This window comes from Ixodes scapularis, unplaced genomic scaffold, assembly GCF_016920785.2.
Source record: "Ixodes scapularis isolate PalLabHiFi unplaced genomic scaffold, ASM1692078v2 PGA_scaffold6__148_contigs__length_123643588, whole genome shotgun sequence".
Taxonomy (NCBI): Eukaryota; Metazoa; Arthropoda; class Arachnida; order Ixodida; family Ixodidae; genus Ixodes; species Ixodes scapularis.
This window is the reverse complement of record NW_024609881.1, coordinates 99,403,978-99,476,066: the sequence shown is the minus strand read 5'-3', so window position 1 is coordinate 99,476,066 and position 72,089 is coordinate 99,403,978. Positions and strand designations below refer to the sequence as shown.

General features: G+C 44.9%; 1 protein-coding gene across 1 annotated transcript; it reads left to right on the top strand.

Moving 5' to 3' along the window:
- Window positions 1-18,250: 18,250 nt before the first annotated feature.
- On the top strand, window positions 18,251-48,644 carry LOC115309510 (Golgi-associated plant pathogenesis-related protein 1-like). The gene is made up of 5 exons (XM_029967761.2): window positions 18,251-18,311; window positions 21,335-21,372; window positions 22,497-22,580; window positions 43,500-43,638; window positions 48,412-48,644. The coding sequence occupies exons 1-5, from the start codon at window positions 18,251-18,253 to the stop codon at window positions 48,642-48,644; spliced, it is 555 nt and encodes a 184-aa protein (XP_029823621.2).
- Window positions 48,645-72,089: the final 23,445 nt, after the last annotated feature.

Genomic DNA, 72,089 nt, shown 5'->3' with positions numbered 1-72,089 from the left:
TGAAAGTACAGCCTTTAGGGTATATGCCAAATCATATATGCCAAAATATATGCCAAATTAAGTTAAACTTAGAAGCTCTCCCTGTGGCAATAGAGTTGCACATTTCCTCCCCTCACTGAAAAGGTTTGAAGGTGGTGGCACTACGGAAAGCTGTCTCAATGAATATCCAACTTTCCAGGCGACTTGGAAAGAACAAGAAATTGGCTGCATATTTAGTCATTATGCCAAACGCGCTTAAATGCGCTAGCTTTATAGAGTTGGTGATGCTCCATGTTTGGGTGGTGCCAGCGCCAGGATAACCCTCTTGTCTTTCAGTGCCTGGGCTTGCTGGTTGCTTTAGGTCAGGTGGTACTCGGGGGAGAGTCTTGTATGGCAACAAATTACGTTACACGATTGTCTCTCTGCGGCCCTGCAGGCGCGTCCCTTCAGTACAACACGGATACAAAGCCTTTGCGTTTACTTTTCTGAGTCACCAAGAGGAGGGAAGTGCGCTTTCCTGCCCTAACCACTCCTCCTCGTTCCGCGCGCTCTTCCTACACCACTTGCTTCTGCTCTTCTCTTTCTGGCCCTTTCCACAGCCTCTCTACCCCGCGCGCTTTCCCACTCCACCTGCTCGTGCTACTCCCGATCCTGCTTGCTGGGTTTCGTAGCTTGGTCAGCAGTGCACTCAGCCTCCGCGCTATGACCGGAATCAGACCTCTGGCACCGGGTGCAGCTTTTTTTTTTCAATATTGTTTTACGGTTACGGATTGACTGCTCTACACAATTCGTGTTTGCGCGGCTCTTAAGATTTCTTGTCCATATAAAGCAACCTCTTCAAAGGATGCAAAATGCAAGTAAACTCGCATTTCTCCGTCTCTGCCTCTCTCTATCTTTCTCTCTTTCTCTTTCTCCCTGTCTATATATATATATAAAAACGAACATATGCAGATGAATGAACCGTACTTAATCCAATAATTCAAAGAATTAAAGTTTTCAGGAACCCGCCGAAAGTCAAAATAACGGCGGAGCAAGGATTTGAACTCTGGGCCTCCCAATGTCCGGTCGGGTGTGCTAACCTCTACACAACTCCACCTTGACTTTCTGGCGTTTTCTATCTGTCTTATTAATGCACAAAAAACGAAATGTATCCAATCGGAGGTGTTCTGGATACACACGCTGCCGCGTGGAACGCGGTACACCACTTGGTTTCACGTGGTACGTCCTCGTTTGTGCTCCAGAAATCCTCCCACTGTTCTGTCTCGTCACGTTTACATGTAGTATTTTTGTTAATGAGCTTTAGAGGCAGGGTATCATCATCATCTGCGAGAATCAAGAGCCACGTTATTGAATATACAACACGGGCATTTCCCACCATCGTACGTGGTCTTCGAGGAGGATATGAACCAACACATGCAGATGAATGAACCGTACTTAATACAATAAATTAAAGAATTCAAGTTCTCCGTAGTTTTTTTTGGCTTTCGGCGGGTTCCTAAAAACTTTAATTCTTTGATTTATTGGATTTAGGGGGCACACCCCCTAGGAGGGTCAATTTTTGAACCCTTGGCTTAAAATAAATGAAATTTACAGAGTAAGCTGGTGGTCATACTAGAGGGTGCATAACAAAATTTCAGGTCTGTCAGTTAAGTGGGAAGGAAATTAGGGCAGCTTTTATCATCAACACGCCTACATTGTTTAGTTAATCTATCGTCGGAAAATTGTCACAATATTCAAGATTTTTATTCGCTAGATACGTAGCAGAATGCCTAGGAGGTGCGGCTATGGAAATCTTTTTGTAAAAAGTCATTTATTGCTATCCATTTTCTCTTCTGCGAAATTGGTCAACTTTTTGTTCTTCCGTGTCTTCGACAAAATGTCAACATTTTTTTTTTATAAAAGGCATCCGTAAAGTGAAAAAAACATTCCATAGGAGCACTCCTCGTTAAATATCAGTCAGCAAAAGTGAAGAACGAGCCTTCCATGTATTGCCATTATCAAACGATAGATGGACTAAAATGGAATTTATACCAAAAAGTGGAACAGAGAAAAATGCGTTCAAAGTGCTCCAAACCCTACCTTTTCTTCAGCTTCGGTGGACAGAAAATAATTTAAAAAAAATTAACTATGCAGTGTAAACCAGTGAAAATTTCTGGGAACACTCTCTAGATGTTATTGAATGTAAATATGTATTTTTCAAAATCAACGTTTTTCGCAGAAAGTTTTTTTTCTTGGTAGTGTGCCTCCTTAAAAGCCGACGACCAGACTCGATATTCTGCAAGGCAGAAGATCCTCCTGACCTTGGGGGAGGAGGAAACAGACAACAGTGAACAGGGTAGAAGGGGGAGAGGAGGAAGCGAGGGAAAAGTGGAAAGCGCGAACTGGTCGTCGGTCTTTAAGTACGAAGTCATTATTACACATACCGATTATGTTCACTTCAAATACTTAAATTCAGTGATCATGATTTAACCTTCCGTCAATGTCACCCATTTTGCGGGCTGGTGCTCTCGTATCTTCCTCTCATCGTGACTTTGCCGCCAGCAGTAATCTTACGGAGATTCCTGGCCTTGGAGAACATATTCTGGAATGAAAAACTCATCGTGAGTGTTTAGCAGAGTCAAGCCTACTTTCTGAGTTTATATATATGATTCACAGGTCTTTTGTCACTTTATTTATTTTTTAATTTGCACGACAATACTGTGACATAAGGGATTTTATACGGCATTGCAGTTGTGTCAGACACTTTACGAAACTAAAATTGCTTCGAAATCAAAGTCTAATATTTGCCGCACGCTTATTAGAAAGCGAACGAGGAAATACGAAACCCAACTCCGATATTTACAAATGTGCATTCCCAAGCAGAAATTTTATCTCAAATACATAAAGTATCACTTGTGAATACCGCTCAGGCCTTTATTACAGAACGATCCTACAAGCGCGAGCTCTCGGCTTTTAGCGTCCCTGCCAAGCGCGCTCGCTCGTGCAGTGCAGTTTTTTTTTCTTGTGTTTTTTAATGTTACATTTTCATTTCATTTCATTTATTTGTACCTCACAAGCGCCCCAAGGGGGCATACATGAGGGGGGAAATTCAACAGTATACAAGGAAAACAGAACAGTGAAAATATGAACACACATCATGCAAAAATAACAATATAATGAAAACACGTGGAAAACATACATTTCAATTTACGCAGTATTGAGCACACGCATTTTTAAATTCGTCGACATTTGCTAAAGTTACAATGTTGGCTGGAAGTTTGTTCCAGTCGGAAATTGCCAACTGTAGAGGTGACGTCTGGAAAAGTTTAGTATGTGATGTTTGTAGTAATACCTTATGCTGATGGTCAAATCGAGGAAAAATACGGTGTGGCGGCTTTAATAGTTTAAGCTTGAGGAGTGGGTTATTATAATAGATGTTATGGACGAAGGTTAGCCTAGAAAGTTTTCTTCTGATAGAGAGGAGTGGCAAGTCAGCTTTTTCTTTGAGTTGAGATACGCTGGAGTGTCGAGAGTAATCTTTGTAAATAAATCTGCTTCCCCTATTCTGAATTGACTCTATTTGTTGAATAAGGTAGTCTTGACAAGGATTCCATATGATAGAGGCATACTCTAATTGAGACCGAACATATGACTTGTAAGCGAGTAAACGAACGTCCGGAGGTGCCAGATATAAATTTCGTCTTAGAAAACCTAATGACCTACTAGCCTTGCTAGCCACATAATTTACATGGTCCTGCCAGTGTAGGTTCTCGCTCAAAATAACTCCAAGATATTTGTACTTATTTACTTTCTCAATTGATAAATGTCCTATTGAGTAGTTGAAACTTACAGTGGATTTTTTTGTGGAGAAGCTCATAAATTTAGATTTTGAGGTATTGATGTTCATTTGCCAGCGGTCGCACCATAAAGAGAGGGCGTCTAAGTCATGCTGTAGTGAGAGACAGTCGGTCTGGTTTTTTACAGTTCTATAGATAACGCAGTCGTCTGCAAAGAGTCTGACTGTAAAGGAAATGCTAGTGGCAATATCATTAATATAGATAAGGAATAACAAGGGGCCCAAAACCGATCCCTGAGGAACTCCAGACTTCACATTAATAGTAGAAGAAACATTACAATGAAAAGAAACTGCCTGTGTTGTGTTGGTCAAAAATTCCCGAATCCAGTTAATTAAAGAACTATCAATATTAAGACACTCGAGTTTTTTAAGTAGGCGTTTATGTGGCACGCGGTCGAACGCCTTAGAAAAATCAATAAAAATAGTGTCAGTTTGAAAGCGCGAATGTATGTTTGTGTGTAGATCTGTTAATAATTCAAAAAGTTGGGTTTCGCAAGACCGGTTCTTCTGAAAGCCATGCTGATTTATGAAAATGAAACCATTGTCTACAAGAAAGTTCATTATATGAGTGTACAGAACATGCTCAAGAATCTTGCATGGGACACATCGACCATTAACTCGTTCATAAAGCGGTTTGCGGAAGATTGTGTTTTGTTCAGTAGGGTTGGCAGTGTTAGTGATTGGGCTTTTTTTACAATTGGATCTGGATAGAATATCGGATTACTGCAGGATTTGAGAGTTAGGCTTGAATGTAGATAAGTTTTTTTCAAGTCATTTTCGGGAGGGAACGTCACCCTGTCCCATGACGCTATTTTATTGATCATCATAAATTGAGTATTAACACTGATGTTAAATATTTGGGGATTACCTTGTCAAGCACACTTCTTTTTAACGTTCATGTCTCTGAAAATGCCAAAAAGGCGCGCCGAACTTTAATTCTCCTGATTCTATATTTACACGGTGCTCCACAGAAACTAAGGGAGACAGCCTCCTGCTGTTTGGTAAGACGAACACTGGAGTACGCATCTGTTTTGTGGGTTCGGCATCAAAAGTACCTTGCAGATAAATTAGAGATAAAAATTAATATATTTTTAATAACGCTTAATCGATTTAAAAACGGCGAAAAAAAACGACACATGAGTCCAACGTATTGTAGGGTTTGCTCAAGGGCACCAGAAATTAACGTATTGCACTAAAATATAAAAAACAAACTTTGACTCCCGCCACAGCAAAGAGATACCCTGTGTTTAGATGCACGACTTGGTCCTTGTTCGTAAAGGCCTTCCTGCGATAAACTCCAGGTTCCTCGGCAATTTTCCCGTTGTCGAGAACGCCGTGTAGCAAAGCATTTTATTTATTTATTTATCTATTTATTTACCCTGAAAACCTTCCGTTCGTTACATAAAGGGGGGGGGGGGGGCAATCACAGACAAAGGTAGTGCACTCAGTGACAAAAAGAGGACGTTTGCGCAGCATATAGTAACAAAAAAAATGTTTAAAGAAAACTACGTAAGCAAAAACTACATATATTGTTATACATGGGTTGGGGCGTTGATAAACATCTGGGCTAAGGTGATCGACACAATATCGCTGGGTAGGCTGTTCCGATCGGAGACAGCGAGGAGGAGAGGGGAGTTTTAAATAGGTTGATGCGAACAAACATGGGGTGTACTTTGAAGGGGAGATCTACGCGTGAATAGACATGATGAGGAGGTTGGATGTATAAAACTCTGAAAACAGATGAACCATGGTATAGCCTGTGGAAGATGGACATGCCGGAAATATATCGACTACAATGAAGTAGCGAAAGGTTGAGGGAATGTTTTATGTTCGTCACACTTGAAGATCGGCAGTCATTTTTAGCTATGAACCAGGCGGCTTCATCTTGAAGTGCCTCAATATTATTGGTTAGATACATCTGATGAGGGTGCCAAATATTGGACGCGTACTCCGACTGCGATCTTACGAGTGAGGTATGCGCAAGAAGTTTAGTTGCTTTATTAGACAGGAACAAAGAACGTTTAAGAAATCCTTGAGCTTTCGACGCTTTGCTGATAATATGCTCAATATGAAGGTTCCATGATAGGTTAGCTGAAAGGAGGACGCCGAGATATTTGATTGATGTGACATTTTCAATCTGGTTTTCTCCGATTGCGTACGCGTGGCGATCAACATTTAATTTGGTGGTGAATGTTAGAGACTTTCTTTCTGTAATGTTGATTTGCATCATCCAAATAATGCACCATTGGTTGATTATTTCAAGGTTGCGCTGGAGTACGATCACATCTAGAGGAGTAGATATGGGGCGATAAATGACGCAATCATCCGCGACAAGGCGTAGGGTGGAGTGAATGCTAGCGGGAAGGTCATTTTTATAGAGAAGGAACAATACCGGACCAAGGGCCGAACCTTGCGGGACGCCAGACTTTACTGGTGCACTGTAGGAAACATTATGGTCTCAAAGGACTAACGGCAGCATTTGGTCCACTGAACTCCCATTTGCTCCCCGAAGAGACCATCTGGTTCTAGCTACGTACCGTGCGCAAATGATGATGACTAACTGCACTCGACCGGGACTAACAGAGGGGCGCGGGGAGCAAAAGTGGCCGCAGGTGCAAAAGGGCGGGAGCCCTATTGGAAAACCCCAAAATAAACAGCGTATTTTGGATATTGGTAAACAATATATTTTTATTGTATTGCAATACAATATAGACAGTGTATTGGAAAACATTACATTTATTGTATTGTATTACAATAAGGATTTGTTATGGGATTCCAATATCCATAATACGCTGAAAATATTGGAATCCAATACCGTATAAACCCTTTTTGGATCCCCATGTGTCGTATGGGGATCCAATAAGGGTTTACGATTCCAACATACTCAGCGTATTATGGATATTGGAATCCAATATATTATATCGGCTACCAATAAAACTATATACGAGTTGGAATATCACGTTCAGCGCAACATTTCTCTGCAACGCAGCCTCTTCTTGTGTGTATTTCTGAGTGATAAATTTAAAAAATGTTGCTGTTGTGAAATTGTGAATAAAGAAGCAAAACACTGGACTTATCCATACCAAATATATTTAACATATTCCTGAACTGGAGGATCTGGCATTTACTGCAAAAGAAAGTTAATTGTTTAGGACTCTCATTCAAAAACTTGATGTTTGAAAACAGAATGTGAAATCCTCACCTTAATGAAAACAGCACCTGCTAGCTGTAGCCATATAGAAACTGCAAAATAAAAAATTTGTGATTAGTTTGCGACAAGTAGCAATCCTTCACCAAGCCGGATAGATTCAAAATTATGTCTGCGTTTGATTGTGGAAAAATAAGCTTCAATGCCACTGCCACAGGTCATTCTGAGCTCGGTCAATTAAATATACGTATCCGCTCGTCTGGCTTCACTATTCCTGCTTCGCACCTAACTAGAGTATCTGGAATGCTCACCTTTGAGGAAAAACGAACTGGTGCTTGCTTGCTTGTAGGCCGTGGAAACTGGAAGAGAGATTTGCGGTTAGTTGCGTCCAAGTAGCAGTTACTTTGAGTAGCCACGTAAAGTACACTAAGTCTGAAAGATTCAAAATTACATGCGCGGGACATAGATATCCTCTTGCGACGTAACTGGGCACGTGTCAATGTCGCCCGCTTGTATTACAGAAAAATAAGCTTCAATGCAGGAGCTCCCAGTCGTTCTGAGCTCCGTCAATTAAAAATGCTGTACCCGTCATATGGCTTCAGTATTCCTCCTTCGGGAATCTGGAATTCTCACCTTTGAAGAAAAGCAAACTGGGACCTGCTGGCTCTTAGGCTGTGGAAACTGCCAGAAAGATTTGCGATTAGCTGCGTCCAAGTATCAATTTCTTTGACCAGCCACCTACAGCACACTAAGCCGGATAAATTCAAAATTACATGTGCGTGACATAATATGCCTCTTTTGACAAAACTGGGCACACGATTTGTCGCCTACAGCAACACTGAAGCCAGACAGACAAGAGGTACGGCACCTTTAATTGACGGAGCTCAGAACGAGTAGGGACGCTTTCACTGAAGCTTGTTTTGCTGCAATACACGTGTATTGCAGCAAAACAAGCTTCAGTGAAAGCGTCCCCAGTCGTTCTGTCAATTAAATATGCCGTACCGCTTCTCTGGCTTCAGTATTGCTGCTTCAGAGCAATCTAGAAAATCTAGAATCCTCACCTTTGAACGAGAACGAACTGGCGCCGGCTGGCTTGTGGGCCATGGAAACTGCAAGAGAGGTTTGCGATTAGTTACGTCCAAGTAACAATTTTTTGGGGTAGCCACCTACAGCACACTCAAAATTACATGCACGAGACACAGATGCCTCATGCGACGGAACTCCCTTCATCCTTGTTTTCTGTTAACTCTGCTCACCTTCACGACTCGCATCCAATTTCTGCGCTACTTCTTTAATATCGATTCCCTGGTTCCCAAAGGCCATGCCATGGCTTGCGCCAGTCACGGATCTGTCAGCCCTGCGACTGGCGCTATTGTGGCAAAGGCGCCACAGCACCTGGCGCTTGATGTGCTCTTTCAATATTTTGAGCATGGCTCAAAACAGGTGGATGGGTGTCTGGTATGCCCTTTGCTTATTTGCGAATCGTTCCGAATCAGAGGGTAGGCGCTTCTGCGACCTGGGCGCATGCTCGGTATTTTACAATAGTTGAAACCAAACTCTGCAGGAATCTTGAAACATAACAAACATAATGTGCACGCCAAAAGGCATAGCAAATGAAACACCCACCATCTATCTATTTTCGTTTCTTGTCCGCAAGAAGCTGTCGTATATGTAGCCTCCCTTGCTTAAGCCGTTCCTCCCTAGTGTCCCGGTCGGGTCTCGTCCTGATGAATCGTCGGTGGAGACCTGAGGAGCAGCCAACATCAGATTAGACCTTTTTGAGACAGAACCATACACTTGCTGAGAGGAAGTACACCCAAACGAATCTCAGGCATGTCATTTATAGTGCGTTTTAAATTGAGACGAATGATGTAAAATGAGACGTCAATACTGACATACCCCTTTTGCGAACCCAAAATTTTGAAGGCCTTGTCCCCCTCGCTAGGGGGACAAGGCACATGAATCCCGGCATGTGGATGAAATTTTTACCTTAACATCCCGACTCCATGCCCATCCCTGAATATTCGACCACCACACTTTTAGAAAAAAAATTTTTTTTTAGAAAACACCGAGTCATCTATTACCCCTACAAACGCCTGAACCAAGCATACTCGTACCGTGGCTTGTTTGCTCAGTGCCGCCCCCGAGTTAATTCGGGCTGACAATGTTTTGTTTTTTTTCAAATGGAACCCACATTCTTAGTTTTGGTTTGTCTTGTAGAAGCAGGTGGATACTTTTATAAAGCTTCCTCCCTATGCGCTTCCGAGTCAACATTTTTGCAATGGCCAACCCCCGGGCTTTGATTTTGCGCTCCTTGATGAATGCTGAAACTCATATAGGCGGGCGATAGCTCGCCTTGAAAATACTTGCTTTTGGTGGCCGAGAACAAACTCGTGTTCCTGATTGGCAGCCACTTGCTGCCAAGAATTGCTGCACATATCCTAAAGATTAGTCTAACACAGATGCTTTGGCCGGACAGAGACACAAAAGCCTGAAACAAGGCCACTATACAGACAGGAAATAGAGTGTCTGTGAGGAATGAAACGCACAACTCAGATAGGTGTCAATCACTCACCTTGAAAACACTTGCCATGCGCGGCAAAGAGCAAACTTCTGGCCGTGATTGGCTGGTGCTTGCCACCAAGACCTGCATGTATAAGAAAGAACCTGGTCTTAGTCAAACTTGGGTGTTTTTGCAGAAGAGAGACAACAAAATACTAATGCAAGACCACTACACATAAGTTATGGCATTCAAGAGGAATGAAGTACAAAACTCATAGGCGGGCAATAGCTCACCTTGAAAATACTTGCTCTCGGTGGCCGAGAACGAACTCGTGTTCCTGATTGGAAGCCATTTGCTGCGAAGAATACATGTAGATATCCTAAAGAACCCAGTCTTAGTGTAACACAGATGCTTTGGCCGGACAGAATACAAAAGTCTGATACAAACCACAAAAAGCAGGAAATAGTGTCTGCGAGAGATGAAAAAAGACCCAAGTGGAGAGGCTCGTTCTGTTTCACGTTAGTCAAATAGTGTAGCTCATTTTGCTAAAACAATGCATATTTGCTAAAAAAAGTATCTATATTTTGCCCCATTTAGCAGAGTTTACTGCCAAGGGTACCTGCACACCAGAAAAAGTCAGAATTAGTTTTTTTTTTTCTTCTTTTGATGAGCGACAACAGAATCCTAAACAGATGATGAAACAAAATATGAACACAGCAAGACAGGCTAGTTTGCCTTGATGCAAGCACAGTGCCTCGGCCAACCAAATGAGGTTCTATTCTTTATCACTTGTCATATTTGGTGGGAATAGTAAAGTAAATGAAAAGAAGGCAATCTCTCTTGCAGCCGACAGCTGCAAACAAAATTCATATACCTCGATGAACGACCTGGAAATGAAATCGGGTGGTGGCCAAGTGGTTTAAGGTGTCAAATTTCAAACTTACAGACTGTAGTTTTGGCTTAAGTCCTCCTGGTGTATATTTTTATCCTTATAACTATATTTACATTGTTTTTTTGTATTTTTGAGGCACAAGTACTTAATTTATACGCTAATTCACCTTTAGAAGCGGTTTAATAACACTCCATGCCTTTCTAGTGCTCGTAATTGATTCTTGGTGAAAGCGGTCTTAAATTTTTCTTTTCTTGCTGTCGCTGCTGCTTGCTTTCTCACCTTTAGAATGCTGACAACTCGACACAAAAGTAATGAAAAACGTGTTTAAAATGTCATGAAGATCAGCATTTCCAAGCTGTACCCCTGCTTCATGCCCCGACCATGCCACCATACCATAGCTGAGTGCAGTGACAAATGGTCCCAGGTTTGTCACCCAACCGTTTTTTGGGCTTACGGTGTGGCGCGACTCATGAAGCACCTATGCTTCGCGATGGAGCCAGTGAGCGAGGTGTGACACACTAGAGCTGTGCAAGCCACAGCTTTACAGCCTGCAAAGCGTGGGAAGATCCCTCTCCCTTTGCAGAGCTGGCATTAGCTCACCGAGAAGCTATTGCAAGCACTAGAAAGCCACATAGTGTGAATAAAAGCGCTTCTGAAAATGAATTAGTGTGTAAATTATGCATCTATATGTTAAAACTTAAAAAAAGTATATATGTATATATATATATCTATTTAAATACTAAAAAAGGCAAAAAAGAAAAAAAAATGTTTCCAGGTGGGCTTGCCCCCAGAGCTCCACGGCCCTTGAATTCAGTTTCTTAAAGCCCGCTTCAGACGGAACAATTTCGCCCAGCAACTTCATGTCGCAACACCAGCAACACGGGCCGCCCGCGTTCACATGCAGCAACCGAATTACTACGACTTGCCATCATCATCATGAAATTTTATTTTTCTTACAGTATTTAGACACACAGTTATATCCTAAAAACATGTTTTTATATCTTTAAATTGCGCTGAGAATACTAACTCGTCTTTTTGAAACAGTTTATTTTCAAAAATGATCCATTTCAAACCAGAACTAAGTCCTCAGTTCTCATCATCACGACCACAGGGGTGTCACGAGAAAATATTGCATTCCTGATTGGCTGCTGCCGCTTCAAACATCTCCGAGTAGTCAGAGTTGCTCGTCCGCTTCGAGCCGGACCCAATCTCAGCAATTCGTGTCGATCTAGGAAAAACTAGGGAACAACCCGCCAGCAGCCCCAAAATTGCTGGAAAGGTTGCCCAGTCTGAAGCGATCCTATACTCTGTTTCATACATAGAGTGCAACGCAGTCAAAGCTAGCGCACCGGTTTGCATTGCTGACCGTGCCTATGTTCGCCCCATAAGATAGGGCGTCCCCTGCAGAAAAATTTTAAAAAGTCGGAAAATGTGCCTCCTCGGGGCTAGTAACTGATATTGGCGTTATGATTTCAACGGAGCACAAATGTTTTTGAAGAAAAAGGAAAAGATAATGTAAACCACCTTAAATTGTTTTCGTGTTCATCCGTGTGGCAGCCGCTGTGGGTTTTCGGGTTGTGTGGCACTGGCTGGTTTTGAGAAGATGGCGTCTTACGCAGCAAGCTCAAGTACCTTTCCTGCTCGGATGTTTTCAAAGATTCGTTGTGCGAAAATCTTGAAAGAGTGCAAGCAGATGATCGCCAATGAGTACGGGAGTATAAGAACACATTCCCCGGAGAATTCGGTCGTGAAGTCCTGGAGACGGCCAGTAACGACACTGGAGTGTGCCCTGTACTGTCGCGAAGTGCAAGGCACAGTGCCTATCTGGCAAGGTGGCGTCCCCGAAGCAAAGACCTCGCAACAAGAAAGTTTCGAGCACAGGGACCGTCAAGCATGACGAGTTCACACAGAACGCCATTCGCCTGAAGGTGCATCGCAAGTGCTCCGAGAGGGAGATTCCTACCCTTGACAGCTATTTCAAAATAAACTGTACAGGCCACAACTATTGTCGTTAATGTTTTATTATAAATTTTGGGACAAGGCCGCTATCAGGGCGATTCCTCATTCCACGCTGCACGAAAGAAAAATATAACTCGGTGCTGGAGGTAAATAACACTTGCAAAGCGGCAGACCAGATGGTAGAAATCTGGCCTCTCGGCGACTTATAAATAAAAATCAAGAAGGAGGAACTGAAATATTCACTTCGTCAATGCGCACAATCTTGCAGAAAAAATATGTCTAAAAAAGAGAAAAAAAAAAAAAAACTGCGCGTAAAATGGGTTTGAATTACGGCCACCGAGACGTCAATATTGCCAGAGCACCGCCTTCTACCACTCGTCCACGAAACGCGCGGAGTAACACTTTTTCTATTTTTTCATGCGCACCACTTTAGTACCTTTGACAGCGTTGCATGCTAAGTATGAAACAGAGTATAAGACACCCTATTGTCTGGTACAGAGACCATTTATGAACGCTTGGGTGTTTAAACGACGTACTACACATTTTACAAAAAGAAAAAAAAAAAACATTGGGTGTTAAACGTTGTACTACCCTTTTTTCAATAGAAAAAAGCAACAATAAAAAAAAATAACACATTTCAGAAGAAAAAGTTAAGGAAACGGGATGTATCATTATGTTCAGTCAAGTTTGGTGACAAGACTCGGGACTCGAGCAGGAATGCAGTCATCCTTGGTGTGACCCCATGAGACGGTCTTGCTGCCTTTGCTGGGGTTTATCTAACTGAAGTCCCTGTACGAAAAGTAGAACACATGTACATAACACTCATTATTCACAAGAAAATTTGTCAATGTCCAAAATGACCCATGAAGAAAATTATGCGAGGAATTTTCAGGCTGTGTTGGCCGAGTCACCTCTCGTGGCCAATGTTTCATAGCAACTTTAATTGTTGTGAAGAATTATAGGGTATATTACGAACAAAGTGCAATTTGGTTTTGTAGGAAACTATAACACACAAAACGACACTTGAATACAGTATGTTGAGGTACCTCTAAACAAGCTCCAGGGTTTCATGGCGACTCCTTCAGATACCTGATGTTGAACATGAAATATGTGCACCAAGGAGTGAGCAAACAGCGACTTCAGATTTGTCTCTATCACCAGCGACATGTCGACATGGAGTGCAACGTGTAGAAGGTCGTCTAGAAGTGTGCCAAGATGAAAAAGCAAGATGTAACGATATCAGAATAAGATCACACCAACGAGGCACCAGTGTGGTGAGACAATCTACGATGTAGAGACAGTAATCGGGAGTCAACCGACGTACGGCCGCGATTTACTTTGCGGCGACTAAAATGAAACATGGCAAAAAAAAATTTTTGAAAATAAAAAAACGCGTTTTTTTTGTTTACTTAATTTGTTACGCGCAGCCGGTAGCAGAGCAGTTGGGCGGCGCCACGAAAATCTGACAGACTCGCTAGCTTTTCTCAACTTCGTACGGCGCCAGTCGGCACCACAGATGAATGGTCGGCACTCTTAGTCTACCAGGGAAGAAAAAAGTACGAGCTCAGAGCCCAGCGTCGATCGCGACTTTCGTAAAGAGAAGCTCCGGTAACACTTCGGCGACTCGTGAGCGTTAAACAACGCCTGTTCGAACGAGCCCACGAATCCAACACGTCGAACGGTTTGCGCCGGTAAGCACGCTGGGAGCCAGGGGGCTGGAGGTTGAATATCCGAAAGAGACGAGGCGCTGGTTTCTACGTCTATTTCGCACATGAGATAACAAGCCGAGTGATAGCTAGCCGAGTGTAAACACTGACTGACGTTACATCAGAGTACACGCAGTCGAAATGACGTCTGCAACAGAGCACAGCCAGACGCTTTCAGCAGGGGACGCATGCGTTCAAATAAGCTGCGATTTCAAAACATCATGTCTCCCTTCTGTCCTTCAGTGTTCACTTTGATGTGTGTATACCAAAGCACTCAATGCTGCAAGTAATAAAGTCGTCTATACGTACCTTTCGAAGCGATTGAAAGTGCGTTGGTTTCACTTGGAACCCACAAGCAAAGTCCGCGACGAACTTGACGAGCTGTCATCCGTCGGCCCCGCCATCGCCGCCGTCTCGCTGGGTTGGCGCGGTCGCGGTCGTTGCGCAATGGCGGCGCAATCTCGGCGGCTCGCTCAGCCGTTCGTCTGGCAGCGCATGCGCGCAGGCGCGCCGGCTCGCTGGGCTCGCCTCCCGCCTCCCTTCGGAGTTCGAACTGCCTCCGAAGCTCGAGCGCTCGAGCTTTCGCGCGCGCGGGTTGACGATGGAAACTTTTCTCATAAAACGAGTCTGTAATGTATCGTTTGATGGCGCAAATGCACGTATTTTTCCCGTCGTTTTTTACAGTGCGTGAATCTTGCGAAAAAGGCGACGAAGAGTGGTGGGTGAAATGTGCTCGCGTGTGGTTGTGGATTTTGTGTACGACGTAGGATTACCCAGAAAGGTGGGTCAATATCGATAAATGTGCGGGTAAGAAGCACGTGACCTGTCAAGCCCATTAATCCTCCTTATTTTATCGTGCGAACTGACATTGTCACGTATCGCGTTCGATTTGGGTTCCAACATCGGTAACCTAACTTTTGTTGCATTAAAACTGCAATAAACATTTGTTTGAAAACGATCACTCCAATGAGCACGTCGTTATTGGGCTTTCTCATTGAAAGGTAGGTCGCGGGTGTCCCAGCTAGTTATTCTGAATGGTTTGGTGGTTGTCTAGCATTTCAAGCGCTCGAGGCTGTGTGTACTGTGTGCCGTACGTACACTTGCGCTTTCGATCAATGTGAATGTGTTTGCAACGCGGAACGTTTGTGTTCTGTGTGTATCCACCTCCAATATCGTTCTCTCTCGTATTGCCGTATGGTAACTCCTGCTGTTCTACAATATCATTCACGCGATGTCGTATTGTGGGCGTACCGATATCCACATGTTGCTTCACGGGCGATCAATACTGTGTTACGAATCCTCTTATTCCGCGGTATATGCCGACGTAACTCATGTTGGTAACTTGGAATTCGTCCTGAGATTTATCCACGCGATATTGTATTCTCCTTTGGGCCCGTGATCGACGACCGATATTTATATATCGTGTGGCCGCACAGTATGTCCATGTCGGTCACCGATATGCACGCGGTGTCGTATTCTATTCCAATAACCGTAAGTTCTGTCGGGATATTGTGCTTCGATATCGTGTTGTATACCAATAACCGCAAGTTATATCGGGATATTGTGCTCCAATATCCTGTTGTATACCAATAACCGCATACAATATCGGGATATTGTGCTCCGATATGAATTCCCATCGTGCGTATTGGGTTAATCGGATAACAATAAGTTTTTATTGGTTTCCATCAACTTCACTGGAATACAATATTTCCAATAAGCCGAGTTCATATTGGCCTTTTTCAATAGGGAGCAAAAGCAGCGAGAGGCACGCGGGAGCAACAGTGTGGAGCAAAAGACGCGAGGACAAGATGGCGGCGTCTGCTGCATCGCCAATAGCCAGCGTTAGCGACGCACGAACTATTTTGGGACGCAGGGGGAGGCAGCCACAGACACATTGTAGCATCAAAAATTGTAGGAGGGGCCGTGTTTAAGGGTTGGAGCTCACTTTATAATGATCGTAGCCCATGTTCCAGTACGTCGTGGAAGCCAGCGCTGAGTCGAGCGCCGCCATTGTTGATGCACTGGCGATGCGGCTTTTGACCGTTGTCCTGGCGTCCTTCCCCTTTGCATGCTTCGAAACGTGCCTTGAAGGCGTTTATATTTTGTTTTTGGTTTAACTGGGATGAAAATAGCCGCGTAGAACGTTTTGAAGACGTTTCCAAAGACGAAAAAGGTTAATTCTGTCTTTTTTTTTGTATTCTATAAAACCTGTATTGTTGTTTTTTTTCTTGTTTTTTTTCGCAAGACACGATGCGGTTGCCACCGAGACGCGCATGCGGAATGTGGGGCCGCCTATGCGGCGAAGCGAGAACATGGGAGCTGGGAGCCTATTAGCACGCTGTTTTATAGACTGTCACAAACAAATACTGTTTGTACCGTTACTTCTTAGTAAGAGATACACTCCTTGGAAGGTCTAGCATTAATATAGGAAAACAATATTGGTGCGAAAACAGCACCATATTTGTGACATTGCTCAGGGTTGTGATGGTCATTGACAAAACGACTCCTTTCTTTTGATCAGTATAAAAGGCGCATGGGTAGCTCTTGGGGTTGGCGATCGAATTAGCATGTGACAATAAAAAAAATTGAATTAGTGTGTCATTGTGTGTGTTTTGTGCGTGTTTCATCTGCGTTCTAATTCTTTGTCTATGCTAAAATGTAATAGTACGAGTACAAATGTGAAATAAGCGTTGTGCATATGTGAATCTGATGAGTGTGGAGAAGATCTAAACCAGCAATCTATGAATCAGAGGACAAACCAGAAGGCGTGATACTTCGCAGTTAATACGTCCGGCGACACCAGGTTTGCAACAAACATTATTTCTTGAGCCATCAGTCCTGGAAAGTGTTTGTGAGTACGTAGGGGGTTAGAATGGCGTGTGTATGACTGTGTATCTGTGTGTGTGTGGGGGGGGGGGGAGAGGGGGGAAAGGGGGCAGAGGATAGTGATGATACCGATCTGGGACCCGAATAATATTGCCTCGCAGGTAGCATTCGGCCTGCGTTTCGTCTGGTGCCGACCCATCCTCTAAGATAACCTCAATTGTGTTAACTAAGATTTTAAAAGCTTTCTGTAGCATCGGCAAAAGCTGCTACATACAAATCCGCCAGTTTGGCGCGAACGCTCGTGCACTGCCGCGAGCCGAGGTCAGGGAGCACGAGAGCGCTGCTGGCTCGAGAATAAAGGATTCGATTCTTGCCTGACGAACGAATCGGACCATGTTTTGATCGCCTTCGCGACACTTCCTATGTGAAGCGCAACATCGAAGAGTGCTTTTGCACTAATCGTCCAGCCTCTATGTAAGGCTTTTCAACGGTTACGGATATAAACACTTGGTCAAGATCATTCGGATGTTTGTGCAATATTTAGGCAAGCAAAGTTTAGGACGCAGAATTAACTTTTTCTTGGGCGTTTGTGCAGAAGCTATGCGACGAAAGAACTGTCATTTGCAATATCTTAAGTACAACATACAATATCTAGAACATGGTTACCAGACGCTCTTAGACACTCTAGTTTCTTTCATCTAATGAAAAGTAAACAAAATTGTTCTTCAGATATTTAGTAGTTATTTTACCAACACTAGTCAAGACGAGGAAATATTTGCTTCAAATCAATCACGTGGTTCTTTTGTAACAGCGGAAAATACAAAAATGATAAATTGGCATTAACTCCTAATTAATTTATTGTTTCTACAACATAAGGCAATGTTGATTACACCATAAAGGTGTATGCGAGCTCAGTGCATAATTCTGTATGTGGATCCGCATATGAATAGCTCGAAATCCGACGTAGGTGATCAAAGGGGAAAATGAAAAAGACAGTGAACAGAAACTTCGAACCTCAAATGACTGACTTCCTCAAAATCAAATCCGAATTCTCTCCTGAAAATGCAGCTAACATAGAGCGTTTGAGATTTGAAACATCCCTCAAGAAATACAATTTCATACTCCATTCGGAAGAGCATAGGGCAAAAAATAGAGGTTTTCTTCTGAACTGCACTTATCCAATAGAAGGCCAAAAACAACAAAAGAATTTCAACCAAGCAGATATTTGATGTCCGTCATGTGTCTGAAAAATAACATCGCTGTCTTCTCTGCAGAATAAAACAATGAATGATATTTGGCTTTGGATGACAAGTGCTCAACATTGCTGGACCCCTATAAATTCACGTATATCTGAAGAAACAGCAAATCAGTTTTACTCCATTCTTCAAACGTCTACAGTAAAATGAAGGGTACTGTATTAATTCTTATCGCTGCATTACTCGTGTTCGAAGTCACCTCTGAAGGTAAGTTACACATTGAGGTTCTGTTATGCCCCTAAATTTTGAATGGATTGACAGGCACATATCGACTCATGCCAGCGGCTGTTATTTTATTGATGTGCGTTACATTTGTGAGTAATAGATGACATCTTATCTAATTCTAATTATGTTGCGTGTATATTTAGATAGCGAGAAGCTAGTCAGTCTCTATGCGTTTCTGGGGTCTCCACTTTAGGAGAGAGATATTGATAGTAATCTGCGACTTCTAGCCTGGAGTCTTGAACGTGCCTAGCACAGTAGTGAAAACACTGACATGCACCGGTACTGTGCTCATTCAGATGAAAACGGACACGTGCGGGGATTAAACTATAGAATCTTTAACTGTGGGACTAAGAGTAGCACGTAGCTTGCATTTCTAGGGGACAGCAAAGCGTTTACAAAAGGACAAAATTCATTACTATTCCCATTTTCTCGGGTTATGTTAAAGTCGTCACTCCCTTTGTACGGCCGCCCAAAATATTAATGTTAGCTAGAAGTACCGCCACGTGGCAGACACGGAATAACTTGTGCAGCATTAAAAAACACTTGCTATAAAAGCTAGTGAACACAAAATACACCTGTTGGATAGTATGCCATGTGTATACAATTGGCTTTTATTGATAAGCAGCACACAGGAGAAGTGGAATAACGACCATATTACTAAAACATTGTGAGACCCAGGATGTAGAGCCAGTATCAAGTTTAGTCACTACTGCGATAAAAAAACGATCAAGGTTTCGGCAAAGTTTTCTTTTTGGAGTAATATTTAGAGTGCTTGAGCCGAAAGCTGTGAGAGCAGTGTTTGCTTTTAGTAGGTGTACTCATAAGTGTACTAAAGCTACGGTAAATGAGTATAAGATCACAAGGTGCTTCAGTTCGAAAGGTCAAGTTCCAAAACGTTTAATAAATGAACAAAAGCCATAGATTCGCTTTATGGCGTGTTCGACGTTGAGGACAAGATAGATGGAACCACCGACTTCGAGAATATACGAAAGCTTTCTGTTTATTTGCTATTGCTATCGAGCTCGTGCCAACGAGTAAAGTCCTTGCCGTTGACGGTAACATTGAACCAATTGACTGCTATGGACGCTTTCTTTGGCGATTGCATAGTTTGTTGGTAACGATACTTCACCCGAAATCACTAGCAATTGTCCGATAAGAACTCAAAACCCCACCAGGATAGCGTTGTAGCATTCAGGTCATCAGAACCAATAGCGTCGCAAAATAGCCATTTTCCACCATGTGCCCTCCATGCGAGTTTGCTCGCTCCATTTATTTTAATTGTTTGGCCAACTTTCGCATGTTCTTACTAATGCGAGTATTCTGGGTATTTCATTCAATGCGCGCGCTGTTGGAAGTTTTTCTGGTGTAAAAACACCTTAGATAGTATATTTTGTCCTATCAGATTCTGTTATAAAGAATCAGATCTTCAGTCAATCATTGCTTCGGATAAGTTCCACCAAACATTGCAAGAAACTCAAAAGTGAAAAATATTTATGTCGAGGATGCACTCTTTAATTACAAATGTAATCAGACTTTCTTGCCTCACTCTTTTATAATTAAATATGTTACCGACATCGTATGTTAATACGGGCCGTGTAAACAATTTGATGCATATTTATCTTTTATAGGATCTCCCAGGAACACTGTACTCCTAAACAATACTATACCACCCTGAATAAGACACGTGTGGAAAAAAGAACTTTCCCAGAATGAAACAAATGCTTGTACCACGTTATCTGCATCGTGGGACTCATTTTGTGTAAAATGCGGTATCTAAACGTGTTTTTGTTTCAGCAAATCGTCCCGAAATAGAAGCACAATGTAAATGTACGCCGCAACCATGTGAAGAATATTTATTAGCAAATTTTTTTTACTTTATGCAATACGTGTCTTCACCGGGGATCTTAATTGTACTTTTGCCTGAGCTTATTACTAAGATGTCATAACACACTTGAGGTTCATATCTCTTTCAAACACAACTACACCATCACTGATCTCGCTACTTTGAGTAGTTTGTTGGAAATCGTCGATTTAATCATTTTATATTAAAACTATCCCATGAACGTACCATTGAAAAACATTGGGACTTTAATCAAGGCAGTAAAGGCAGTTGACCAGCGAAGCTGTGGTATCACCTGCATTTGGTATTGCCCACTGCACTTTACCAAATGCCGCCCCTGGGCGCAGCACGCCGCCGCTGGTCGTATTGCAGTTTGATTTCCGTTTGCCGCTCCCCATGTTCACGCTGCTCCTCGGGAATCCTAACTATGCATGACCTACGCATAGCGGTGCTGCCACAACAATCAAATCAGTTGCTATACAACGGTTCAGCTTGCTTCCAAGCGCCGCGGATGTTACGAGCCATCGGAGTCACTCCAGGTCCGTGTGAGTGAGACGTAACCTTAGAGAAGTTGCACAGCGACACACGGAAAGCGTATCACGGGCTAAGCTGGAACGGAGCGTAAAGAAGGCTCTGATTTTATATATTTTAGAGACTTCACTCCCTACGTCGCAAGCTTCCGTCGCCGCAGCAGCTTGCGCAACAGTAATCTTCACCGGTAAATGGTGAGGTCTACGTGCACTGCATTGCTTGCAGGAGAGCCTCATCATCAATTACCTGATTCGGACCCTTTTTTTCTGCTTGTTCTTTACTGAAACGAATGCTGTGCTGTATGTTGTAAGCGTGATGAACGCACTTTTCTCTTCAATCGCTAAAAAGTTTTTTTTTTTTTTGTGACAACGCCGATGCGAAGAAATCCTACCAACGAGTCATATACAGCGTCGCTGTAATACATGGCTTCTAATATCAAACGACGGTCAGTTGAAACTGGAATCAGTAATGATTTAGGAACAACTGAAAAAAATTTACCACGAATATCTTCTTTTAGTGACAATATTTATCACACAAACAAAAACTTCGTCTCCGATAATAGTAATTTGGAATTTAATTTATCAGTATATGCCTTCTCTTCTGACTAAGCTGACAGAATAATTATTTATTACAGAAGAGGACCTTGGAAAGTCCAAATATATACCTAAAAGGGTGAGCTCCTTCATTCCTTTAAGAATGAATGGTATGCCAGTCTATTCTATATCTGTTTGTTAAAATTAATCAAGAATTTTATCGATCTCAGGCAACCCTTATTAGCACTCCTAACTGACCATAACGTAAAAAATCATTTATTAAATAATTAAAAACACCGCTTAGAAGTGATCAAATTGTACTTCAAAATAGTTTGGGTTGTGCGAATATTTATACAGCGTGTGGTTGGTCAGCCATTTCAAAGTACCGACGAGTCACACGCAGTAGATGAGTAATTTAGCCAGTGCAGCACAGCCGCTAGCCTGGGGTCTTTAACGTGCACCACGAAGTAATGATTCACAACCGCATGCCGGTACGATGTTCATCCAGATCAAAACGGGCAAAAGTGGGGATTGAACACACGATTTCTGGGTTTAGCAGAGCGAGGTTTCGCTCCACGTGCTCCGAGCTGGTGACCGCTGGCCCACTTGGTCACCGATTGATCCCCTTGATAGTTTTAATACGATTAGATTCCACAGTTAAAAGTTCTGTGAAAGGCAGTTGGGACTATACCTGAACCAAAAAACGGGAGCACGCGGGCTTTCCGCAAATCCACATAAAACCACATAAACCACATAAAAACCACATAAAAAAAGTTCCACATAAAAAAGTTCGAATCATTTTTTTTTTGCTTATGGTTGATTTTAGTGCTTTTTGAGAAGCGCAAAAATATATTTCAATATGTATAAAAAAATTAGGCCTAAAATTGAATATAAAAAGGAGAAGCTAGGTGATCCCACAGGCGTTCAAAATGCATCTTAATACACAATGCTACAAGCCCTTCATGCAGAACTCAAAACAATCGAGGATTTTGCTTGCCTATCAAACTTCAATGCATTCAAACACGTAATACGATATCCTCACATTCAAGCTTGAAACTTTATTGGGAGCAGGCTCATAATTATTATGAAGCTAACATAAATATTTCTACGTAAAGCGACATGTACACTTCTAAATGATAAGCCCAGTATATTTTTATAACCAAGACATGTACAAGAACAGAATAATACTACCCTGAGTAATCCTGGTTTCTTTATTGAAAATTGTATTTTGACCCCCTCTAACAATCATACACATTAATAAAGGGAGGAATCCAGGAAGCATTTGTGAAGTGGCACAATGTTTATCGGAAAGAGCACCGGACTCCAAGTCTCCAGTATCATAGTAGGGTAAGCTGTGAACACATCATCTTCCACATTTTGTAAACTTAAGAGTGCAATTTCAATCGATATATCTTGTTTGTCAAGCATTCAGGTTTATTCCCGAAAACAAACTTGTCCAGAGAATATAAAGACCACTCCCAAATTACTCTTCTGCGTACTGCCGTCTCTGACGACTTGTTTTTGGAACACGTCGTCATCAAGCGCAGTGAATCTTCCCGTTTTGGGTAGCAACACGGCACTGTAACTTTCTCTGTACATTTCAACTGTCATGGACAACTTTTTTGAAACCTAACTTGTAACTGCAGAGATCTATTTTTTTTTTTTTTTATAAAATAGCGTTGAGAGCAACAATGTTACTTTCGTCGTCACTTCTCACGCTTTCTTCAGCATTCAGATATTATATCGAAGCAGTACAATCTACTAATTTTTTTGTTTGCACGGATTCAAATAAAATTTACTAGTACGTTTAATAATAACTTGCGGGTGGGGACACTTTTTATTTTTTTTATTGATTTGTAAACTAATGGCAAAAAGACTTACAAGCAACGCCACTACTTCTTGAAAGCAACTGACTGTAACAAATTACGTTTTCGTTGCGTTGACGATAACAGTAACTTTGCTACTTTTATTTGAAAGCGTGGTGCCTAGAAAACGTCCCTGAGGGATGTCTTTACCGCGTCCACAAAAGTTTTCCCTCCATTTCCGTATTGTGACGTCATATAAAGGTCATGATGTCAACGGTGGCGACCATGCAGAGCATACGTGGAGGATTTGACAGACGCCTGTTCTGTCGTAGGTCGCTTTACAGCTTGACACCCCACGGAAGCTTCGGGAGCCAGGAGTTGGGACGCCATAAGGGGAGCGACACTCGCGTTCGCTCGTGCTTTTCCCCAGCATTTCTACGACCAACCGCCAGGGTCACCACATCGTCAGCATGACGATTCGCGTTTTGTTACGTCATTGCGTTAAAAAATGTGGTCCCTCGATTTCCGCCTGATGACGTCATAAAAGTGTGCTGTCGCCGGTCACAATCCTGGCGGTGTCACAGCAGCGGTGCTGGATATGGCAGTCGCCTGTTCTGCTAAAGGTCTATTTCCAGCTTGGCAGCCCCCAAAAAATTCGGCAGCGAGGAGTTGAGACGTCGTAACAGCAGCCACACTAGCGTTCGCTCGTACTTTTTTACTGGGACTCCAGGCACCAACCACCAGGATCACGACATCCAACAGAATAGCACTCCGGCTGTTCTAACGTCATTGGTTGCCATGTCGGGATCACGTTTGATGCACTGCAAGATCAGGACGCCAAACGCAACTGTCGGAGAAGCGTTGCAGGAACCTTAGCGCTAGAAATCTGTACTTTACTTTTTATCATAAAGAGACGGTGCTACGATTTTTGTACTTTGCACAAGTACCGCTTAGAAGAGATCTCTGACGTTAAAGACCTTTGAAACACCTGTTTGTTTTTTTACCACACGCAATCGAAGTCGCAGAAACAATTAAAGAAAAACAAGCAGCGTTCACCTTCTCAACTCGCAGCCAGAACAAGCGGCCACGTGATTTGGAGCCCATTATATGCCAACAATGTTGATCATGGCCACGTAGTAGGGTAGGCAAGGCTCAAGACTCACGCTGAGTTTCAGACATTGTTATGGTTCAGCAATTGTCGTTATCGCAGCGATTCGACACAGGCCACTACCCGAATGCTTCTCGAACTATAGATTATCAAGAGTCCAAATCGAGTGGCCACGCACTGCTCGGTTCCAATCTGTAAACATCCTTCAAATATCGTCCCTTGACGGTACTACGACCGCCCAACTACCGCATCAAGTTTTGCGAATGAGAGATTAAATGACAACGCTCGCTTTTGTCCTTGCAATTTCATCGCAACAAACGAGTTTCTTGGAGAGTGGTGTTGCGTGCGAGTATCCTTGAGTCCCACTAGTGCCAGTAAGCTCGAGTAAAGTGTAAAACATTCTAATCGAATATCGTTGCACCGCCCCCTTATGCCAGAGTGCAGCCGACTTCACCAAGCGCGTACCCTGCCGGAATCGGAATTTCAGGGTGTTATGTATGCTAATCTGTTAACTCATTCAATCAAGCGCAGAGCGCTTGTAACAGAGTGCATGCCAGACGCTTGTTTTTTTTACATACACGCAGGTTTATTATCGCTTTGAGACCTGCGTGTGCTTTGGCTGCTCTTCGCGACCACCAACATTGCACAATAACGTCAAGAGCGCAAACTGCGCCAATCGCCGGTTCGTCGTCGTCTAGAGACACTGTCTACGCTACTACATTCCTCTCTTCTCAGACTGAAGCTGAAATGGTCAGGTTACTTCGTCGCCTCGTTGGATACAAACCAACGGCGGTAGAATGAGCTGTAGTTACCGATGTTTTGACAGTTGAATCTGTTGCACCGGATAGAGCCTGCGTTACATTACATGTGTCTAAGTAGATCACCAGAACTGGGAGTTACGTCGCTCTTCAATCTTTTTCGTAGCTCCTTTTTCTTGGACTGATCTTTGTGTACCCGGGGATTTCAAACTATACGCGTCCCTCTTGTCCGGTGATGAAACCTTGGCTCCAGTGGTTCTCCTTTAGCCTACACTGCATCGAAACTTCCTGATTTCTTCGAAACGCCCCGTCACGAATTTTCTTGTCGTTGGAGGTCTTTTCAAAGGTTTAAACAGGAAGCTCTTCGGAACTCTCGGCAGGCTCGATGAAGTCGGATGTCGTCCTATAGCGTCGCTTGTTTATCAACTGGCACGAAGGCTGTCTTTTTATGGAGCGCGGCACTGCCCTGTACTTCTGGAAAACTGTCTCATTCCTTCTTTTTCTTTTTCCTTCTTGGTTTTTATAAAGCTCCCTTCAGCGTTCTGACAAACTTATCGGCCAATCCCTTTGACTTAGGGTGGTAAGTCTTTGTTAGAATGTGCTGGTTGTCCTGCTGCTCCAGGAGATCCTTGAACGTTGCGCTAGTGTGATGTGGGCGATTGTCGCTGACCATGTGGTTTGGTATTTTATGCCAGAACATCAAATGCATGGTGTTCTTACATTCTACGATATTTGTGTGAGCTCAATACCAAGGTCGTTCGGGAAATTTCCACTGATGTAGGAGAAACGTTTTGTTACGATCGGAGACAAGCGCATGTTCAGCATGCCTCTCTATTCGCCTCAATATCCTTGTCCCTGTTCGGTCGCAAAAACAAATAATGGGCAAAAATCTTCATTTTCCATTCTCATAGATGTCCTTCATGAATTACATCTAAGAGACTATGTTGAAACTTTGGAGTAATTACCGTACGCATATCCATAATTAGACAACCGTTTACCGCCGTGTGTTCTGACTTCCTAGATGAGTTTGGTTGTATTTCGGCGCTCTGTTCAACAGACGGTCTTACTTCCATTATATAGCGGTTCATCTGCGACAAAGATTTTGCCTTAGCTATCTCTGCAGTGGTTTCTGATGCACTGGCTGGAAGTTTCGTGATATTGCCGCTTGCATGATTCAGAAAATAAGATCCTCCGTTGATATACACGACTCGTGTACTTTCTTACCCCAAGCCTAAACGATAAGGAAGCCAGAATGACCTTGCCTAGTCAGTATCGCCCAGGCCCTTTCCCGGGAATTCTAGGACCAGTATTGGAGATAACGGGCATAGTAGATAAAGAGTCGTGCGCCGTATAGCCGATTTATTTAAGGTTCTCTCTGGCGATAGTCATCTGTTATAAAAACGTACAATCGCTTGCTGCTGCCGTCGTAAAAGCTCGCTTCTGATTTTTCGACGTCCGTTCTTCCTCTACGTTGCTGGCACAAGTTCGCCCCCATTAAATGTTTTGTTCAGACTTCTTTCTCCTGGGTCACCATCTGTCATTCGTGATATGCTGGTATAGGGGCGGAAAAGTGCAGCTCATGCAGCGTACCCCTCCAAGACCTGGAAGCGCAAGCCCTGTCGCCGGCTCAAGAAAACCGCCCATGGAAACTACAAAGACCCAAAGAAGACGCCGTGTTCAATGTTTGTCCCCGGAATTTGGTCTACTGCCGGAGAAGACGCACCAGTCGACGAAGCCGACGATGAGCGATCGATCTTTGCAGACCCCTGTCGCCGCCCCCACTTGTCTTCCTGCTCGTTGTCCTTTGGAGAGCTGCTTCATTCCTCGGGAATATTTGCCAACACGTTGACGACTGGATCCAGCTGTATGAACGACTGGCTGTTAATAATGGGTGGACGCCGGAACAGTGCCTGCAGAATGTATTTTCTTTTCCTTGTGAGAATGGCGTGACACGGGTACGAAAACCACGAGACGATGATCACCTCCTGGAAACTGCTCAACGGCGGTCCACGACGGGCGTTTTCAAGTTAACATCGACGAAAGAGAGCTGAAAACCTGCTTCGGTAGAGAACGCAAAGTTCGAATGAGACCGTCCCTAGTTTCGTTGAAGATGTCTTGCACCTGAGTTTCCGCGCCGACCCTCAGGCCACAAAAGGGAAGAAGCTACAAGTCCTCATGCGCAGCGTAATTGACGACATCTTCGACGGCCTCGTTCGTAACCCCCAATGACGGTTGATGGATTTGTCTCCGAGGCAATCAACATTGAGCGAGCACTGGAGGCCCGAGCCCGCCACTGCCACCGACACGGCGGGGCCTCAACCCTCGCACTGTCGTACGCCGAGCTCAGCGCTGGAGGCAACAACCTTCGTGACATAATCCTAGAAATCGCTTGCGGGGAACTCCGAAAGCTGCTGCCTGCCGCTGGTCGTCCAGCATTTCTCTCCACCGTCGACACTCTCCGTGAAGTAGTCGAATGATCACTCTAGCCAGAAGTCCCTGTCGAAGCCACACAGGAAGCACCGGCCTTGACATACTCCACCTTTGCTCGTCCTCCGCAGCCTCCCTTCACTCAACACTACGAGGCGCCTCCCCGACCTGATCCTCCATCGCTGTAGTACTCCCGACGCCAAGACGAACGCCCTCAGTGCATTCGCCTGGAGCAACTTGCCCCCAGGAGGGCGGACGTCTAGAAAACGGCTGACCACCATTCGACCTGCTTTCACTGAGGGGAAGCCGATTACGTCTGCCGGCGATGCCCCCACCGGATGGTCGGGCTGTGCTGGTTCCACCCGAACGCCCCCGGCCCATGTTACAGAAATCGTCCACGAGAAACTGAGGATTACCTTCGTCGCCCGCCGTCTCCTGCTGCCGCTTCTCAAACAGGTTCCTCCTGGCCTTCACTTCACCGTTCTGCATCACCTGCCCGTGGGTCCCGCCGAGAAAGCCGCTCTCCCATGTCCCGCCAGAAAAACTAAGCGTGGCAACCTCTAGATGTGGATTTGATGTAGACTGACGAAGTAAACAGCCTCCAAGAACGCCGGAGGCCCACCCCTGGAACGACGCCATGCATCGGAGCGACGATTCTGCAACGGTGTCCAAAAAATTTCAACGTTGTTATTGACGGCCAAGTGGCGTTGGCACGAGACGACACCGGCGCGGACTACTCCGTATTGAGTCGGACAATCTCTCGACGGCTAGGAAAATCGATGGCATCAGAGGACGGACCTCAAATATGAACCGCCAAAGAACAGCTTATAGCGCTTGTAGGAAGGGGCACTGCTCGAGACTAAATTTCCAGGGAGACCTATTTAATCAATTTCGTCGTCCTTCGGGACAGTGCGAGGGACGTCATCCTTGGCATGGACTTCCTGTGTGAGTAGGGTGCCGTGGTCGGCCTTGGAGTGAACAGGTTCATGCTGCGAAATCCCTCCTACCTTGCTAGGAACCCAAAACGAATCCAGCCACCGCCCGAGTCATTGCGGACTACGTGAACCTGCAGCCGCGGTTGAGTGTTCATGAGCCCGTCGTGACAGATGCAGCCACCTGCGGGAAGTTTTTTTTCTGAAAGGCAGCGTTCAACGGTTTGTGGGAAGGGAAATTGGTGTCTCACAGGCACTGCGAAATTTTAAGAAGGACGTGCAACTGTTCTCGTGATGGACTTTCGACAGGCGTCGCACCACCAAACCAAGGCTATCACCGTGGGATACGTCGAGAATCTTCAAGCGTCGGTCGCCATTACCACAATCACCGAAGTCCCGTCGCCGCCAAAGTCGAACACCACGCCGCTTTTGCAGCTCGACGTCGTCCCTGAGCAGCCCGCTTCAAAACGGCGATGGCTAGTTTAACCTCTCAGCGAGTGCTTCGCAACGTCATCAAGGCTTCGACAAACGAGGGTAGCAAGGCACCGCATTGTTACTAACGACGACGCTCTACCTATTCACCAGTCGCCCTAAAGTTTCTTTTTAAGAGAGATGAAGATAATACAAGAACAGGTCCAGGAAATGATAAACGACAACAATATCGGACATTCAAGTAGTCCACGTGCGTCCCCAGTTGTCCTTGTAAAAAAAGAAGGACTGAACACTGAGTTTATGCGTGGACCACCGTAGACTATATGCCGTGACTAAAAAATATGTCAACCCCCTTTTCCGAATCGACGACACCCTAGATCGGCTGCGTCGCCCGATAGTTTTTGTTAATTGTCTTGAAAAGCGGATACTGATGGATCGAAGTCGACAAGCAAGTTCGCGAGAAGTCAGCTTTCGTCACGCCGAACGGGCTGTACGAATTTAAAGCAACGCCCTTCGGATTATGCTCACCATCGGCAACATTTCAGCGCGTTATGGACACAGTGCTGGCTGGCCTTAAAGGGGTACTCCACCGATTTTTTAACCTACCTCAACTAACTATACTTTCGGACTCCCCGGCTTTTACTCTCTCCGGTATGCTATTTAGAATCGCGAAATTCATAATAGTTATTGCGAAATCAGCAAATGAAAATGATGCAAAAACCAACATTCAAATATACGCGCGCTTTTCAGGGCCGTGACGTCAGTGGCAGGCAGGCTTGCCAGTCAAGCAAGCAGCCAAAAAATAGAATATGCCAATCATTTGTTCCGTGCTGGAGCGCGGGTACTGCAGCGAGCTTCCCAAGCATTCATTTGACACCATGAAACTGCTTCGAATCAGTTTAAAACAAAATCTACAGCCCAAAGAGTGAACCCCTGCCTTCCACTGACGTCACTTTTTCATTGTTGCCAGTAGAGACTTCGAGCTTGAAAAACACGGTGAGGACCAAAACAGTAAATTCAATAACTTCCCGAAAAAACAATATTTTGACCTAATATTTGGGATACTATTTTCGCGATGTTTGTTGGTTAGTTTAGCAAAATTTCAAGCAAATCGGAGACAATGAAAAAATCGGTGGAGTAGCCCTTTAAATGGCAAAGCTGTCTCGTCTACCTCGATGACGTCGTGGTGTCTTCGAGCGACATTCACACACACTTAAGGTGACTTCGAGCCGTGCTTCAAGCCATCAATACCGCCGGACTGACACTCAAGGCTACGAAATGCCGGTTTGCCTATAGTGAACTGATGTTTCTAGGCCATGTCGTGGGTAGTGAAGGTGTGCGGCCTGACCCTGCTAAGACGTCTACCGTAGCCGAGTTTCCCCGCCCAACGGCCAATAGGTCCGTCCGGAGACTTCTTGGGCCTTTGCACTTAGTATACTCTTCGTTTAGGACTAGTCAAACTCACCGAGCAGCTGACATACCTTACAAAGGACACCTTAAAGTTTGAGTAGACAGAAGAACGACAGCGGGCCTTCGGCGAGCTTGTACGAAGACTGCAGACGCCTCCGATTATCGGCAACTTTGACCAATTTGCAGCCACCGAAATTCTTACGGACGCAAGTGATACAGGACTTACTGCAGTGGTAGTCCAGCTGCAGGACGGTACGGAAAGAGTAATTGCCTATGCCAATTGGACGCTCTCCAAGGCATACAGAAATTACTCAACGGCCGAGAAGTAATGCCTTGCCATCGACTGGGCGATAGGCAAGTTCCGCTCCATCTGTACGGAAGCCCGTTTCGAGGAGTCACAGATTACCACTCGCTTTGTTAGCTCGCAAACCCGAGGGATCTCTCAGGACTTCTCGGACGGGAGAGCCTTCGGCTTCAAAAATTTGACTTGAGTGTGGTTTACGAGTGTGGCTGCAGGAACAGGGACCGCGATTTTTGTCGAGGGCACCAGCGAGTTTACGTCAGAGCGCACCGACGACAGCGACGACGACGGCGTTTTTGTCCGAGCGGTCACCGTGAACATCACGGCAGCGCTTCAACCAGGCGATCCTGAGATCAGTGCACTCATCAAGCATCTGGAGGGACGAGGGAATGCAGTTCTGCCTATCTTCGCACAATCCCTAACCTTCGCTGCTCGAGAAAGTGTACTGCACAGAGAAAACTTCGGCGGCACCAACCCGATGTGGCTGCTCGTTATACCTGCGAGTCTTTGAGCGGAAGTCTTCCAAGCTTGCCATGACGATCCGACGGTGGGGCACCTGGGCTACAGCAGAACACTAGCATGTATACCAGAAAAATACCACGCGCCCAAGCACCCGAAGGCTGTCCACCTGTCCGTCTGATCGTGCCGCGAATGCCAACATAGCAAGAAACCACCGACGAAGCCGGCGGGACACTTGAATCCGATCACTTCCGCACTACGCCGTTCCAGCAGATTGGAATGGACTTGCTTGGGCCGTTTTCACCATCGACGAAGGGAAACCGGTGTGTCATCGTCGCCGCCAATTACTATGATAGGTACGCCGAGACAAAAGCGCTTCCGTCAAGAACCACTGTGTAAAAGGCCAAGTTTTTCGTAGAGGCCATCGTTTACAGGAGCGGTGCCCACAAATGTCTGACTACACACCAAGGGTCGTCATTTTTGGAACGGCTAATTCAGGAGATCCTCCGGCTCAACCACACCATCTATCGTCGAACGACGGCGCACCATCCTCAGACAAATGGGTTGACGGAACGGCTAAGCAAGACCACCGCCGACATTATCGCGTTTAGCACAAGACGTGGAACAAGATCTCACCTTACGTCAAGTTTGCCTACAACACTGCAGGTCAAGAGACCACTTTAGTTACAGCTTTCCAGCTGGTAGATAGTCGCAAGATAACAATCATTCTAGATGCGATGCTGCTCCACGAGCCCGCTCAAGATTAAAGAATGACGCTCAGGCTGTTGCACAACGGGACAAAGAAATCCGCCAGCTCGTCCGACTCTAGATTCAAAACAGCAGTGTGTCGACGCTGGCCAACCTTCGTCGTTGGGTCGTTCACATTCAGCCTGGAGACGGGGGGTGGGTGTGGAAACCCACTTGTTACCACGGTCTCAGCGAAAAACGACCCAACGAAAAACGGTTGAAAGGGTACTTCGTACCGTACAAGGAACTTCCTTGTCTAAGGACGCTCAACTACAAAGTGGTGCATGACGGATTGCAAACATCATCGGGGCGCCGACCACGATTGGATGTGGTTCACGTCGTTAGACTCAAGCCGTTCTACGCTTGGTAAAACTAAAGAATTATGAATTTTCCAGAGGAGGTGTTTAGCTTACCATTACTTTATTTGGTTTTGTGTACCATCTGGGCGATGCGGTTTTTAAGGGGGGAGAAATGCCACGTGCGTAATTGCGAAGATAAGCTCCTCCGTTCATCTAGAAGATCCGCGTACACTCTTACTCCAAGCGTAAACCATAAGAAGGCCTGAATGATCTTTCTAGTTAGTCTCGCCCCAGCTCTTTCCCAAACATTCTAGGTAAAATATTCGAGATGACGAGCATAGTAAAGAAAGAACAGTGTGCGGTGCTGCCGATTCATTCAATGATTCAATATCGCGATAGCCAGCTGTTACGCCGAAGCACCTCGCTTGCTGCTGCGGCCGTCGACGCTCGCTGCTGCTTTCTCGACGGCTGTTCTTCCTTTTCGTTTCTGGTTCAATTTCTCCCGAATTTAATATCTACATCATTTTGTTTTCTTCTCCTCATCGTCTGTCATTCGTGACAATCTTTCTTTAACGATCGCCAAGTTATCTGAAGAAATCAAGCTCGAAACACCTGCTACTCCATGCTGTACAGGGTGAAACAAGGAGACGCCAGGCTCTTTAAATCGACCGGAAAATTCGGTTTCTTAACCTATCGCGCTACGACTTTGTGCAGCGTTGCCCACAGACGGTCACGCCGAAATCTTCACATACACTTACAAATCAGCTGCTATTCTGGACAACAACGATTGGAGTGGCCAACTGCGCTGTTTCCACTGCAGTCAGAACTTCATTTTCAACTAACCTCTTAAAGGCAGACTCCACCGCTTTGCGTAACTCAAGTCGCAGTACTCCTGGCCGCTTGGACTTGGGTATGGCGTTTTTTTTAACTAAAGTGCAACCTTAATTCTCGTGCACAGACTAAGCTAATTCCTGAATAGTTCTGCACACTTTGTTAGCAACGTATTGAGAATTTCTTTCGTGGTCACTGGCGTGGCAGACTGTTTGTACAAATCCAGTTTGAGCGCCCTCACACAGGATCTCCCCAACAGGTTTATGTGCCTTGTGTTAGTAAAAAATGCCTCAAGACTGTACTCGCTTTCTTGGAGTTAAACTTCAAGCGTACGTTGACCCTCGGTCATGATCTGCTGCTCCGTGTTCAACCTTTGCGGTCTGTTATGAGCTTCATCGAGCTCTGGTTTCCCGAGGCGATGCCAAGTGTGAATGTCTAGTAAGGTGACTTGTGATCACACGTCTATTTGAAATTCTATTCACTCGCTTTCAATGTAACATTCCAAAAACGTGTCGTCTCGATCGAAAGTGCGCAGGACGCTTGTGACCTTCCCTTCCCTTTCCTTGTTGGTCAGGGCCTGCCAATGCGGCCTTTATTTCTGTACAGCTTGGCAATGTATCTTTGTTACCACAAGCTCTCCACACTTAAGATGTGATGCGGCACTTGTCTGCGACGTGATTCGAGCTCCTGCAACGAACACATATTATACCAGGCCTCTGTACACCTGCCACTTTGCCGACAGCGAGACTCGTATCATCCACATTTCTCGATTGGCGAGACTTTTCATCCACTCGAGAAAAACTACCCAACAATCTGGGAAATCTGTCGATGAATAGCTCTTTCTCTTGGACAAGACGTTCTCTCAAGCGTTGATCTTGAAGTCCAATGGTAAAAACAATGAGCAACAAACATGTGTGTGCATCCGGCTATGTCCTCATATTCGCTGTTGATAATGAATGATCGTAGTCGTGCTCGGAAGTCGCTCCGTGTACAGGCTCATCCTGGCGCGTTGAGAACAGCTTCGCTTACGCAAACTTCTTGAAGTGCTTCGGCAAAAAATGAACTTCAAGTTTTTCATCCATTCCGCATAAGAGACTTCAGTGACCTGTCTCGATTAAACCAGAGAGTGCAGCTGCTTAAGCGTGGCGATAGTCTAGATATTGTTTCAGCGATGCTTGAAACATTATCTGGTCCAGGCTCCGGTCCTCCTTTTCCGAATCGAAAGGTGCTCTTCTCATAAAACAGAAGACGTTCAAACACGCTTTCAGGCTGCACCTCACCCGAGTTGGCCATTGAACTCAGTCCTTCTTAAGTCGTCTGCCAGGATACCTCGTTACCACTTTGTTACAGAGCGCATGCGAGACTGTTCACTACACATGGGTAGATTTATTACCGGTTTGAGAGCCGCGTGTGCATGACTGTTCTTCACGAGAACCAGCAACGCGCATCAACGTCAAGAACGCAAACTGCACCACCCTCCGGTTCGTGGTCGTCTAAGGACACTGGCTACGCTAGTACAGTGTGCACAACGATTTTTTTCCTCTTATCCTTCACGTTTTTCTCTTTTTTTTGTATGCTTTGTAAGCTTGGAGAGCGCTCTGGCCTCGTCTGAAACGAAATATTACGTACGAATTGCCAATATTTCGACAAAATTAATGGTCACTTATCTCGAACGAGTGTTTTGACAGCCCATTGCCAAACTCTATGCTTACCGTCAGCCTGAGAAAAGCCGGGCGGGGCGATTACCGAGCGCCTTATAGTAAGTCGAAAGCCAGTGAGATGGAGGCATTAGCCTATAAGAGCGCCAAAGATCTAATCATAAAGCAAGAAGCTTGATTGTAATAAGCCACGCCCAGAGCTTTTTTTAAGTTCTTGGTGAACATGGCCGTTTAACTTGTCGTTCCTCAAAGTAATACATCGGGCATCTGAAATGCCGAGGCTCGATCTAAAATGTGCCGTAAACATCGGCGCCTTTACACGTAGCACTCTAACGTTTTCGTCAAATGTGTATTTCCCAGGTGGGTTTTGTGTTGTAAAATTGCCATGGGTAGCTTCCTTTCTGTAAAAAATAGGGCCAAAACATCTGCCCGGGTTAACGGTGGACGGCGACGCAAACGACTGAGTCCAGTGGTTCGTGGGTTTGCCGCACGTATCGACAGATGGCGCAACCTCCTTGTCCGGCTTTCTATTAAAATATATATATACTGGCCGTTAGGACGGTGGTCTATTAAAATAACAATATTATTTTTCTTCAATGTACCGTTTGTTTAAAAATATTTGCAAACAATAAGAAACGTGAAGAAACAAAAATCAAATTAAAAAAAACGGGTTGCATAACGACGGTGCTTTTTTTTTTTTTTTTTTTTGCGGACGGATTTCTTCTGCATGTCGTCTGCTTTCTTTCGCTGGTGGGATACACGTTTTAAGGATGTTTCCGACGCCATCCACGAATACGTCCTCCAAACGCGCGCCGCCACTCGACTCTGCCGTCTGCGTTGATGTCCGCCGTTAACCCTGGCAAGTTTTTTGGCCTCATCTTTTAACAGAAAAGGATCTACGCTTTACAGTTTTATGAGGTGCAACCACTGATCTCTATGACAATTGCTAGATCGCGTTTGCCCACTCCGCGAATGCGGTCACTGGCGGCCATCTTTTTGGTAGTGCTATATCACCTCTAGCCAAGGTACAGCTGCTGCAGCCACCATCATCCATCCATGGCAGACAGCGTTGTGGCAGTTGCGGTGGCAGGCTGCCATCAAAATAGCGTGGGTGATTTTTCGTGCTTAATTGAAATTGTTAGACGAAACATATTTTTGAAACCCGGTGTGAACGGCAGCCCGATCTTTAAGGACCCTGTGAAAGTTTCACGAAATCACAGCACCGGGAAAAGCAGCACAGCACGCATCAAAAGCCGCATCGAAAGAAGCATCAAAAGCAGTCGCCGATACGGATCATGTCGTATTACACCTGAGACTGCGGTGGAAGAAATCGGAAGAACTTTCAGTAGGAGGAACAGACACAGAGAACGTCTCAAACTCAGCTAACTGGTTTATTTCTCAAACAGCCTTTAAGTACCCACGGAACTTTTTCCCAACCACACTCTACAGATAAACTCCTTTGTTGCAGACATTTCAAACCGGATGGATACAAAAGATACAAAACAACCCACACATGAGACGAGGACTTAACAATGGGACACTGGGGATCATCGCAGTGACCTTGACAGAGATGAGTCCCGAATTATTCTAACAGTCACGTCAAAGCGCAAAAAAACAAAAAAAAACAAAAACACACAGGTGGCCTCTAAACCGTGGCGACGCACCCAGACAAAAAGAGACCACAAAAAAAAAACATTTTTTTTCCCTTTCTTTTCCTTGGGAAAACACACCCAAGTGATCTCGAAATCGCGATCACAAACACATTTAAAAAAAAAAAAAAAAATTTTAGATGTATATACACATATACATTGTCTCTCCCCCACCTTCTTCTCGTGAACTGAATGCGTTCGTTCAAAGTCTGAGAAACTTTTTGGAGTTGCGTCCAAGTTGCATCGATGCTTGGCTTATGCAGTTTCCGATAGAACTTATTCTTATTGTTTCTTTAACGACCCTCTTAATGTCATTTCGCTCTTTATGCAGAACTTCTGTCTCTGACCAATGCGCATTACAATTATTGCATTCCTCTATGTGCTTTGCTATTTCGGAGTTCGGCGCATGCGTGCGTACATTTCTCTGGTGTTCTAGTAACCTGTCATTAAGGCATCTTGAAGTTTGTCCCACGTACCTAAATCCACATGTCAACGGAATCTCATATACTACACTCTCTTTGCAAGGAACTGAAGGTTCCCGATGGGCCTTCTGACAACCCTTGTGGTCCGACAGAAAGGGCGTCAACCTGCTCATTTTTAAATCTGAAGAAAACACTACGTCCACGCGGAACTTTTTTGCGAGAGCCTTTAGGTTGTGGGAAATCCCGTATATGTGTATTAAACATCTAAACATTTTTTTTTTTTTTAATGTGCTTGTGATCGCGATTTCGAGATCACTTGGGTGTGTTTTCCCCAGGAAAGGAAAGGGGAAAAAAAGTGTTTTTTGTGGTCTCTTTTTGTCTGGGTGCGTCGCCACGGTTTAGAGGCCACCTGTGTGTGTTTTTTTTTTTTCTTTTTTCTTTTTTTAAATGTGCTTGTGATCGCGATTTCGAGATCACTTGGGTGTGTTTTCCCAAGGAAAGGAAAGGGGAAAAAAAAGTGTTTTTTTTTTTGTGGTCTCTTTTTGTCTGGGTGCGTCGCCACGGTTTAGAGGCCACCTGTGTGCTTTTTTTTTTTTTTTTTTTGCGCTTTGACGTGACTGTTAGGATAATACGGGACACATCTCTGTCAAGGTCACTGCGATGATCCCCAGCGTCCCATTGTTAAGTCCTCGTCTCATGTGTGGGTTGTTTTGTATCTTTTGTATCCATCCGGTTTGAAATGTCTGCAACAAAGGAGTTTATCTGTAGAGTGTGGTTGGGAAAAAGTTCCGTGGGTACTTAAAGGCTGTTTGACAAATAAACCAGTTAGATGAGTTTGAGACGTTCTCTGTGTCTGTTCCTTCTACTGAAAGTTCTTCCGATTTCTTCCACCGCAGTCTCAGGTGTAATACGACATGATTAGCTACCACCAGCTCGCCTGCACTCTCACCGTCTTCTCGCCGATACGGAGTCTGATTTCGATGGGAGCTGCGCTGCTTTCCCCCGGTGCTGCACTTTCGTAGAACTTTCGGCGGGTCCTCAAAGATGAGGCTACCGTTCACGCCGGGTTTCAAGAATCTGCTTCGTCGAACGACTTCAATCAAGCACGAAATGTCAACCACGGTACAGTGTACTAGATCTACGGCTATTTTATGGCAGCCTGACGCCATTGCGCTGCCAGCCCAACGAGGTAGAGGGGCTTAGAGCGATAAACCGGGGTTCCGGTCTGCAGTCAAAAGTGACCCCATAAGGCGGCTGCCATTGTACGCAAATTTGACCACTCGTCACATGACCAAACCAAAGACGAGTCGTCAGAGGAAAGATGGCAGCGCCCATGCAGCGGCTGGCACCAGCTGGGCCGGAGCATTGGCCGGAGCTTGTCGGATGCTTTGTTCATTGTCGTTCGTCTCGGCGAGTTGATTTTAGACGCGGAAGCCGTTTTATGAGGTTGTATGAGGCCGGTCGAAAGCGGCTTCAGAGTTCAGCGTGGTGTCTCACGTAGGTATAACGTGAAAATACGGAGGAACGGTGAGCATTTCGCTAATGACCTACGTGGATATTGCCACGAAGGAGACAATCGGCCCTACGTTGCTCCGACCTCGGATTGATTCAGACACCGCTAGAATAAAATTTAAGGCGACGTTTTTGTGCTCTCGTTGACCATCGGAACCTTCGAGATCTGCAGTAAAGCGTGTGCGATATATTTGGATAAACAGTTTAGCGACGGATATTGCGTGAGTAGTGTTTGGCAGTGTGCAATCGTGGTGCCGCTTCGTTCAAATGCCCGAAGGTTCACATTTCTTGTGCGGTGCACCGGAGAGCTGTCTTGCCGCTTGTAGTTCCCGTGCCGTGCTAAATGATACTGTGCTGCTTCCCAAATTGTTCCGGCGTAGACGTGCACTTTCACGGAGCACGGGTGTGCGCCGCGCCAAAGAGCTGTCTTCAAGCTGGTAGTTCCTCTGCTGTGCTTTAGGTGATGCTGTGCTGCATACTAAAATGTTCTGGCGTAGACGTGCACCTTCACGGAGCACAGGTGTTGCAGTTGGTATTGATTCCGCTGGTCTGTCACACGTTTCGTCGACACCAAAGTTTCATCAACACTCGTTACGCGAATTGCAAGCTGTATGGACATTTCATCGCGCGTGTTACCTACCCAGTCCATCCATTCACGCCGCTTTGCGACGGCAGTCTGCAGCGGCTCATTACCAGAAAAGTGGTCTCACATCGATTTCAGTTCAGCTCGTCCACGGCAGTTGCCCGACCCCGAAGGAGAGGATTTATTCGGACAGAATGCTACTAAAGCAGTGCAGCTTCTTTAGTGATCAGGATAGACTATTTTCTGTTTGTTTTATTATATTGTCACGGATGCTTGCTCCAGTCCTACTTTCTATCAATATTTACTATTCAGGAAAGTTCTATAGGCCATGCTCAGCTGTCATTGTATGTTCTGGTGAAGGTGCGGGGGGGGGGGGGGGGCGCTTTATCCATAACCCTTCACTCTGTGTGTACCCTGGCGGCTCCTCAGCCGAGTTTCCCGATAACAAGACGTGGGTGGCACATTATTCCGAGTCTTCAACCCCCGGCGAGCCGTGAACCAAGTCCTATCCCGAGCCCGGCAGAAAAACCGCAAGACGAGCGAGTACCACAAGGACAAAACTCGGAAATACACCACGAAGAACTTAAAATCTAAGCCAGTCGCCGCTACCAGCAAAAACCACCGAAATTAGGTCTTTTGCCAGAGAAAAACCAAAGCTGACTAAGCCAACAATGACAAACCTGTAGCAGCAAACCACGTCCGGCACCGCCATCGTTTGCATGCCCGTCGCACCTCGCACTACGATGCCCTTTCACGCAAGGTGCATAAGACGTCGAGGGCTGGATTGAACAACATGACCGTGTCGCCCGCCACAGCGGGTAGAAGGACAACCAGCTCCTGCAGAACCTATACTTCTCGTGGAAGAAACTGCAAGGCACTGGTTTGAGAACCACGAATCTTCCTTAACGTCGTGGGAAGTTTGCAAGATCGAGCTGAAATGCATGTTCATCTGCGAACATTGACGAGAGAAATCCGAATTCCTGATTCTGTCGAGGACACGGCCCCAACGAAAGCGTCACCACCCTCGTGGAGGACGTTTTGCTTCTGATCGAGCACCCAGGCCAACCCTGATGCTACAAAAGACAAGAGGCTAAGAATCCCATGTTCCTCATGTGAAAGACAACACCTTCAGCAGCCTTGTCCGCAACCCCACGACAACAATCGAACGGTTCATATCAATGAAGCTTCCAACATTGAATGTACACTGCAAGCCCGAACATGTCACTATCAACAACTCCCCAGCGTTGCGACACTCGAGTCGTCCGGCCGCAACTTCGACGCCAGCCCCCCAGGCATCCGTGACATCATTCACAACAGTGTCCGGGAGGAGATAAGGAAGCTAGTTCCTGCCATCAATTTCCAGGCTTTTATTTTGATCGAGGAGATTGTTTCAGAAGATGTTAGACAGGCATTTCAACTGGAGACTTCTTCAAGCGAAGCGGCATCTGACGAAACGAGGGCGACTTATGCCACAAAGTCACAACGACCCCCACCGGCTACCTGTCAATATTCAATGCCAATTTAACGAGACACCCCAACGCCAAAGCATTCCCGACATCGGGAAGAATCAGTGTAGGTCCGCACTGAACAAAGTTCACCGAAGAAAACGGAGGTACTGCGAATGGCCGACCGAAAACCACTGCATGAGCCGACCATGTCTACTGGAGGTGCCCGTACCAATGAAATGGCCTGCAAGGGTTCGTGCCGAACGACCCTCGACCACGTCTCGACGAGCGTCCGGGGGAGATTGAGGATTATCTTCGGCGGTCTTTGTCCCTGGTGCCGACACCGCCCCGAAGCTCGTGATCTACTTCATCTGAACGGGAGGTAAGCACCACAAAGCAGGTGAGCGGCAATGCAAGGAGAGTTGATCTGGTGTCGGTTGTCGCCCAAGGACAATACCTTATAATTTGCTGACACTAATTATCTGTGTCTACGCCACGAAGCACACAATTTCCAACTTTGAGGGAGAATGCCGCTCAGTGACCTTAATAAATAGAATGGTTGGTTGCTCTCAAAGTGGACTGCAAGCATCACGAGACTTCACTTTGCCACACAAGACTTGCACCAGTTGCAGTGGTCGTGGGATGCAGAATAAATCTTCATTACGAAATGGAAGTGAAAGGGCTTGAATAGCAAACAAACATTGTTGCCAGCTATCAAGTCAACGGTACAGCAAAAGGCACAGCCACATGACCAATACATGCCCGAGCTTGCTGCATTGATGCAGAAAACTACCAGGAAAATTTTGCGGATTAGAAGCCAGTCCTGCAGCTTCAGTGCATCAGATGTCAGTGGACGCACATGACGTATGATAACAAGACGGCATCAGTCGGTCAAAGTTGCTACTCGACCAAATTGAACACCGACGTGCCAGGAGCGTCATCCCACAACAAGGTCCGCAGGTATTACGACTGAACGCATGACAGGAGACTGTCGCAGAAAGAACTCGTTCTGGAACCATTAACTAAGAATCAATAATAATGTAATCCAGTGGAAATAAACATATTTGATACACTAACCAGATAAACCTATTTCCACTTGCCTTTACGCCTTGAGCGTTTATACACCAAGAATTGTGCTCACCACATGCGCAGGTCCTTTTGAGGACACTTGCATCTCTGACCCTTCAATATGAATTAATGGGACATACCAGACTGGCAGACTTCTTGCATTGGGCTGCACTCATTCCACTTCTCCTGAAAACACTTCTGAGCATATACTTTAATCGTATGTGTTGATGCATTGTTATATAGCAGGACACTTCCTATACGTATGACACCATAGACCCTTTGCAGAACCCCATCAAGCAACACAACTATTACCATTTTTTTCGGCGTAAACCACACAAATGGGCCCCAGTTTACGTCGAATGCTAAGGCAGCATTCGAGTCCAATAGGCGTTGAGCCGAGTACACAGTGATGGCGGACATAACACTCTTGTCGAACAAATGACCAAAGTATGAAAGCCTGAGGAAATTAGACTAGTCGCTACTGTAATTCCTGTCATCACAATTTGGCAAACAGCAAAGGATACAGTCTCGGTGAGCCAATATGCACGCTGGAGAGAGGCACATGACAACATGTCATTCAGAGTGCTTGTCTGCACAGATTTGTCACACACCTTCGCTCTGTCTCTCTGATTGGTTCGAGGGGGCTGTGGCGGTTGCCCTTTTCCAGGTTAGAATGATACGAAGTATAGGCAACCCACACTTTTCAAAAAAGGCTATTGAGGAGACCGAAAGGAACGGTCAACATTTTTCAACAAGACTGCTCTTCAGGCAAGGGATGAACACAAATATGAATAATCTTATCCGGGTAATTAGAACAAGTAAATAATTGACCGACTAATACAATTCACTCTTGATGAAAAAAAGTATTGCTGCAATAAATCCTACGAAAGAGAAAAAGGTGTAGTTCATCTATGCATACACCAAAACAGTTGTTCTTACTGCAAGTCGAATAGCATTGAAGCAGGTGCCTACAACGATTTATTCATCTCCACACTCAATAAAACGTCATCCTCGTAGCTGGAAATAAGTGTGCACTTCGCACTCACCAAAAAGGGAAGAAAAGCTATCGAATGTAGAATCGTCGATTAGCACAAAGGATTAAAGATCGCGGGAGCTCCCTCGCTAGAAGTTGCTATGGTTATTCGGTGACGCAGGCCTGAAACAACTTCTCCTAGGCCCTAACGCGACGTATACCTTTCGCGTCGATTCTCAGACATTCCAACGTTCAAACAAAGCTAAGAGAATGGGAGAATTTTATGCTAAAACCGCTCAAAGTTCTATCAATCCTTGAACAGATCCAGAATCCGAGCACCGGTACGGCGATACGGCTGTTGCTGTCTCACAGTTGTTAATATCAAAATAATCCAGAGCGATCTTGCGCAAAAAGGGTATAAGGTCTCATTCCTTCATACTTTCACATTATACCTGCGTCAGCGAGCACGAAAAAGCCCGAAATGGTCGGAAAGCCGCTGCACATCACGGCTGCCGCGCACCGAACAAACTCGCATCCACCACCTCTGGGCGCTGCCGTCTTACCTGCGACGTCACCGCTCTTCTGAGGTCACGTGACGAGTGGTCACATTTGCGTAAAACATGGCGGCAACCGGGGGGGTGCCACTTCCGAACTTCCGGTTTGTCACTCTAAGCCCCTCTACCTCGTTGTGCAGGCCATATTTCTACGATGGCTAGAGATGATATAACTCTGCCAAAAAGATGACCCACCACGGCCGCATTCCCGTCCATAGGCGGAGCTGGTCAAACGCGATCCAGCAAATAGACATAGAGATCAGTGGGTGCAACCCACCCGTGCAATACAACTTTGGCGAAGCATCTACATCGCTACCGCTAGGAGCCAAAGTATACGGCCCGTTTTCAATCGAGCCTCGGCATTTCAGACTTCCTACATTCATTCTACTCCGTTTCACATCAAGTCTGACCACAGCCGACACTACGATTCGACCGAGCCAGTCAAGCGGCTCCCAAAGTGCATCGTCATGGCGTTCGTCATCTTTGTGCGTTGGCATTGCCGGCTAAACTAACTACGTTCGGACAAAAGGACACGAGCGTGCAGCATTCGCTGTACGTGAGTGGTTTAGCCGGCGACATCGAACGCACAGAAAAAACGAGCGACGTGACGACGCACTTTTGAAACTGCCTGATTGGATCTATCGGATCGTAGCATCGGCTGCGGTCGTATTTAAGGCGCCTTCACAATTGCGAATCGCAACCGTCGCGCGGCAGTCTCTGCCGCAAATGCGACCGCCGTTTCGGGGGAGTTGCTATAACGGCGGTTTATGTTTCCCAAATATTCATATCAATTAAGTTTCACGCTGATGTTTTCATTCTATGAGAAATAGAGTTATAAACAAAATCCAGATAATTTCTATAAACTAAAAATATTACTTTTTTTCCCTAACCAGTTAAGTGCCATGGCGAAAAACTGGGCCGAACACATTGCCTCTACCCACGCCATTCGACACCGGCCGCCATCGAGGGAAATGAGCTTTGGTGAAAACCTTTACTCGCACACCCACGCCCCTGCTGATGTCAAAATAAACCGTACGTACAAAAGTGCGTTGTTGGTTTCCGACACTGAACTGTTTATACTCATTTACACTAAGCTGCCATCAAATTATAATCACTAAACGTTTAAATGGCATCAGGCGTAGCAAGTCCACTTATTATTGCTCCAGCAAATGAGACTCCTACCTTAGTCGATAAGAACGTCAAAAAAACGATCACAGAACAAGAAGTGCAAGCCACGCATGCATGTCTTAGCATGTTGGTAAAGGAGGTTAAAACGATCGTGATGCGAACATTGGTAAAACACATGTACACTACGATTGGTTTGTGAAAATTGGAAAGCGAGGCACTAACAAATACTCTTTTGGGTGTCTTAGATAAGTTCAAATAGCTGCGCAGGCATTTCGTGTACACTTGTTCAGTGATAAACCTCATTTGACTGACTTACGTAAATTCAGGCGTAAGAAATTACTATACATTACCGGGTTTTCTAATTTTTGTGGAAAGTGGGAGCATTTCGTAGAAACCGCGGTAGCCACCGAATGGTGCTCGCAGCAATTAATATAAAGATGACGGTACACATCTGGACATTCGCAGCGAATAGCTTTTTTTTTTCATTCGCAAATACTGAAATAAGCACAAACTAGATTCCTGTTACATAAATGCCGTTCCGCGTCAGACATTTCACGAATGAATCATTAGGTGAAATAGACCGCAGCATTTTTAAGTGTACGCCAAGGCGCTGCTTATACACCATGCAGGTTGTCTCCAACGCAAGGGATGGGCACTTCCCGAGCGCATAAAAAGGATCGCATCACTCTAGTTTCTTCATTCGCATAAAAACAACATGGCGGACGCCACTCGTTTGAGAAAAAAATAGGTGTGCATCCGTCTCTTCGCACTAGCTGCTATTCTGTGTGCAGCCCTACCTAGACTAATGAAAGCTTGTTTACGACTTTCTCTGTGAAGTTACTGTGTTGTATGTATGCTTAGACAGCTGGAAGTTAGTCTGCCTCATCGGGGGACTTGTATCAGCTGTAGATGAGGAATGTGTCCAGTGCAGTACAGCCGCCAGCCTATACATCATCCAAAAGACGGTCTGCAAAGAGGTTCGAACGCAAATCGCCAGTGAGATCCGTGCTTCGAATGGCGCATGACAGTAAATTCATAGAGAAACTTGGCAAGTGGCATTCGAACCACGGATACTACGGTGTCTCGTGTTTGCAGGCTGTTTTTTTTCTTCTATAATGTATGAGAAGTATAGCCGTGTTAACGTGCTTCCCGGAGCAATGATACTTGACCGCACGCCGGTACGATGCACATCGGGATCGAAACGGGCAGGGGTGGAGATTGAACCAAGGTTCTTTTGAATCTGCAGCACGAGCTTTCGCTCCAGGTGGTCCGAGTTGAGGTGCCTCCCGACACACGCTCACCGATTCCCCCTACCTTTTATTTTATCGTGATTCGTTATCACACTTCGGTGGCACCGACCTAACTATTGAGAGCTGTGCGTTCACCCAATCATTCATTCAACATCGGTCTTTGGCGAACTCGGACGCTGGCGCAGAACTCCTGTAGAATTTGTGCCCTCGCGTTTGTGCAGTGTTCATTCTCTAACCTCTTTCTGTGAGGAGTTGTTAGCAGGACTCAGTAAAACATATAATTTCAGGCGAACTGCATAAGCCGTAATATTTGCAGGAAGAACTAGGTACGGAAATAATACGATATTATTTAATACTGTTCTGAGACCCAGGATCACCTTGTTTTTACTTTTAGTCCGGATATATCTCTTTCGCAACCTGGTTCAACGAACCATTAGAAGACAATAGTATATTTCTGCCCACCATATCTAAGAAACGTAACACCACTGCCTGATATTGCGATCGGGTGAGGCTCATAGTTCCAGCAAGAATTTAGATTTATCTATTTTGAATGTACTTATAGCTCGGCAATAATTTGTATTTGCAAGTGTTAAGGACCGTAAAGTTACCATTACTGTGCGCGAACACCGACACACAGAGGCAAAACAAGCTTCATAAACGCTCGTGATCATTTACCGAATTTTTCGGCGAAGAATTTCAAACATCCGTAATTTCTAGTAGCATGAGAACAAAATTTTCTCTATGTTTGGTCATGCTTCCAAGCGCATATAAATGCGGTAGCTTTATATGGCCATCGTTGACACACAAAAAATTGTTTTTAAACGAAATAAAAATATACTGAAATACATTTAGTATTTTAGAAGTATTTCAACGTTATGGATATTACTGTGACATTTACACGATTTCACCGTGCGCAAAAACATTGTGGTGATCGTTGGTGGCACAGCAGTAGCTGTCGTATTGTTCCTGTTCTTGTTCTTGAAGGTGTTGCCACTGTCTTCTGCTTTGTACGCTATACAGAGGCAGCGGTTTGTACACCTAGAAGTAGGCTAAAAAGACCATGCAGCGTACTCCTCGAACGCCTCGCGCAAAGGCAAAGTGGATGGTTATAGTTTCCGCCCCCGGTCGTCAAGTTCCTAATCTTGAAGCGGGCGCCAGCCCTCACAATGCCACCACCATAACGTTGGTGGCATTGTAAGGGATAGTCTAAATGGCGCGCACGAAAAGAGAAGTTGGGTTTTGTCTGTAATCTGATTAAGTTACACCATTGGCTCACAGTTACTCTGTCCGCGCTTCTCTTCAGGGCCACCCGGATACAAAGCCTTTGAGCTGAATGATCTAGGCCACTAAGAAAGGGAAAACGCGCTTTCCTGCCCTTTCCACTCCCCGCTTAGCGCGCTCTTTCCAGAACACCTGTTTCCGCTCCACTTTGTCTGGCCACTTCGCTCTGCGCACTTTCTCACACCACCTGCTTCTGTTTCTCCCGCTTCTGCGACTAGACTTCAGACCCGTCAGTCTCCTTTGTGGAGACTATAAGATGCTTGCCGATATTCTGGCAAAAAGGCTGGACCTCGGACTTGGGTGCGTGGTAGACGACCATAGAGCAATCTTTCTAAGGAAGTCATTTTTAGGACGACTACGATCACGGGCAAAGTGATGGGGTGCGCTAAAGTTGCCACTGTTGCAAAATCCGCAAGGCAAGTGATGTGAAAGTGCGGAAAATAATATTACCCGCGTCCTCGCACCGCGAGCCTTGCGCTTGCTGCACGAGGGGCAAATTTAGCGCGTCCCCGCACTCCCCACGTGCTTCAGGTAGTCCTTAAATTGACTTATTCTTGAATCCTATATCGATGTGCACAAACTAAAAAGGTACTTAGTGAATTTTAAATAATTATCTTTATACCCAGTGTTATATCGACGCCCAGGCTGGTCTCTCTGGCAGCATGGCCATCTCGCTGGCGTCTAACCTTTCTCGCGAACAACGTCCTAGCCAGACAGTCGGGGAAACAGATCGGGAAAACTTAACAGGAAAGAAAACTAGTTTATTTACATGGGTATATCATGTAGCATATATGCAAAAGGAGCGCGCTGAACGGGCAGCCGGACAGGTCCTTATAAAATAAAATCGGGGTTCTGGAGCTGCCGTGCCATTGGTTGGCTAGTGCCGCATTTCAAAGTTGGCCTCAACGTCAGCCTCCTCCTCTCGGCCCCGATGCTCGGTCTTTGTTCTTCTCCGAATTGAGGGCGACTAGTAGGGTCTTGCATGCGGTAGACGCAGACACAACATACTGCCAATCTGTTCAGGGTCGGATTCTGTCTGGCGTTGTCGTCGAACGCAGACGCCTCCCTGGAATGCAGCCGCCGTAGAGAGAACACACCGACGGCAACGTTGGTTCTGATGCCCTTGAGCCGAGGCCTGAGAGAAACGCTTCTCCGGTTTCGGTCGAACGTGCCAAAAGGGTTCGGGTCGCACGCCAACCGTCTCGACGTTCGCTTGGTTGTCGTCCGCACCGGAGTGCAAGGTCGATCCTCACAAACACAGGAAGATGGAGACGGCTCATAACAACAGTGTTTTCTTGTTTTTGCTTTTTTTCTGTGCAATCCTTGGCGTCGTCCGTGGCTCGAAATTTGATTTCGAAAAGTCTCCTTTTTTTTCAATCACCATATTTTAAGCATTTTTGAACCTCTTCCATGAAGCACCCGGTATGATTGATGGTATAAGAGCTCGTAATACCAGTAATGTTATAGCACAAGATGGCGTCAGATATAGTTCCAAAAAGAATTTTAAAAGGAATGTTTCAAAACCTTTGGAATGATATGATAAAAAATCCGAGTGCACAAGCTTGATGCTTGTGGTATTGCCTCGCTCTCGTCGCGAAAGTATATCTAAAATAGACCTTTCGAAAACCAAATCAAACAACACTGGTGGTCGCCAGTGCTATGATCACGAAGCGCGTGACTGTTCCTGAGTCCTCGCCGAATGCTGGCGGAATCCTTAGAGTGTGTTCCCAAACAATTGCACACTCGGATAATTGACACTGCAGCTACATGGTGACGGGCACTTTTGAAATAGGTCAGTTAGATCTGTTGGTTTTAATAACGTTCATAAGACAGAACGCATTCTAGAAGTCAACAGACATACCAGACCGCTGCGACGTACTTCCGACAAAATCGTAAAACCAAAGTGTCCGCTTAACAGTCCGAGATGCTAGACTCTTCTGGTTCATCTGGCGGTTCGAAGAATCTGTGAGAAAGTGTGAGAGCGACACAGTTACTGAATACGCATGCATCTACAAGACTAAAAGAAAGCTTGAGCCCTTTTTATAATTTTATTTATTTTTAATTGGAGATTTAATTATGTAGAATACATCTTCAATTGTGCAGACACCAAAGATTTATTTAAGTTGTGTCGACTTTTGTTTTCCAGCGAAGAAAGTAGTCACAATGTGGTACGATGAAATCAAGCATTACAGCTACGCCCACCCCTACTATCAGTCCGATACCTCTCATTTCACGCAAGTTGTTTGGAAGGATACTCAATACGTAGGTTGCGGATGGGCTCACAATCCCGAGTGGGAATTATTGGTCGTCGTTTGTAACTACTGGAAGCAAGGAAATATACCATCAGAGTTTGGGAAAAATGTTCTTCCGAAAAAATAGTATCTACAAAGGTTAATAAACCATTCAAAATATGCGATCCTCAAGACACTAAACTTTCATGGGGTGTAATAAAGACCTCAATCCACGCTTTCACTGTGTATTTCTTTATTTTCACTGAACCTATTCTGTCCGTAAGAACTGCCTAATATGCTATAATTTTCATCAATTTCTTTAGGTAAGTCAAATACACATCGTGCACAACGCACAGCATACGCATACCGATGGCACAATGCGCTGTACTTTAATAAGCATAGTCATATGTTGTCAATAATAATTGCATGAGTGATCTTTTCATTCCTGTCATAAAAAATACTAGATAAAACAAGCAACGCGAAAGTATCTCTGCAAATCGAATACCCATGTGATATTAATGTCAATGCGAAAGTAAGATCCATTATTATAGATTCAAAACAGGTAAATAAATATGTTGCGAAATTGCTTGAAACAAAAAAGTGTTGGATGCAAAATGTTCAGCAAATAGTAAACATATATTCCACCTCCGCGAGACAGAAAGCTATTTTACGCGGTGGAGGGAACGCGTGGGTTGAGGCACAGCGAATCCCTTACTCGAGGCGTGAATGTTCCGTGCTACCTTGTAAAGGATAGCGTAGTTTTCACAGCGCTGTCAAAGGTGCACTTGTGCGAGTTCCAGTAAATAGGACACAAAACAAATCCATGTGTCCTCGCAGCATTATGTGCGGAGCTGCACAACTGATGAAACTAAGTTAGCCTTGACAAGGTAGCACAAAAATTAGACGCCGAATATCCCAGGTAGCACAAAAAAAAAAAAAAAAAAACAACCTAACTTGTCACAATCATGCCAATTATAGGGGTCCAACTTGGGCCTAGTATGGTTTTGCTGCAAGGCGTAAGTTATTGTCAGAGGATATTTCTTTGATGTTTCTATGACTTTTCTCAGGCTCGCTTCATAATTGTGAAGGTGCCAAACTTAAGCCAAAGATTTGACTTATGAAACGAAGAACCAGCAGTGAGGGCTACACTGTAAAAAAAAACCGTAAGTTAACGGCCTTTTTCAAAACTGGAAAGCGCCGTGAGAGGCGCGCACGGACAAAACGCCGTAGAGGCGACATGACGGCTCGGGTCCGTAAATGTACGGCTTCACATATTTCTTAGTTCAGGTCTGTGTTCCCTTTTCTTTGAAGTAAAAACACATAACACACGCCACGTTTGCTCTAGAGATAGTTTTCTTGTTGGCAGATGTCTCATGTTACGTGCCATTCGTGCCAATGCTAAAATCTCTTTCGAACGGCGGAGGGAGACCCACCCAAAGGCCGGCGCACTCAGCTCGCGGACGACGACAACCGAGCAAGGAGCGCCGTCCATCACGTGATGTTTACTTCCCGGTCTGTATGCTCGCTCGCGCGTGAACCACCACGGGCGGGAAGGGCGGCAACACTCTTCGTCGTCGCCGCGATCATCTTTCACCATTCAACCGGACTAAGAAGGTAAGCCAGCTCATTTTCGCATGCGCCTTGCGAGATAACCGAAGTGCAGAAGGAATCAAAGACGCGTTACTTAACGCAATGGCGCGGGCTGAGTCAGAAAACGCGCCATATTTTTTGCTTTAGCTTCCGGACTTAGCTGCGCGAGGGAAACCTATCCACGCATCAGAATCGACTTGATGGACGTGTGCAGGCGCAGGGCTCATCGCCATGAGTGTTTGGTTTGCTCTGGGCTGAGTGGGCTCTCCCGAACTCCTTCTGTTCGTGCCTTTTTTGCTTTCGGGCGCCGTCACCCTTTCGCTTTCGGGCGCGGTAAGAACCGGAGAAATCAGATTTTAACATGAAAGATTGAAGCGCGCTCATTGAATAATCATAATGAGCGCTGTCGCGTACTGAATTTAAGAGCATGTCGTTTTTTCTCTAGTTTATACACTGATGTTTAGGACAATTGCTGGATCGCGTACCCCCGCTTGATCGCTGCAGCCCGAGTGCGGCCACCGGACGGCAATCTTGCATGTTGAGAAAGCGCGCTTTTGGAGCGTTGCGGAGGCTGGTGGCAGCGTGCTGAATACACGGTTTCTACTCGTTCGTCGTCATTCACCGAAGAAGTTCTTTAAAACTATGTAAGACGTGCGACTTGCGGATGAAAACACGTGACAATGTTTACGGAAGCGCAGTGCAGCAGAAAAAAGGCACAACTCGTCGAAAGCAAGTTTCGCCGGTCTCGCGGCATGTTCAAAGCTTCCTTGGCACCCCGAAGCGCTGCGTCTCTATGCCTTCGCACGCTTGGATGCCGGTCAAGAATCGACACCGTGTGAATGTGTTTTGCGAGTGCAATGTGCCTGTAGCCGTATGTGCCTCTGGAGCGGCGGTTTACTTTACTCTGACGACTGTATTTGTAACTAAGTGGCGACAGAAGAAGGGGGAAAGTACTTCTTTTTTTTTTGCTAGACGGCTCAGAGAATACCGCGCACAACAGCTCCTCATCAGTGATCAGCGGTGTCTCATTATCAACCTACTTAATTTCACATGACGTTTGAGCACGGCTCGCCTAATTGTGATTGGTGAACAGACTGCACACGACCATATGGACCGCGCTTCAAAGATCTCCATTCTCGCCGTCTTGTACTTTTGCCTTCGAAAACCCTCTTTGCTCTACAGCGTTGCTCTATTTGTGCTGCTATGTGATCTATTAGAGTAGATTTGGAACACAGCCATGGTTAATAGTGCATAAAAGCAACTGTACAGATTGCTTTCCCCCCTTTATTGATAGCAACTCGCCTGAACATCTGGATGCTCCAGAACTCTTTAGCCGATATAAGATGCAAAGACATCTGTGCACGACACACCTTCAAAACATTTTCGCGGCACCAATTCTTGATCGGTATCCTAGCGTGCGAAGACACAGAGACTCAGCGCTTCGGCATGCCAAGGAAGCTTTGATCATGGCGCAAGACCGTCGAAACATGCTTTCGACGAGTTGTGCCTTTCTCTTGCGGCACTGCGCTTCCGTAAAAATTCACACATGTTACTCGCTTATATTTGCCTACGTAAAAGCGACTATTAAAATATATGCTCAAGCAAAAAGTGGCCACTTTCCGAGAAGTGTGTCCAACCCTTAGTTTCCCTTTTGTAGTAGCTTCTCCTTGGCTGGAACGATTATTGATACCTTGCGTGGGGGGAAGAGCGGTGTCAATCATTGTTTTGGTGGCACCGATTACTTGAGAAACACTCGTATGAATGAATCTTGCTCCCATTATTTTCATTTTAGGGAAAAAAGCTTGTTCTGACGTGTGGTTTATTCGCTATGTTTAAATAGTTTTGTTGCTTTGCAGTTGTCGAAGGTGGGACTGATTTAGTTATTGCATCAAGCTTTAAAGGCAATGAGGTCATTGCCAAAGTTCTGTGTTTTTGCTTTCTATCCCCATTTCCAACAGCATTCTTTTTGCTGTGAATAATTGTGTGTCATAATTGCAGTTATGATAGTTTTTATGACACTGTGAGGAACTGCGGGAATTCCTATAGTTCTTGCATCGCTTTTTACAATGTGATAAACCGTAATTTCTGCTCCAAAACCTCAAATGTGGGGGACACGCTACCACAGCCGTGATGAAGCGCTCACGCATCTTTTTGCTGCAGATTATACTTCTGAGCATCGCCAGCAGTGACGGGGCCCATATGCTGGACGAACTACAGGACGTCACGAAATTGATTGTTCTCGAGCCAACCACGGGAAAACAGTGGTTCCTGGGACCCATCTTGGTGGATTTCAAGTTGGGAGCATTAAGAGCCTGCCAGCACTGGTCTTCAGCTACGATGCCTCTACAGAAGCCGCTATCCAACGCCAGTCGTTCGAGGCACGCTACCACAGCCATGAAGGAACGCTCGGACATCTTTTTGCTGCAGGTTCGTGATTTGAATACTTCAACTTGCCGTCGTTCAAGCAACTATTGTCTGCTAGTGGTATCCTGCCCCGGTGCTTGGTTGTGCTGTTTTCGTTGCGTGTGGTCTTGGTTTCGGGACGTCATGTCCTTAAGTTTGCAGTGTGAAATAAATTAAATGAAATATGTGCTACAAAAGCCATGTTTTTGCTGCAGAAGCAGTTCTTTTGTAAGATTCACCACTGATGATTCTATTTTGTCTGTTAATGCATGGAAACATTAGCCACTTGTGCTTTCTTGCCTTTGAGACATGCTCAGATAATTATATGGTTTGAAGTTGAACTGGGGGGGGGGGGGGGTGCGGGGGCTTCATTGTTTACTTTTAGAATGTAACACGCATCTCCAATGTTCAACTCAACGAGCTTCCCGCAGCGTCCATCTGCATCACACTAGGCAAGCCTTTGTGCATCTTTTGGCATGCAGGATACAACACTACTTTATTTCAATTGTAGGCTACTGCATTACCGTAAAATACCAGGCAAGCGCCCACTCATAATTTAGAGATAATCGCGAAAAAAATGGGGGAATGGGCGCTTGCCTGGTCATCAAATTTACATATAAATGTACTGTGCATATTTTTTCAGATCTTAGAAATTTGGATATCGGCACTTCATGTGGAATGGGCGGATGCATGGTATTCTACGGTAGCTAAGAGTTGTACTTGGAGTGTCGTTCGGTACAAGGAAAATAGTTTTTCTTCATATGTTCACAAATCTAGCGTGCGAAGGCACAGAGACTCAGCGCTTCGGCATGCCAAGGAAGCTTTGATCATGCCGCAAGACCGTCGAAACTTGCTTTCGACGAGTTGTGCTTTTTTCTCTCGGCACTGCGCTTCCGTAAAAACTCACACATGTTCTCATTAGCAAGTATCCGGCTTACGCAGGGTTTTAAAAAAACGTTTCTGGCGAATGACGACGAACAAGTAGAAAACGTGTCTTCAGCACGCTGCGGCCAGCCTCGGCAACGCTCCAAAAACACAATTTTTCGACGTGCAACATTGCCGTCTGGTGGCCGCACTCGCTGAGTGGGAATGCGCGATTTAACAATTGTCATAGAGATCAGTGAGTTTATGTGTAAAAAAAGTTCTTGTCTATGGCAGTTTGTTTTGAGGTGGGCCAATAATATCCACTAGAGGGCTGGATGACGCATTGAGCGAACAGGTACGAAGCCACCGGAAGTAAGCAGCTTGTCCTTGAAGTGAGCGCTTGACAGGCTTTCCCACTCTTACGAGCGGTGGTCGAAACAGTGTCCAAGGCGCTTGATTTGCTTTTGTTATAACAATAGAGCCTGCTTGTCGCGTTCATGCAGGCCCGAGATGTCTTCTTGGAAGCCATTTCATCTCTGAGAATTTCGAGATTCTAGTTGATTAAGTGTACACTCCCCAAGTTCAAGTGCCTCATTCTCAAGATTGATTCCTAAAAAGGATTATTAAAACCCACGTAAAAATGCAAGAAAGCATGAACCAAAACATTAACTGAATCCATTATAAAACCCAGCAAACACTCGATTTCTGGGACAAGCATCGAACTTCCGATGGCTTCACTCGTGCCCGACTCCGAGCTAGGCTAAGCGCCTTCCAGGCCCCTATATTAGAGATCAGTGAGGTAGGCCTACCGCGCAAACGACGGTCGTGCGTGCATGACGTCGGTGGTACCACAGGTGGCACCACTGACGTCATAAGATGCTAGGGAGCCTCAAGTAAGAGTGCATTCAACTTAAACCATGGAGTGTGTTTGCAATTTAATGGCAGCGTTAAAGATGGCGGATTATACAGTTTTCTGCGTGTAAAAAATGCTTAAACTATTGGAACAAAAATGGTGTCTATGGAAAAGTGTTATTTTATTCTTCACATAAAATCTTCAAGCATCTGTTTTTAACCGGATTTACGTTGAAAAACTACCCGTATTCCCGTAACCAACAGCAAAATTTTGCAATTTAATGGTGCCCATGAACACATGCCTTGATCTAGCAGTTGAACACACTTTTACTTAAGGCTCTTAATTAGATGCTGGCTGGAAGAATCCTTTCAGTAGATATGATGTATTACCGTTCGATAATAAATAGGACTAAGGTACACAAACCACTTCCGTCCCACGGTGAGCTTCCATAGACGAAAACAATTTTTTTCTTTCATGAAATTGAGGAACCCCAAGTTACTCGCTTATATTTGCCTACGTAAAAGCAACTATTAAAATATATGCTCAAGCAAAAAGTGGCCACTTTCCGAGAAGAGTGTCCAACCCTTAGTTTCCCTTTTGTAGTAGCTTCTCCTTGGCTGGAACGATTATTGATGCCTTGCGTGGGAGGAAGAGCGGAGTCAATCATTGTTTCGGTGGCACCGATTACTTGAGGAACACTTGTATGAATCTTCCTCCCATTATTTTCATTTTAGGGAAAAATGCTTGTTGTGACGTGTGGTTTATTCGCTATGCTTAAATAGTTTTGTTGCTTTGCAGTTGTCGAAGATGGGACTGATTTAGTTATTGCATCAAGCTTTAAAGGCAATGAGGTCATTGCCAAAGTTCTGTGTTTTTGCTTTCTATCCCCTGTGAATAATTGTGTATCATAATTGCAACTATAATAGTTTTTATGACACTGTGGGGAACTGCAGGAATTTCTATAGTACTTGCATCGCTTTTTACAATGTGATAAACCGGAATCGCCTGCTCCAAAAGCTCTGATGTGGGGGACACGCTACCACAGCCGTGATGAAGCGCTCACGCATCTTTTTGCTGCAGATTATACTTCTGAGCATCGCCAGCAGTGACGGGGCCCATATGCTGGACGAACCACAGGACGCCACGAAATTGATTGTTCTCGAGCCGACCACGGGAAAACAGTGGTTCCTGGGACCCATCTTGGTGTATTTCAAGTTGGGACCATTAAGAGCCTGCCAGCACTGGTCTTCAGCTACGATGCCTCTACAGAAGCCGCTATCCAACGCCAGTCATTCGAGGCACGCTACCACAGCCATGAGGGAACGCTCGGACACCTTTTTGCTGCAGGTTCGTTATTTGAATACTTCAACTTGCCGTCGTTCAAGCAACTATTGTCTGCTAGTGGTATCCTGCCCCGGTGCTTGGTTGTGCTGTTTTCGTTGCGTGTGGTCTTGGTTTCGGGACGTCATGTCCTTAAGTTTGCAGTGTGAAATAAATTAAATGAAATATGTGCTACAAAAGCCATGTTTTTGCTGCAGAAGCTGTTACAAGCAGTTCTTTTGTAAGCTTCACCACTGATGATTCTATTTTGTCTGTTAATGCATGGAAACATTAGCCACTTGTGCTTTCTTGCCTTTGAAACATGCTCAGATAATTATATGGTTTGAAGTTGACCTGGGGGGGGGGGGCTTCATTGTTTACTTTTAGAATGTAACATGCATCTCCAATGTTCAACTCAAAGAGCTTCCCGCAGCGTCCATCTGCATCACACTGGGCAAGCCTTTGTGTATCTTTTGGCATGCAGGATACAACACTACTTTATTTCAATTGTAGGCTACTGTATTACTGTAAAATACCAGGCAAGCGCCCACTCAAAATTTAGAGATAATCGCGAAAAAATGGGGAATGGGCGCTTGCCTGGTCATCAATTTTGCGTATAAATGTACTATGCATATTTTCTCGGATCTTAAAAATTTGGATATCGGCGCTTAATGTGGAATGGGCGGATGCATGGTATTCTGCGGTAGCTAAGAGTTGTACTTGGAGTGTCATTCGGTACAAGGAAAATTGTTTTTCTTCATATGTTCACAAATCTGGTTCCCTCCATTTTCAATTATATATAAGTGGCACAGATAAGAAAGATTGTAAATAATTTGATTCCCCAAAAAACAGAAAAAAAGACAAGTGACACATTATTTCTAAGCTCACAGTTCACCATTTGCATCTCTGGTTTATTTCTATGGTATATACTACACAACAAGGAATCACCCTGTGCCACCTACCTTATCTGAATGCTGAGGGTGCTTGCTTTTGTTTATTGGTTGAAGGTGATAAGTTCCTTTTTTAACTAAGGGATGGACCGGATGAGGAAGCAGTTGTGGTTGTCACGAGCCAAAATTTCACCAGCTTCCACATATCCTTGCGATTCTATCCTGATAGCCTGCAGTTATCTCATCTTATTGAACTCGGTCATGCAACCGCATCTGGTAACTGTACTGCCAAATGTTCACACGACACCGAGGGCTGTCTTTGATATAGGGCTTTGCTTGACCTGCATAGGCTACGCAAAAGTGGATCACATATTGTTCCCACCATACAATGCACCTAAAGGTGTCTCCTCTTGCAACGTTTTTTTTTGCTCCTCTTCTTTGTTCAATACACAAACTGATATCCATGGGGGTAGGTGGTGCCATATGATTTAAGTTATCTTCTATGTTTTGTTTTATCTGTAATTCCTGGTAGCAACCTCCACTGAGAGATCCTTTTGTTTGCCGAGTCACTTCTATCCGTACCTGTTTTTTATGTTTCCTTTGTGACGTATCAACAAGCCAGTCTACAATTTTAGTCGCCATGCATTTGTATCCTAATTATATTGACGAGTAGGATCACTTGGGCTCTGTTTTGGTTGTTGGAGTACCATAAAAGTCCACGCTATGTTTCATGGGAGTTACTTCAGCTCAAGTTCAAGTTCATTACCTTAAGGGCATTCTCGTGGAATGCATTGGGGGGGGAACAAGAATTTGTAGTGGCAATAACAACATTCTAAATAGGTTAAGCATTAATTTCACGTACACACAAACAATTGTTTACGTGTATGTGTAAAACAAAAGAACAGCTGTAGGTATTATTTTAGAATTCAAATGGTTCTAGATTTTTCAGGAATGGAAAAAATGAAATCTAAGTATGTCACCGAAGCCCATTACATGTTACTATGAAGCTGCCAAATTAGTTTATCAAAAAATGCATTAGTTTCACACAAAAAATTCTAATTAGTTGCGGGACCCTTGGGTCCACCTACTCAGCGAGCCAGGCCTTGGTGACGACATCTGCCTTGTCCCTTTAGTGTCTCTAGTCATTCCCAAGCTGCGGGGCGGTGCCACTCGTAGATCTCTTGTATGCACTTTCAGGTATGGATCAGAATACGCCCAGGCGTCCCTCGCCTCAACTAAGCTCCTTTGTCCCACTTTTCCCTCCCAATCTTTGGGAAGTTGGAATATCTGGCACAGCTTGCTCCTTCGAATTCAACGTCACTTAGGTACAGAGCCTGAGTAACGGACAGGCGTGGCGCCCGTCCGTTACTGGGAGGTGCACTTTCTTAAATCACACTGGCACCTGCAGTGCACTTACGTGTAACTCGTAGCTTGAATATCGGGAGGTTTAGTTTGTCATCGCATTCTATTCAGACCCTAACCACATTCCACATTTTTTTTCCAGGTTCCGTAGTTGTTCATATGGACTTGATTGCTCTGGAAGTTATGAAGATTGCCTTCCCCATGAAAGCTGGACGTGACCCATGAATTAATTTTCAAGAATGAAGGTATGCACGTGTTTTACTTCCTACTGCATCTTGTGTGCACTTCCTCGAAATTTCTTACTAACATGGTTTTCAAGCACCTGTTTATCTCTGGGACGTGCACTTGGCAGTAACATCTGAAATTAACTTACGACAGCAGGCTTGAAGAAACTCCGTGAATGCGGCAACTTTATCTTCGAAGGCATTTTTCAAACTTCCCTTGCTAAAATGGTTTCGTAGCATAAGTCATAAGTTGGTTTCACTGTCTAACGTTTGCCAGAATTAAGCTGGGGTTCCTGCACTGCACTTATGTGCAGCGCTTAAAGTCTGGGTCGTCTCAGGGAGTCCCCCACTGATTTTAACGGATGGTCTGGGACCCTCCACAGCCCCAGCATTTGTGAAATCAAAATCATATCTTGCAATAAAATAGCTTGTTTTCAGGAATGTGACATTTGGGGATTAGCAATTTGAGGGTTGCAGGTACGGTGGGGACAGAGTCAGCAGTGGGTGTTATTTTATGTGCATCTAATACATTTCATCAGAACCCCCCCTCCCGCCCTCCTCCCTTCTTTTAGGGACCCCCCTCAACCTAAGGGAGACTTCAAGCTCTGCTTATGTGTAACTCATAGTTAGCAGGAAATGGGAGGTTCGTTCTGTCATCACATTCTGTTCAGAACCTAATCACATACCACATTTTTTGTTTTGTTTTCCAGGTTCTGTAGTTCTCCCTATGAGCTTGATTGTTCAGGAAGTTAGAGATTGCTTTCCATGTGAAAGCTGGAAAGCAAGCCCACTAATTATTTTAAGAATAGACGTATGAACATGTTTTACTTTGTACTGCATCTTATGTGCACTTGCTTGAAATTTCTTACTAACACGGTGTTTAATTATCTCTGGAAGGCACAGTTGGCAGTAACTTCTTAAATTAACTCGTGACAAAAAACTTCAGGTATTTTATTGGATGTGGAAATTCTGTCTTCAAAGGAATTTTTCTAACCTCCCTTGTTGAAATGGTTTCGGATCATAAGTTACAAGTTGGTTTCACTGTAGTGCTCGCCATAGTTAAGATGAGGCTCCTGCAATGCGCTTAGATGTAACTCGTAGTTTGCTGAAATTGGGAGGTTTATTATGTCATCGCATTCTGTTCATAACCTGACACATTCCACATTTTTTGTTTTTGTTTTCCAGGTTCTGTAGTTCTCCATGTGGACTTGATTGCTCTGGAAGTTAGATTGCCTTCCAAATGAAAGCTGGACTTGGCCCACTAAATATTTTTCAAGAATAAAGGTATGAACATGTTTCACTTCATACTGCATCTTATGTGCACTTCCTCGAAATTGCTTACTAACACGTATTCTTGTGCGAATAGATGATTTTGAGTTAGAAGCGAATAGAGGTATTGGCCGACTATTTTCGATTTGAATATTGAATAGTTTTTCCATGCTTTTTACTATCACTGCATAATCCTTAGACGAAAACCCAGCTAAACTTGTGAACATTGTTACACTTGTTTGTTTATACGCGAAGTTTAATCTATCTATATTTATGAACTGTGACTTCAGAAGTTCTGATGTCTTGGAATGGCAAGTAATCGATGGATTTGACATAAAATGAATCCTATAGAAATGTCCAATTGAGGGAATTTACAAATCTTGCTATATAAAATAATCTTTCGTTAATTTGAGTTAAAAAATGAAAGCCGTTTACGACTCCCTGTAACACCGGATAAGAGCGCAGCTCTTGAGGAGGAGGATGGAAGGGTACTGAGGGATAGGTGACCCCCTGAGGTTGCGCGACCTCGTGGGGGCAGGTCACGGGACTTCAGGGGGGTGACCCTCGTGAGGGTAACTCTCATAACCCTCATGACCCTTGTGAGGGTGATCCTCGTGAGAGTAACCCTTGTGACCCTCGTGAGGGTAACCCTTTCGAGGGTAACTAATTCTCGCAACCCTTATGAGGGTAACGCTTGTGACCCTCGTGAGGATAACCCTCGTGACCCTAACCCTCGTAACCCTCACGAGGGTAACCTTCGTGACGTCATTATGGGAACTTCCCATAATGCAAAGCGCGATTACGGCGACGCCGCTCAAGCCGGAAACGGGCGCCTAAGAGCTGTGCTCTAAAAGAATAAATTGCGCATGAGGAACGCAGGTTGTAAGGGCATCTCTGCCTAACATAGTATACTCTTGCATAACAGTCAGTTTAATTTTAAAACTTTTACTACAAAGTAGATATGCACATTCACAAAGTTTCCATTTATTTTCAAATACAGCCGGCACACGTGCACCACCCCGCGTTCAATGTATGCTTTTCTTCTAACCACGCAATTGCGATATTTCTATTTTCCCAAGTGTTTATCATAGTGGGTTATCCTGTGGAGTGCGCTTCTTATTGAGCACCGTTGCACTACGGAGAAGCAACACCCGCGGAGCTCGCTTCCGCAGGTATTGCTTCTCCGCAGTGCAACGGTGCTCGGTAAGAAGCGCACTCAACGAGACTAGCCCGCCGCACGCAACCAACACTTCGAAAAACACGAACAGCACAGTTCTTCTCAAAGCGAATATAGAATAGTGTATTATTTGAAACTACAGTTCGAAATTCCGAATACTCGCACAACCCCACTAACACGGTGTTTAATTATGTCTGGGAGGCACAGCTGGCAGTAACTTCTGAAATTAGCTCGTGACAACAAACTTGAAGTAACTTATTGAATGCGGAAATTCTCTCTTCAAAGGAATTTTTCTAACTTCCCTTGTTAAAATGGTTTCATACCACAAGTCACAAGTTGGTTTCACTGTTTAGTGCCCGGCAGAGTTCAGCTGAGGCTCCTTCAATGCCCTTACATGTAACTCATTGTTTGTGAAAATTGGGACGTTTATTCTGTCATCACATTTTGTTCATAACCTAACCATATTCCACATTTTTTGTTTTGTTTTCCAGGTTCTGTAATTCTTCCTATGGACTTGATTGCTCAGAAAATTAGAGATTGCCTTTCACAGGAAAGGTGGACATGGCCCACTAATTATTTCTTAAGAATAAAGGTATGAACATGTTTTACTTAATACTGTATCTTGTGTGCACTTCCTCGAAATTTCTAACACAGTGTTTAAGCAGCTGTTAATCTCTGGGATGCGCAGCTGGCATTAACTCCTGAAAGAACTTGGACCCGCAGCCTTGTCACATTCCCTGGCCATTAGATATTTAATTTGAATTGTTCCCGCGTCAAAAATTAGTTTACGTGTTGTCTGTAGCTTGCAGCGGCAGAAAGCTGTAACTCTCAATCACTGAGCTGCACATCATGAGTGACGACGGGAATCGTTCTGACATTGAAAATTAGCTGGCGTGTTGTCCGCACATTGCAGCAATGGCCAGAGACTGTTAAAATGTTAGCTGCAGTGATTTAACAAAACCGATATCTCAGTGAACAATAAATAAGCAGTAAAATGCTATATTGTTCACTTAGACATCCATTTTGTTAAGTCACTGCAGCTAGCAGTTTAACAGGCTGTGGCCGACGCTGGAAGGTGTGGACAACACACCTGCTAATTTTGTATGCAGGAACGATTCCTGTTTTCGCACATCACGTACAGCTCGGTGATTGAGAATTACGGTTTTTTGCCGCTGCAAGTTACGGACAACACACCAGCTAATTTTCGATGCCGGAACAATTTCAGTCGTTGCACATCACGTGAAGCTCAGTTATTAACCGTTACGGTTTTTTGCCGTCGCAAGTTACGGACAACACGCCAGCTAATTTTCGATGCCGGAACAATTCCCGTATCTGTGGATCACGTACATGAGAGTTACGGTTTTCTGCCATGCTTCTACGGGTCAAGTTACGGGCAAAAACCGTAGGGCCTCATTACTGTCATGCACGTAATACCTACGTAATGCTGTGACCGTTATGCAAGACAACGGAAATTGTACCGGCATCAAAAATTAACTGCCAATTTCCGTAATTTGACGGGATTTTTTTTTACAGTGTAGATACTGCACTTATTTGGCAATTTAGTATCATCATAGTTATCATCATGTCTTTATTTGCCTTACCGTAAACAGTTGTTATGTTCCACAACGTAAAAATGTTAAACGTGCAGAAATAAATAAAATGCACTTTCACAAATAAGTGTGTATACATATATAACATAAGCAAGCATAGAAGAAATGCGCTAGTAAGAAAAGATAAACTATCATTCCGCTGCCTCATAAATTTATCATAATTGTAAAAAAAAAAAAAAAGCCATAGCCCAACTGCCCAAGATCATTTACACATGACTGGATGCTTGTTATAGTTGAAAACATATTTTGATTATTCGGGTAAAATGTAAGAGCACTCTATTTAAACGCGCAGGTAAGTACATTGAAGTTCAGTGTGCGCAAAGGACCAGAGTATAAAACACCTTAAAGCATTTTGTACAAAATAGCAGCATCACGTTATATCCTTCTATCGGACAGAACTTGAACACCTGGCTTGTCCAGTAGGGGTTTATAGTTCTAAAAGCAAAAATATATGTCAAAGACTATACGAACAAAACGACGCTGTATAGATTATATACAGACTGTATCAGATTAGTTGAACAAATTTGTTACTATGGAATTAAACTCTAGCGTACCTCTAACGTGGGTTAAGGACAAACAAAGTATGCATGCTACATTATAAATGTTTCGAGTTGAGTGAGAGATTAAACCCGACATTAAAACTGCAGAACACACAATAAGAGTGCGATGGAAGCCTAAGGAAAAACAAGCTATAAAAGCACTTCAAGATCGCGAATTACTATGAAACGAGTAATAGTCTCACTGTCAAGTGCACTCGGATAAAGCATTACTTCTCACGTTTTTTTTTACCAAACGACCAAACTTCGGTCTTATGTGGATTGATTAATCTAAAAATTGCCAAAAGCAATGTAGCATACGTGAGGCATCGCCCTGTAGACATCTACAGTCATCGATAGATCGAACACTAAAAAAAAAAAAGCATTAATGTATCAGCAAATAGCAAGATATTTCAATTTATTTCAAATGTGGAAATGTCATCGATATAAAAAAAAGAAACAAGAGAGGTCCCAAATTGTAACTCTGTGATACTCCTGACTACGGAAAATCACAGGTATGATCTCTCTCTTGTGTCCTCTGGCAGTCATTTCAAAGTTATCTGGTTTTCGGTAGTCAGACTAGGCTCCAAATCTTAACCGAGTAAGCTGCCTCCTACGTCAGCGGTTAATACCGCGTGACATCGCCAGTAAACGATCCGAGACTTGAATTTAGAACGGCCGGGGTAATCACCTGGATACTACACGGATTGGCTTCGTCTTGGAGCACGGCAGAAAGAAGACATAGCGGCGATGGCTGAAAAAAGCAGGCGATCTCTTATCACAGGAGAAAGCACTAAAAAAACGGTAACATTAACCGCTGCAGGGTGTTTCTTTGACAGTAACGGCGCGGTATTTTTTGAGGTGGCTGCACCAGCTAGATTATTTTGCTCACCTTCCTTTTGGGCTGTACATTGAGATCAAAATTACCTATATCTTTACTTAGACCTCCAAATTTTGTTTTTGTTAAACAGCGCGATCGATGTAAATCTAGTCCAGGTGCCCTAAACGCATACGTTCTACGCATCGTGATCGGCACCTGTTACGTTTTGCGTAAATTGCGTCCACACGGCGTAGCTGTACTTACAGGAGGCTTTAAAAACAGTGATATGTGACTTACGTTCACTTTGGCACGAATATGATTGCAAAATCACTGAGAGAACTTCCACACTGCAATATTTCTTGGCGAAATAGATAGGGTGGGGTCGTTGACTGGTCATTTACATTAAATATTCGAAGTTTTCATTCCTTTAAGAGCATTTTTCTCTCAGCAAACACACTCTTCAAAAAAATGAAAGCCGTTTACAACTCCCTGTAGAGCCGAATTAGAGCGCAGCTCTTGAGAAGGAGGATGGAAGGCTACTAAGGGAGGGTATGCCCCTCCTCCTCACCTCATCATCCTGACTGCTCCTCTCCTCCCCTCCTCCGTCCTTCTCCTCCTCCTCCCCTCCTCGTTCACCTCCTCCTCCTCCCCCGTGACGTCACGCGACGTCACGGGGTCACGTGACCTCAGAGCGGTCTCTTGACCTCACGGTTACGCCGACGGCGACGGCGACGCCGCTCAAGCCGGAGTCGGGCGCCTAAGAGCTGCGCTCTAAATTACTTCCAGATCATATACTGCGTTCGAACATTTTCAGCATTAAACTTCACAATACGAGTTCCCTCCAACGCCGAAAACGGGGATGCGGAGAAACTCCTTTTTACGCTCGTACTCTGGTAATAAAAAGTATACCTTCCAGCGGAAGGAGCACGGTCTGCACGTGGTGCATAGTTAATTCGTGCGTTGAGACCAGCCAGTTCCAATAATCACAAAAAAAATTGTTGTATCTCATTCTCTGTCATTTTGAACGTCTACCACCAAAGCCAACGGAGCAAACGAGCTGTGATAGCAGAAAGCAGACGACCAGCAGACGGCGAACATATTAGGCAACGTATTTGCCCTATTTGATCCGACGTTACCCTACTGAAAAAAAAAAAAACATGTGAAAATCAAACGTCTGGCAAACTGGTCGACCCATTTGAATCAGAGGGGTGGCAAACCTGTCGTTCCGTTTGAATCAAACGTGATTATGGCATACGGGTACCCGCTTGAAACGGTACCCGTTCGAAACGGTACCCATTTGATACGGAAACCCGTTTGATACAGGTACCCGCTTGATACAGGTGCCCGTTTGATACGGATGCCCGTATGATGCGCGTGCCCGTTCGACCTGGCACGTGACCACACGTTTGAACGTGTCATTCGAATTCGTTAGCCCGAAATCGGTATCGTCTGTGAGGTTGGTTATCTTAAACTTATTTAAGACATCCCGAAACTCATAAAGGTATTTAACATGGAGAAAACACGTAGAACAAATGCGCTCGCGTATGTGCTTGCAAATGGACAGGAAAACAGACAAAAAAGATTGTTTTCAATTCTCCTCGAAGTTTATTAACACTTCTGACGACAAGTACAAATGTGCAAGCGATCTGTGAATTGTGAGAGGCGCATTAAGCTTTTATACAACTGAGACGATTGCAAAGCAAACAAGAACCGATGTAATCCTATAGTCGGTTGCAAGCTAAGAAAAAACCGGAAATGCCTCTCAGAGGAAAATGTAATCCCACGCCGAGAAACGCCAGCCAATCGTTTTCATGACGTCACGATTCCGTGGACCAATCGCGATCCTTTTGGAAAAAAAAAAAAGCTCAACATGGCTGCTGGCCTTAGCAACGCGACGCTAGTTTCTCGTGACAATTATTCTGCTTTTTTGCACCGTGTTTTACGTGCCCGAGGTTACGCCACGAAATCTTAATGGTATCGGCTTGCGTTTGCAGCAGTTTTTGCGCGACAACGTGAGAATCCAGCGACGCTATCGCCAACGAAAATTTCGAAGCGGGCGCGAGGCTTAGCACTGCTGAAAAGTGAGAAGCTACGCCGGACGTCGTCTGCTTCGTTGGATTGTGCTTCTTGAAGAACCGCTTTGGTGTCGCCGGTAAGGCTGCACCAGGCTGGTTCGTCCAAGAAGAATCAGGGGAATCCTTTCCGATGTCACCTCACTGGGATCCATGACGGAAGACAAAGAGAGCGGGGTGCGGTGGTGGTGTCGATGACTTGGGAGGGTGCCGATTTGTCAAAACCCGAAAAGTATAATTATTCTTGTTTTCTATTCATCCAACAAAATAAAGGCCCACATTTCGTGCGCAAAGCCCACAAAACTAAGTAAATCACTAAATATTTATAATTTGCAGGAACTATAAAGTACTTCGCTTTCCCTCAATCGAAGGCGCTGGAAGACGGTATGTTAGACCGTATCTTGGACAGAAAATGAATTGGGAAGACGGTACATTGGACATGACTTTCTTTCTTTACTAAACAGCTATTTCGTTGGCAAAAACATATTCTAACTAATTTAAATGTTCTGAATGAATTAAATAAATATTGTAGTAGTTTAAGACACGTTTCCTGGAAGAAGAAAAAGCAACGTTGCTACCGAGCTACTTTCTCGACGGCGGAGGCACTTCAGACGGGCGCAATGCGCTTGTGGGCGGAGTTAAAAGATTGTTCTTAGGTTGCATCCGACTATAGACTATACAGCTAGACTTTTGGAAAAAATTATTCTCCCGGCTGCCGCGTGAATAGGCGCTACATAACTCTATAGATAATCTGGAAGAGTACCCTACTCAAAATAAGGCTAAAGGGCCCTTCAAAACTTTTTAAAGGGTTTGAGGGGGCCTTCAAGAATGTTTAACAGGTTTGACGTACCCCTTAAGGGATTCTAAAATGCTCATCAAAACGTTTTGATGGGTTTGACGTACCCTTTAAGAAAGTCTAACGGGCCCGTCAAAACGGTTTGAAATGTCTAAGGGGGACTACAACGATTTCTTAATAGGTTTGAAGTTCCCTTTAAGATTCCTTCATCCCTACTGAAAAAAACCATTTGAAATTCAAACGGGTGGCAAACTGGTAAATCAAACGGGTGCAAACTTGTCGACCCGTTTGGATCAAACGTGATTATGGGATACGGGTAGCCGTTTGAAACGGTACCCTCTTGAAACGGTGCCCCCTCGAAACGGTACCCGTTTGATACGGGTGCCCGTTCGACCTTGCTCGTGACTGCACGTTTGAACATGCCATTCGAATCAGGAAATTATGCGCTAGCCCCAAAATGGGAATCGTCTGGTAGGTTGGTTATCTTAAACTTATTTACGACGTTCCGAAACTCATAAACCTATTTATAGCATCGAGGAAACACGTAGAACAAATGTGCTCACGTAGGCGCTTGCAAATGGACAGGACACCAGACACAAAAGATTATTCTAAATTCACCTCAAAGTTTATTACGTCTTCTGTAGACAAGTACAAACGTGGAAACGATCTGTGAAATGTGAGAGGCACTCTAAGCTTTTATACAACTGAGAAGATAGCAAACCAAACAAGAACCGACGTAATTCTAGACTATGAAGGTAAACTTTCGGGAAATTATTCGCCCGGCTGCGGCGAGAATAGCGGCTGCATAATTATATAGATAATCTTGAAGAGTACGAGTAGAAAAACGGTCAAACATTGCCAAGAAGTAGGTTGCAGTGCACTTACCATAAAAATAGCGGACTTGAAAGATGTAATCCGTGATATTTGTCGACACGGTCAAAGCAGGACAGCCACACAAACACAAACGAGAGGGAACGGCTCCTTGGAAGTTTCAACACGATGTGGCGCACAAGCTGTCATTTGCCGAACCCATCCAAACCGCAAGAATTCCTGACTTCATTGAAGAGTCGCTTGTTGCCGATATAGGCGTAGGACTTTTCGAACACTGAGAGCTTTGGTGCACATCCAATACGTTGTCGAGAGTCATCCTAGTAAGACCGCAGGGTTAGGCTACAGATCCAAGCAGGTGGACGCGCGAAGTTCGAGCTGGAAATGACAACAAGCAGACAAAGAAAAAAGCGGCTGCTAGGCGCACCCTTCCGGATGTCGATGCTTATCAGCCTGTAGCTCGCGCGCGCTGCGGGTCACGTGACGGGTGACAAGAGAGGAGGGAGGGGGCGAGGACGACAGGGACAGTACCTATACCTCTCCCCAGGCATTCCAGTGATGTGCTTTTGTAACCTCGAAAAAAAAACGCGTGTGCGCGCGCGCGCGCGCGCATTTTAGCACGCTTGAACCTTGGAAATGGCGGCGGGGCGGCCAGAAGTCCGGCTTGCGCCCGAGCGAAGAAAGTACTCAGCGCGAGCTCGTAGTTTGACTGCTGCAACGGCGGGCGTGCTCTCGCAATGCTCGATGTTCTTGCAGCCGCGTGCACGCGTGCTACCTTCGCTGCGTTTTGAATTAAAGTGAAACGGAGTCTAGACGTACATTCTTTCACGCGATCGCGTCTTCTGCGAGAGAGATTCGATCTGAATAAGTAAATTGAGGCAACAAAGATGGGCAAAGTTTTAAAGTTCTGTCAACAATATCGGCTCACCAACGTCGCGCGTTTACGTAAAACAGCAACAAAAAAGGTGTTAGTTTTAGTTGCAGTTATAAGCGAACATCAGCGCAATCGAAATATAAATATAATTACTTGCATTACGCGGACGATCTGAAATCGATGAACCGGCGCTCCCAGCCTTCCGGAAACATTGGCTGCCACGGCTGAAACGCTAGGCGTTCCCACGCCGCCGATCTGTACGTTCAATATCAAACGGGCTCCGGAGAGCCGTTTGATTAAACCGGTACAGTTCGCAACATGGTCACCGGTTTGAGCAAACGTGCGACAACTTTGCCCAAACGAGTCGCCCATTTGCCCAGACGAGCGACCCATTTGCCCAGACGAGCGACCCGTTTGCCAAAGGAGTGACCTGTTTGTCCAAATAGGTGACCGTTATGGCTCATACGGGGGACCCCTTTGAGCCATACGGGCGACCCCTTTGACAAACTGGTGACCGGTATGGTTAAACTGTTACCGGTATGGACCCGTTTATTTTCATATAGGTGCCAAATGGGTTTTTTCAGTAGGGATGCGTTCTAGGCCACGTCAGAATCTTTCTTGGTGTGTTTGAAATGCCCTTTAGAAAGTTCTAAGAGGTTTCTTTAAATGCCTGTGGGGCCTTCAAACAGATTCGTCAAACAATTACAAGCAACTCACAGAAGTTTGTTAAATTAAGACAAACTGTAGCCTGTCAGTTGTATTTCTATGCAATTTCTAATTCAACATCGTTAGTGCCTAAAATACTAAGCAAAAATTCTGACTTTGCGTGTCTATCTTAAAGTAGCAAAAACTAATCCAGTCAAGTAACAATGTAAGTAATCAAATATCGTTTACAACCAGGAATTGTAACAGTTTACTTTTAATGCAAATTTGTAATTCACTACATAGTTGAAGTAATAGGCACAAGACTCATTCGATGTGTGTGCATATGTCAGCCAGTTTTATTTAACGAGTTTAACAAAATCAAGGTACATGAATGCACCGATACATTCACTGAAAAACTTCAAGGAAACTCAATAACCGTAGCAATATAAGCGCACGACGATTGTTATGCTGTTAGCTGTTGAAGAAGTAGGGCTAGAAGAAGAGCAGAGAGGCTCGGGCTGGAAGAGCTCGCGGCAAGAACTATTTAGCTGCGATCGGAACAAGCGACTGGCTGTGCTTGGCGATGCTCCGAGCAGGCACCGGCGGGCTGAACCACAGTTTTGACGGTAAGCTGACCAATTCCTGAAGCGACGGACTTCGACGGTGAGCTGACGAATTCCCGAAGCGACGGACATTGAGGATGAGCTGACCAATTCCCGAGGCGACGGACTTTGACGGTGAGCTAACCAATTCTCGAGGCGACGAACTTCGACGGTGAGCTGACCAATTCCCGAAGCGACGGACTTCGACGGTGAGCTAACCAAATCCCAAAGTAACGAACTTCGACGGTGAGCGGACCAATTCCCGAAGCGACAGACTTCGACGGTGAGCTGACCAATTCCCGAGGCGACGAACTTCGACGGTGAGCTGACCAATTCCCTAAGCGACGGACTTCACAGTGAACTGACCAGGTGCGGAAGTGACGACCTTTGAATATCGACCAAGAACCTGAAGGCTGAGGTCAACTTCAAACGTATGCCGTCAACGGGACTGATTGTGAGATGAACCTCTTTATTGCAACTGTACATTTGTAATTACTCGTGCTCTCTGATAAAGAGCGGCAATACTTAGAGCGAGGAGGGCAAATCAGTGACAATTTTGTATTGAACACGTGATATGTATTTATGTTTTTCCTTCATTTATTTGGTATGGCATGTGTCCTATTTATATTGAATGTTAACATAAATCTTTAGGTGAGAGTCAGTGTTGTGTCCTGTCGGTGGCTTTTCACTTTGTCCTTGTCTTTGCACTGTTTTGTTTTCAATTATGTCTGTATACCAAATAGCCCAAACTTCTGTGATAATCATTTCAATGCACCTTTAATGGTAATTAATTCATGTGAAACAGCAGTCATGAATATTTTAACAGAGCTTGGTAACCAATGTGCAGGTCGTGAATATTGATTGAAGATAATTTAGTGTTTTGTACTTTGCATGTTAACTTGTTTTTTAGTGAGATTCCAGAATGACAAACTGTGTTTTTATGGTTCTTAAAGAGATGGTGCCATCGTAAAGTGTAATATCCATTACTTTAGTAAACCAGTGCTGAATGATGCCTCCTCATTGCAGCATAGTAGTCAATATGCTAAAAATAGTGTGTTTCTGAACATGTGGCACTGAACCCAAACAGAAATTTAGAGTGTAGGAGTTCCGAGCTCTTACCTACATAACAATTAGCTAGGTCATCGTCGTGCAGCATCTGTTACTAAATCTCTGTGTTTATCTTGACTTGCTGTAACAATTCGCTAGAATATGATCACGTTTTATGTTGTGTGACCAACAACTTAAGTACAAATGTTTGTTCTGTGTATAACATTAAAATGAAATTTTGCTTTCATCCTACGTTAAAATCTTGTCTTGGTCAATTGTTTGAATTCATCTTGGCCTGCCATGCAGCATTTTTAAAGCTGTATTCCTGGCTCGAGAGGTTTGTCAACACCTATACTCCATTCCATACTTGGTACGCAACGCTGTCAAGGCTACTCGCACGAGCATGTGACTATATGATGAGCTTTGTGCATGCCTTTGCACTTGATGAAGCCACATGCGCGTGTTAGTAGCCTTGACGGTGTTTTACACTAATTATGAAACGGAGTATAGAGAACTCAATTTCTGAGGGGCTAATGGGTCTAAAGGGTTGATAGGTCTAAAGGGTTGATAGATCTAAAGGGTTCATGGGTCTGAAGGGTTTGTGGGTCTAAAGGGTTGACGGGTCTAAAGGGTCGACGGGTCTAAAGGGTTTGAAGGGCTAAGAGAGTCCATAACACATCAAGGCTGATGGGTTATTTTCAATAGGGTACGCGTACAAGAGGGATCAATCGTTGCCAACACGTAGGTTGCAGTGCACTTATCATAATAATAGCGGACTTGAAAGATGTAATCCGTGGTATGTGTCGACACGTTCAAAACTGGACAACCACACAAACACTAAACGTGAAGGAAGGCTTCTTGAAGTTTCAACACGATGCGGCGCACAAGCTGTCATTTGCCGAACCCAGCCAAACCGCAAGAATTCCTGACTTCTTTGAAGAATCGCTTGTTGCCGATATACGCGTAGGACTTTTCGAACATTTGGTGCACATCCCATACGTTGTCGAGAGACATCCTTATAAGACCGCAGGGAAAGGCGGCAGATCAAAGCAGGCAGGACATACGAAGTTGCAACGGAAAACAAGCAAACAAAGAAAAAGCGACTGTCAACGCCCGGGCAGCCGGATCTGGCTATGCTTATCAGCGTGGAGCGTGCCCTCCCCTCTTTCTAATCACGTGAAAGAGTTGACCAGAGAGGAGAAAGGAGGCGACGGCGAGGTCAAATACTTTACGTATTTGGCCTCGCCTAAGTAATGGCGAGGTCAAGGCGCAGGACACCGGGACACCCCACCCACCTCCCTCCCAACCCTCTCCTCATGCATTCAATAAAAAAAAAAATAAAGAAAGTTGAGTTTGGCTTTTTGTGGCAATGCAGTCAATGCTAGGGGAGAGGGTGCACGGACCGCTGTACACGCGCTTTTGTCCTCTCTAGTAATTGCCACTGCACGTCGCGTTTGCAGCCAGGCGACACGCTCGCATTTCAGCACGCACGCTGGAAATGGCGTGGGCCAGAAGCTCGGCTTGCGCCCGAGCCACGGTGTAGGAAGGCTCTTTAGGTGTGGAGACTCCTCTCCTCGCCCCGTCGGAACGGCGAACACATCACGTCCACTCCTTTCCTATGTTTTCTCCGCCTGCCCCTAGTGGGCGCCAAAACGTTCAGGCCGTCCGGTCGCCGGCCCTCCGCCGGAACGTGGGCTAAGTCGCCCATTGGTTACGCCGCCTCTGATTGTTTCCAACTTTAAAAAAAATTCAATGCTGAACTGAGCATAAAAGAAACGTAAAAACCAAAGATCCAAAGCCAAACATTTGAA

Coding starts and splice junctions, on each gene's coding strand:
- LOC115309510 (XM_029967761.2), top strand. CDS start 18,251: ATGAAGGGTACTGTATTAATTCTTATCGCTGCATTACTCGTGTTCGAA. Junction 21,373..22,496: donor CCAAATATATACCTAAAAGG/GTGAGCTCCTTC, acceptor ACATTAATAAAG/GGAGGAATCCAGGAAGCATT. Junction 22,581..43,499: donor GTCTCCAGTATCATAGTAGG/GTAAGCTGTGAA, acceptor TTCCCTAACCAG/TTAAGTGCCATGGCGAAAAA.